General features: G+C 33.4%; 4 protein-coding genes and 1 long non-coding RNA gene across 5 annotated transcripts in view; 2 read left to right on the top strand and 3 right to left on the bottom strand.

Moving 5' to 3' along the window:
* Nucleotides 1-7,347: 7,347 nt before the first annotated feature.
* Nucleotides 7,348-9,359, bottom strand: LOC129942694 (uncharacterized). Its single transcript, XM_056051740.1, has 5 exons — nucleotides 8,639-9,359; nucleotides 8,322-8,510; nucleotides 8,051-8,251; nucleotides 7,798-7,983; nucleotides 7,348-7,738 (listed from the first exon to the last, which is right to left on the bottom strand). The coding sequence occupies exons 1-5, from the start codon at nucleotides 9,059-9,061 to the stop codon at nucleotides 7,529-7,531; spliced, it is 1,209 nt and encodes a 402-aa protein (XP_055907715.1). The 5' UTR covers nucleotides 9,062-9,359; the 3' UTR covers nucleotides 7,348-7,528.
* A 9,174-nt stretch (nucleotides 9,360-18,533) lies between these two features.
* Nucleotides 18,534-27,681, bottom strand: LOC129942688 (head-specific guanylate cyclase). The gene is made up of 8 exons (XM_056051734.1): nucleotides 27,628-27,681; nucleotides 27,004-27,245; nucleotides 26,644-26,717; nucleotides 26,333-26,573; nucleotides 20,116-20,479; nucleotides 19,872-20,056; nucleotides 19,020-19,804; nucleotides 18,534-18,958 (listed from the first exon to the last, which is right to left on the bottom strand). The coding sequence occupies exons 2-8, from the start codon at nucleotides 27,166-27,168 to the stop codon at nucleotides 18,763-18,765; spliced, it is 2,010 nt and encodes a 669-aa protein (XP_055907709.1). The 5' UTR covers nucleotides 27,169-27,245; nucleotides 27,628-27,681; the 3' UTR covers nucleotides 18,534-18,762.
* An 8,803-nt stretch (nucleotides 27,682-36,484) lies between these two features.
* On the bottom strand, nucleotides 36,485-37,258 carry LOC129942709 (general odorant-binding protein 99a-like). The gene is made up of 2 exons (XM_056051754.1): nucleotides 37,069-37,258; nucleotides 36,485-36,972 (listed from the first exon to the last, which is right to left on the bottom strand). Exons 1-2 carry the CDS (start codon nucleotides 37,105-37,107, stop codon nucleotides 36,571-36,573), a joined length of 441 nt encoding a protein of 146 aa, XP_055907729.1. The 5' UTR covers nucleotides 37,108-37,258; the 3' UTR covers nucleotides 36,485-36,570.
* Nucleotides 37,259-44,813: 7,555 nt separating this feature from the next.
* Nucleotides 44,814-45,204, top strand: LOC129954010 (uncharacterized). The gene is made up of 2 exons (XR_008782626.1): nucleotides 44,814-44,881; nucleotides 44,944-45,204. It is a non-coding gene; the product is annotated as an uncharacterized LOC129954010 (long non-coding RNA).
* A 5,544-nt stretch (nucleotides 45,205-50,748) lies between these two features.
* Nucleotides 50,749-60,948, top strand: part of LOC129942263 (lysoplasmalogenase-like protein TMEM86A) — an 11,233-nt gene continuing 1,033 nt past the window's right edge. Inside the window, exons 1-4 of the mRNA XM_056051121.1 lie at nucleotides 50,749-51,102; nucleotides 60,302-60,468; nucleotides 60,605-60,795; nucleotides 60,861-60,948. The exon at nucleotides 60,861-60,948 is cut by the window's right edge and continues 130 nt beyond it. Of these exons, the coding sequence (XP_055907096.1) occupies nucleotides 51,061-51,102; nucleotides 60,302-60,468; nucleotides 60,605-60,795; nucleotides 60,861-60,948 (488 nt within the window). The 5' untranslated portion in view covers nucleotides 50,749-51,060. The remainder of the gene's footprint in view (nucleotides 51,103-60,301; nucleotides 60,469-60,604; nucleotides 60,796-60,860) is intronic.

The following is a 60,948-nucleotide window of genomic DNA, read 5'->3' as shown; positions in this document are numbered from 1 at the left end:
TATACAGTAATATACTTAGAAGTTCGTTTGTTTTGATTTTAAGATTTGTTTTATATTGCAATGACTGGTTATTTTAGAGTAGATTATAGTAATGTTCGTGGGCTAAGATCGAATTTTCTGTCTGTATACATCCACATCAATTCTAACAGACCAGCTGTTTTGGCATTGAGTGAAACCCAAGTAGGTGAAGATTCCGATCCTGCTGAATTTTTTATTCATGGGTATTGCTTAGTGCCATTATTCTTCTCACACCATGGTCTCGCCATATATATTAGGAATGATGTTGCATATCAACTTTTACCACAATACGGTCATTGTACCAACTCCCTTTTTAATTTCATGTGGTTAAAACTTTCCGTGAATAAGCACATCATTCACTATTGTTTTCTTTATCGGAGCCCAAACCTGGACAGAGTTTCAACTTCTCAGGAATTTGATGCTCTGTCTGACTCCATACAAAGAATTGTCTCCCTGTATCCTCACACTGAAATCGTTATTACGGGCGATTTCAATGTTCACAATTCTTCGTGGCTTCGCCATTCGAGCCAGACAACGCCCGAAGGAATGTGTGCTGAGATTTTTGCTGAGTTTAACCATCTTACTCAGCTTGTCAATGAGCCTACTCGAATATCAGACGTTAACGGCCGAGCAGAAAATACCCTTGACTTGTTTCTCACTTCTGATCCTGATAAGTACACAATCAGTGTATTGACGCCTCTAGGCACATCGGACCATAGTGTTATATCTGCTAATTTCTCGTGTCAAACAAATCCAGTTAAAGAAAGAGCTCCAAAGAGAACCGTTTGGCAGTACGAGAAAGCCAACTGGGACGGTCTCAATAATTTTTTCAGGATCTTTAACTGGTCGCTATGCTTCCTCGATAGCGACGTAGACTCCAGTGCAGATATGATTTCTAGTATGATTCATTTGGGAATGGAAACGTTTATCCCGAATAGGGTTAAAAGTATTAAACCCAAGGATAAATCATGGTTCGATTCGAGCTGCAAAGAGGTTATCAAGGAGAAAGAGGTGAGCTTCCGGTGTTTTAAAGCCAACCCAACTGAGGAAAACCGGAAAAAGTTTAAGCAAGCCAGGAAGGCCTGCAACGCCTATATTCGAAGAACCAAATTTTTACATGACCAAAAATTACGGCGAAAAATACTGCAATGTCCCAAAGGCAGTAAGAATTTTTGGTCATTTGTAAAAAACATGAGGAATTCTTCCTCTTCCTCGGTTCCTACGCTTGTTGTCAATGACACTCCTTTAGTTAGCTCTATTGATAAAGCTAACTTATTTGCAAGGCAGTTCGCCGAAAATTCCACCTTACCAGATAGTGTCATGACTCCTCCAGTTCTTGAACGCGTAAATGATTCTATGGGACCAATCTTTTTTCGTACTCGAACTGTGGCAAGAGTTCTTAAAGATCTCAACATTCATAAATCCGCTGGCCCAGATGGTATCCCCGCTATTATTCTGAAGAGGTGTTCTTCCACGCTAGCAAAACCACTGCGTAAGCTTTTCCATCTATCCTATTCTTCTGGGCTCGTTCCGAGTAGTTGGAAAACTGCATTTGTTCAGCCAATTCCAAAAAAAGGCGAATCTTCTTCTCCCACAAATTACCGACCGATAGCACTAACGTCCCTTCTTTCTAAGGTCTTGGAAACGCTGATTAATTATCAGCTTAAGAAATATCTTGAGGAACGGAAGCTTCTTAATGACCGGCAATACGGCTTTCGTAGCAATAGGTCCACTGGTGATCTCATGGTTCATCTCACCGAACAGTGGAACAGATCTTTACATCGTTTTGGAGAAAGTAAGATTATTGCACTTGATATTTCAAAGGCATTTGATAAAGTTTGGCATCTTGCTCTCTTATCGAAAATGCGTGCTTTCGGTATCGATGAATCTCTTCTTCGTTGGATTAGAAATTTTCTTTCGAACCGTTCAATACAAGTTGTTTTGGACGGATTCAAGTCTGAAACTCATAAAATAAACGCTGGTGTGCCCCAGGGCTCCGTTTTGTCTCCGACCCTCTTCCTCATTTTTATAAATGATCTCCTGTCTGCTACTTCTAATCCAATACATTGTTTCGCTGACGATAGCACTCTTAGCTTTTCATATTCGTTTCCAGACTCACAACCCTCCTCTTCGGATGTGGAACTGCAACGGCAAAATATGATTAGCTCATTAAATTCCGACCTACACAGCATTGTACAATGGGGAATAAAAAATCGTGTGGAATTTAATGCTTCGAAAACGCAATGCTGTCTTGCTTCGTTAAAGCGAGATAAACCGTCTTTGCCACTATCTATGAGTGGCACTTGCATTAACGAAACAGAAAATCTTGACATCCTCGGAATGTGCATCAGCAACCACCTTTTGTGGAGCGATCACATACGCGATGTTGCCAAAAATGCCGCAAGATGTCTAGGTTTTTTGAGACGTTGCAAGAAATTTTTTTCTCCGTCTGATCTGGCTACAATCTACAAAACCTATATACGTCCGAAACTTGAATATAACTCTCATCTCTGGGCTGGTGCTCCAGTAACTTATTTAAGCCTCTTGGACAGTATTCAAAAAAGAGCTTTTAAAATGATTGGTGACATAAACATCATCAACTCGTTAACATCACTCGAACATCGACGCAAGGTTTCTTGCCTCACCCTTTTTTACCGTTATTTTAACGGACTATGCTCTAGTGAAATAGCCAGTTGCATTCCTCCCCTTAAACAATTTAACCGTAATACCCGCGCTTCTAGGAATGCCCATCAGTTTACCCTTGAGCCCAACTTCGGACGTACTATGAAGTACAGAGATTCTTTTTTTAGCCGTACTACGCGAATGTGGAACGCCTTGCCACCACTATCTTTCCCTGTCATTGCAATGTTCAAAAATTTAAAACCAATGTACACCGACACCTCCTATCCAACCCTTCCCTCTTTTCCTAATGCTCACACTGTGTCTTTGGCATATTAAAGGTATAAAAAACCCTTTTAGTGTTTGCTAATTATAAAAAAAAAAAAAAAAAAAGATAGCTCATCGAGTTCTTGAAAGAATGCTTTTCCAAAGCATTTTATTCTGGTGTTTGCCAAAGCAGGACATTTGCAGAGGAAATGGATTATGGTTTCACTTTCTCTTTGGTCACTATACAGCTACGGCAAAAGGTGTTGTAAGAGATACCCAACTTCTCTGCATGAACTCCTAAAGGCCAATGTCCGGTACAAATCGCAACAATCCTGGCTATGTCTTGCCTTAAGCCTGCATCGAAGATGGTTTATACCGGTTTTGTTATAGGTGGGTCATATCTTCATAGATATAATGCAGTTGGGTAAATTGCTCCACCTTGGGTTTGATTGAGTTTGGTAGATAGAAAAGATTTTACTCTTCATAGCAACAAGAGGAATGTTAACGATTTCCGCAAGTGAGCTATGAAGAGCCGATCCTTGCCTTGCTAGCTCGTCAGCCCGTTCATTTCCCACGATACCACTATGGCCCGGAACCCAGATCAGGGTGATACCGAGGTTAATATTCAGGTTCGCAAGCTCATCGCGACATTGCTGGACCAATTTAGATGAAGATATGCCCGAGTTAATGGCTTTGACAGCTGCCTGACTGTCTGTAAAGATAGCCACATTACTGTTTTGGTTTGGGCTTTGTTTAAGTATCTTACATGCCTCCCTTATTGCCAGCAGTTTAGCCTGAAAAACGCTAGCAAAGCCAGGAAGCCTAAAGGATTTGGCTACATTTAGGGACTCAGAAAAGATCCCAGAACCAACTCCGCACTCCATCTTCGAGCCGTCAGTAAAGATGGTTGTGTCGAAACCTATCGACACGATGTCATCCTCCCAATCTTCTCTCGATGGGAAAATAACCTTAAGACCCTTACTAAGTTTCAAAGTAGGAGTGCAGTAGTCAGTGTCTACCGAGATAATATCTGAGGGAATTAATTTCGTAGTGTTGCTGTGACCATAAGGTTTTGACAACCAGCTATTTGATTCCTTCAGCCTAATAGCGCTGCAGGAAATTAATCAATCTATTACTGTTGATATTATTTAGTTTCGTTAGTGCAAATGGACTAACTGGGTTTAATTCGCAAGAGAAAATAATTGAAAAGATAATTAAGTGTTTTTTATGTTTCCACCAAAGGTTCATCTCAGTATAGATTAAATAAATCTTCATGGTGTTACCACCGTACAAGAAGATTCTAAAATGCAAATTGTGCAAGTGAGACAGTTTGATTCGTGTTAAACAATAACTGAATAGTTCAGCAAAATATAAGAATATGGTACCTATTGCGTGTGCAATTTTTAACTTCCCATAGGAAGTTATTGAAATGGGTCCGATTTTTCAAATAGAAAATTTTCTCTGCGTTTCAAGGTCCCTAGAGTCGAAATAAAAGATTTTTAGAAAGATGTCTATGCGTGCGTCGTCCATAGCTCAAGAACCAATAGAGATATCGACTTCAAATAAATTTTGTTATACAGATAATAAGGCAGAAAGATGCAGAAAGGCCTCTCAAGAAAAGTCCTTTTTTTGGTTAACCCCAAATATCTCATGAACCAATGACGCTAGAGACTTGAATTACATTTTATATTAAGTATTGTATTGTGATACCAAACCTGTATATTTTTGAAAAAACTCTAATTAACGGTTTTTTTATAAATCGAAAAAAAAATGAAAAAATAAAATGTCACCTCGAAAATTTTACGAATAAGAACGGTTTTAACATTTGGTAACATTTTGAGAAAAAATAGCCAAACCATTACATCGGGGGCGAAACGCATATATGAAAACCTACATATGCTAGTTTATTTTTATTTTCATTTTTATGATTTTAAATAAAAATTTTACTTTCATGATTCTAAATCATATTTATTAAAAATTATCATTATTACATTAGCACATTAGCATTTATATTATGAGTTTCAGCCTTGAATGCATCCAAAACAACTTGCATTGAACGTTTCAAAATAAATTTTTTAACCCCACAAAGAAGACATTCAATACCAAAAGAATGAAAGAACAAAATGCCACACCCAGGGGCGGCTTTAGACTTTTGAAGGCACTGCGCTCAATATATTTTTTTTGTAATTCTTTACGTTAAAAAAAATAATTTCAAAAAGAATTTGTGTGTGTTTTTTTTGTAATATTTTTACTTTTTAAAAAGAACTAAAAAAAACATAAAATAAAAATGTTTTTGTACTTTTTTAATTTTTTTAAATTTACCTTCAATAGGTAGTGGAAAATTTTTCTTTATAGTTGATTTTTGATAATTTTGATTGCTTTCTAATGTTTTTCTACTTTTTTTTTGATTTTATATAAGTTTATTTCTTTATATTTGGTTTTTAGATACAAATAAATTACCAAACACAGTGACAGATATCAAAATTGACAGATTTCAAAAGTGGTAGATTTCAAAAGTGACAGATGTCTAAAGTTTCAAAAAAACACTTTGCTAAATCCACTGTCCAATATTTTAAAAATGAAAATGGTAGTAGGCCTTGAAGTTCATATTCGTCTATAAATACAACCATCAATACTCAAAAATTTCATTGCCAAAAAGTTTCGGTAGTGAAAACGTTAAATTTGAAAATTTTAAAAAATGATTCCTTAAATTGCAAGCATTTTATTAAAAAATGTGAGCCAAATTTTCTTAAAGAGAAAAGTAATGGCAATAGAAAAGGGGAATCTTAGTTTAAAATATTATTTGAGCTTTTGGAAATTCTAAAATTCAAATAATTGATTTTTTAATTTGAGAATATTTATATATATACATAACTTTTCTTTCGTCTGTCGATTTTTCTGGCTTAAAAGTTTGTAGGTTTTCGTGTTGGGTTAAAAAAGTTGTCAATTGAATTATTCTTACAAATTTTAAAATTACCAACAATATTTTCATATAAAGAAATCGTTTAATTTAAAAATCTAGTTTTGTAAAATAGATTTTAAGTCAAAAACACAATTTTTACCAATCTTAGTACCATTCCTTAAATTTTTAAAAATTGGATGAATGAAATTAATTTGAGAGATATCCAGAACAGAACATCAATTTTTACCAAATTTGCGTACTATTTTTTGTAGGTTTTATATTTTTATGAAAAAACGGACTGTTTAATTTAAAAAAAACTACTAAATATCGAAAACAATATTTTCTGTGAAATAAAAAAAAGTTTTAAGACAATATTTTAAATTTTTAAAAAGCTATTTGAATCGAAAATCAATTTTTACCAACTTTGATTAATGTTTTTTTAGGTTTTTATTTCTTATAAAAAAACTATCAATTCGATTTTTCTCAAAATTTTATCAGATATTAAAAACTTGATTTTTCGTGCCACAAAATTGTTTTGGAGATAAAATTATTTTGTATTCATAAAATTTTCGGGGTGACAAATTTTTTTTAGTCTTTTTGATTTATAAAAATTACCGTTAATTGGATTTTTTCCCAAAAATGTACTGGTTTGGTATCACTTTACAATAAATAATATAAAATTTAATTCAAGTCTCTAGCGTCATTTGTTCATGAGAATTTTAGATTTAACCAAAATGTTCACCTTTTTTTTAAACTGCTATGGTAAAAAAAAACACCCACGCATTTTTCATGAGATTCCTTTCTGCATTATTATCTGCATAACAAAATCTTTTATTTCGACTCTAGGGACCTTAAAACGCCGGAAATGTCAAAGTTTTCAATTAGACAAAAAAAATTGATAAATTAAAGTCAATGGCGGAACCATGGGATCGTAGGGGTGACGAAATGAATTGAATGAATGATTTTTTTTTTAATTTTCGTAGAAATTCCTTTTAATTCAAAACTTATAATATTGCCGTAGTATATTTCACCAATATCGCGCCGCACAAAATCATAAACTTTTTACCAATGGACGATCCAGAGAAAGGTCATATGATTTGATTTCCTATCAAATACAAAAACTTTTAAGATTTTAAGGATTCAAGAACTCTACTTTTTGAAGTGAATTTGCTTTGAAAGCTTTAGAACTAAGATTTAAACACGAATAAATTTCCCAAAAACATCAAATGTGACACTTTCGTTAAACTATTGGCAATTTGAAAAACATAATAAACGTTTCATATCTGTTAATTTAATATGAAACGTTTTCGACATCTGTTATAATTTTGATAAAAATCGAGTTGACAGTTTTTTTTAATAAAGACCTAAAAAAACATCGAAGCGCTGGTAAAAAATGCGGTATGTTTGAAAAAAATTAACGTACGCTTAGATAGGTTCAGTTAAGCTGGTTTGATTAAAACTTGTATTTGTATTCATATTATCAGTACATTTTAATACGGTTATTTTTAACGGTTTTAGTTCTTAACGAAAACACAAAAATCTATGTTTAACATCAAAGATCAAATCTTTTTATTTAACTTAAAAACACACTTAACCTTATTTTTTTAACAGTTTCAAATAAAATTGTGAATCACATATAAACATACATACATCTAATATTTCTTTATTTTTCTGAAATAGATTTTTATCTTTGTAGGTAGGTTAGGTGCTGGTGGTGCTCAATTAAAAATACCGACTTATCTTATCGCGTTGTGCATAAATTTCTTTAAAATTTTTAACTTTTTTTATAAAACACTGATAAAGTTCGTATGCCATCTGACAAGGCCCAAATGGGTATAGTGAATTTGATCTATGAGCACATTTGGAAATAACCTGCAGATTGGCTTTAGAGTCCGAATTGGCTTCTTTGAAACTACGAATTATTTCATTCTTCTGAAAATCAAAAAAAAAAAATTTATTTTCGTACAAATTAAAACGTCCATTAATCTTACGTCAATTCTTCCATAAATGTCAAAGTAACGAATGTGTCGGAAAATGCAGGCCAATTCACATTTAAAAATACTCAGTATGTCATCTCCAAGGGTTTGCTCTGAAGTCAATTCCCTACTTTCGGATAAGGTAATGTCTTTGCTGCAGAACTCCGAAGCCGTTTCTCCAAAGTTCTTACTTTGGGTAACCTGGTTTAAACCGTAAGAATGTTATCAAATCCTACCAGGAATTCCAGAAACACTCTTCTATACTTACATTCATTTTATTGAACTTGTCCACCTCCCTTGGGTCCTCGAAGAGGGAAATGTAGAAGAACTCCTTGCAAGCTGCTCTCATATCCATCCATTTTCTGTAATAGCTCTCACAAGTTCCGCTGAGTTTATCATCGAGATGTGAGAAGCATTCGTCCGAAATATCAATGTCCTGATTTTCCAACGGTTGAATGAATTTCTGGCCCTGCAATAATTCGGAAACAATAGAAGAAATCAAAAGCTTCTACAAGGTGAAATGTTTGGCTGTGATTTACATCAAGTCCCCTGTACTCCAAATTAATTAGCCCTAATTTGCTTAGGAGACACTTTACATAGCAATGAGTCTCATGGTTATCCGGAAACATCCGCAAAGACCACTGCAGCCGCATCGCTGGATCATCCGTGGAATCGTTCTGGCAGCGTAACGTTGCAAATCGAACATCTTCTGGGGTAAGGCCATCGATCTTTTGGGGGAAAGAACACCATATCAGCATTTACGATTATAAGTATCGAAGAAAATAAGGCCGCAATGCAAATAAGATCAAAAGATCAAACTTTATAAATCGATTGACAGAGGGTTGAGATCATTTACCTCGCCGATGACGACGACGTCCGCAACTTCTGCTGCGACTACACACAGCACCAATAGAAGAATTGGCAGAAATGCAATTAACGTCGTCGATGACGAACTCGCCACTGCCGAAGTCATCATTAACAGTCTTTTTGCTAGAGCTCGAACGATAACGACGACGACTCGATCAATTGGACGGGTGCCATGCCAGTCACGATACAACTGAGCCCGTCGTCGTCGTCGTTGCGGTAAGCTTGTGATTCCCATTCCCAACGCTGCTGCTGATGGCACGGCTGGAGAACTCATCGAAAACGACGCGAACGGCACGATATCAAGAGATACGCATGTACTTTGCTTATCGAACGTCGGCGGCGGTGTCGGCGGCGGCGGTGTATGTCTGATAAGCGTTTGGTTTTGCATATTGTTCTCCAGCACCATCAGCATTTTGACTCTCTGTCGTTACTCTCGGAATCGGAATCAGAATCAGAATCAGGACGGCCACACCACCGGTTCGGTGTTGTAAAAATGGCCCATGTGAGTAATCTATTTTCGTATCTAATTCACTGCAAGTTGTAATTAGTGCGCTTCGCTATAATAACGCTAATGATAACAAATGGTGGGTGGATATAGGATACAAAAGATACTCAAGGAGATTTGTTTAATTGTTGACAAGACACACAAACGAGAGTACTTATAGCACTTATATTAGATAAATGAATCAAAACAACAATAAATAAAAACAATCTAACAATTATTATTACTACTATTATTATTTTTATTGGAGGAAGGTAAATGAAACAGATGTTGGCGCTCAGAGAATTGCGTCGGAACTAAATCGAGTATGAATTTGTTTGTTTAAGGGCTTAAGCCGCGGCTGATATCATATCTTCATTTATGAGTGTCTTTTGAGGAGAATTTATCCAGTTTATTATTTATAAATCCAAATTTAATAAAATGTTTTATGAGTTTCAACTCAAACGATCTTTTGTAGTCGTCGAAATTGGGGCATCAAATATTCTCATAAGCTTAATAAAGGCGTCCATTCATTTTGCTATTGTCATAGTTTCTGTAAATCACATTATCTAGCCAAAGGTTTGAAGAATGGCACTAAAATATGACACAATTTTAGTGCCATAGAACATAGAACTCTTTGAATTTAGAAATAAGTCCATAATGCGGTGTTTCCAGGGATAAGGTGAGACAAAGTATGGTTCGTCGTTTACTCGCTATAGTGTTAATTTTTGCTGCTGATTTCGAATTAGAAGTTAAATTTTGATTTTATATACAATTATTTTTATATTTTTCAAAATACAGTCATATGTCGGTTACACATATGAGTTGGTTAAGTGGAACATCATCTTCATCATCCCATGTATCGTCCTTGAAGCCGGTTTTTTTGAAACAATTCTCTATTGTCAACGGAGTTACATCCTGTATCCACGCCCGCGCCCTCGAAACTTCGCGTACACAATCGAGCAGAATTATGTAATAGTCCTCTTTTTTAGTTTCCCAAATCTTTAAGATGGTGGTTAAAATACGGCGTTTATAGTGAACTTTTAAATTTTGGATTATACCAATGTGTATCGGTTGCACTATTGAGGTCATGTTAGGTGGAAAATACTACAACACCTTGCGCTTTGTCTTCCAAACTATCTATCCTTGCGCTTTGTCTTCCAAACATCTAACTGCAAAAGCCAATTCCTAAAAAGATCTGCCGTCATCCAAGAACGTTGGTTGGCTACATAATCAACCGGCAAAGACTTAATTTTATTAAAACAGCGAGGATTTTTGCTCTTTCCGATTATTAAAAGCTTAAGCTTTTCCGATCCAGTCATGTTGGATCCCACAAGGCATGTCACTCTTTCTTTACTGTGCTTCCCTCCAAAACATTTTTCTCATTTAAAAGCAAAGGTACGTGTCGGCAAACATTTGAAAAACAATCCCATTTCATCAACATTAAAAATGTCACACGGTTTGAAACCTCTGGCAATATCTGGGATCTGTTGTTTCCATTCATCGACCTTAGTCTTATCAAAAGAAGCACTTTTACCAGACAAAACTTTCCCAAGGATACTATGTCTGCTTTTAAATCTGGTCAGCCAACCATCGCTTGCCTTCAAATTAGGAAATTAGGAAAACCTAAGCTGCCTGCATATTCCCGCGCTTGTTTTTTTTAAGATTGGACCGCTTACTGGTAATGAATTGCCCCGCCTACTTTCGAACCATTTGAAAACAGCTTTGTCAACACTTTCTGACCGCTTAACCTGACCCTTGATATTAGCACAATCATACCGAATCCTTCAGCCCATATCGATGATAGTATACTGTTGGGAATGCCAAAAACTTCAATTTTCTTTTTCTTTTAAAGTACCTTCTCAATTTTTTCAATAAAGCGAATCTTTGTGGTAAGATCTAATGTATGCTATTTTCTAATGGCCATAATTTATCTGAAAAGTTGGTTATCATTTGTAAGAAATAAGAAACTCCCTCTCATGAAGAATGCATTACCTACAAACCTAACAATTAAGTCCTTCAAAAGTTTAATTTTGTGCTATAATTTTCTGTTGCAACTTAACGTATGTACGTAGTTATTTAAAAGCTGATAGCAAATCTATTTAAAAAAAAGTTACCAAAAATCCTTTCTGTTAATTACCTACCATGTAACATGACGCGTCAAACTACCAGCCTGCTCAGAATACAACTGATCAATTTGCTTTTAATTTCGTACCTAATAATAAGAATAACTGTTAACCGAGTTCCTATTGGAATAGAACCACACACAATCATAATCCAAACATTTGCCAAATGGCTGGAGTCTAACTGGTACGTCACAGTACGCTACAATTTTTTAAATAGATTTCCAATACACTTACACACTGAAGCCAGAGAACTTCATAGATACATATAATTCCACGATCTTTAACTGTTTCGACCAACAACAAAAGCTAATTGCAGACGTGTTCAACTCAAGAAGCAGAGTATGCGACATGCGTGTGTGTGCTTCATGTTTATACCTATGAGGCTTATTTTTTTTGCAAAAGAGACATAGAGGGAATTGCGACTTAGAGGGAGTTCGACTTAGAGGGAGTCGACTGTATCATAAAACGAGTGCATAATAGGATGTATGAATTCCTTAAGTTCTTAAAGGTCCTTAAACTTTGCAGCTTCAATGAATCTTCCTCCAGGATAAAGTGGCTCCAATTCCACATCTACGAATTTACTGGAGTTCCGCTTTGAAATGTCAACTTCTTGAAATAAAACATCTTCACTATTTGAGTATTTATATTGAATTATAAATAACTTCTTATTTTGGAAACGAAGCCATTGAATCTTAAGCCATTCAACTTTCGAGTTCTTGCCCGTGGATACTTTTCTGTGTGACACTAGTTTCTCGATCAAAGAAATGCTTTTAAAGGCATCTGCTGTCATTTTGACTAAGTGGAATGCCTCCTATTTTTGTTGTGATGATTACACGATCCCAATCATCAGGTGTAAAAATGTCCTCATAATATCTCTTTTCCTTTTCAATGAGACCGAAATCTTGATCACATGGTAGGAATGAGTGTCCAGATACTAAGAACTTATGTTCTATCCGGTTAACTTCAAAGGTAGAGTTGTTAACCATGTATTTGCAAATATTGCTCATTCTTATGATCCGATTTTGACCACCACATTGATCACTATACATAATTCAGTGTTTAGTGTTTACACTTGACATTCGCTTTCACGTAATGCATAATGCAAGACCTTATTTCCTGTGGACCACGTGAAGCTATTCCCTCATTCCAAGTGTCCATAAACGATTTGTTTGTAATAAGGTCATGAATACCAAGGCCATAGGTCCATAGCTGGCTGTTGTAGTAAGCTCCCCCTGTGGAAATAACTGGCGTCGGAAGGGTTGATTCAGCTTTTCGGGGGTGTAAATCTCTTTCGCTCGTTAATCTCTGCTTTTCAGAAGGATCATCTGCAGCCTCCATTTTTACATTAACAGAATCGCATTTCTTGCAACTGTCAGAAACTGGCGCTCGAAAATACAAATTCAAATTTTTTGGTAAGATTTTCGTAAACACGAATTTTTAAACAATATCCCTTTCTACAGATCCACGATACAGCTCGTACATTAAAGAAATGTTTAAGGCCGGTGCAAGAAATTCTCTTTGGATATTCTTTTGCCTGGAATAATGAGAGCTATACCTTGGAAATGTGTTAATAGTCTTTCACGGGTTCTGTAGCTTCAACGGTCGTCTTGCTATGAGGTGGATACCTTCCTATTTGGTCCAAAATTAGTGTTGTTGATCCACTTTCAGGTGTTCTATGCTTAAGTGCACGAGTAATACGATCATCAGTTACCTGTAGAATCTGTTTAAAAAACCTTTTGCAAACAATCATTCCGATATGTTGACTCCAGGAAGTTTGTAAATTCTTGTACTAAATCTGCGACTTTCGCCCAAAGACTCCTTATAAATTTTATAAAAATTCTCAAAAATACTTCGCAAAATACTCTCACTGAAATGCTGATGACATTTTAACGGAAATGGACATGCAAGTTTATTTAGCGTTGGAGCTGGCTTCAAAATTCCTTTTACAGTCTTATTCACAATTCCTTTTAAAGTCTTATAACATGTTGTGAATATCGCTAAACTTTACTTAGGTGTTTCTTCCATTTCGATTTGTTGGTAATTCTTTTCCTCGTAGATGTTTTCAATTCATTTATGCTTTCAACTTCAACTGCTGATTCAATTGGCCTTTCATTTTCTGGTAATTCTATCTGGGACTCTGTTACCACAATTCCCAATGGCCTAGGTAATGTATCTTCAAAAGAAAGCAATGAAATTGTTAATTTGTGTAGCAGCGTACTCGTACTTATGAAGTCAGCCTCAGACATGCTTCTTCACGTAGGTAGAATTTCTTTGTCTAGCTAATACATTTTCAATTTGAATAAAGATCCTTCAATAAATTTCAATAAATTTTACGAACTTATCTTTGACAAACTGGTGGATTTATTTAAAAATGAATAACTTTTTTTAACGAGAACAATTAGTGCAAACTTAAGCATCGAGCGTGTCTACATCACAACAAGAACTGCATGAACTTAAAGCGGAGAGGCAAAGAATTATGCCATAAATTATTTTCAAATACGCAAGAATTTCATTGCCAACTCAATCGTTTCGTTTTTTTTTGTTCAGTTGAAGGTTTGTTATAAAGAAGTTTGACTGTACTTTGTACGTATTTTAATGCATTTCGAATTTGTTTCTTGTTTAAGAAACTGAAAAGCTATTAGAGCCAACAAATTCAATAGGAACTAAAACATTTGAATTAAATATACAAAATATAGATTAAATTATATTATTACAATAAACATTTGTATTTATGAATTTACATAGACTGAAAATAAGTTATGTAATATTTTTGTATTCATTTTGTATGAATTAAAAAACCTTATTAGAAGTTAAATTGCATTTCCAGTCATAAAACCTTTGTTTAACAGTGTTATCAGGTATTGGCTTGATATATGTAAGTTGTTCTGCTGCTTAAGAATAATAACGGAGAAGAACATATGTAGATACAAAATAAATAAATTAAAGTGGGTATACGCCGAAATAGAGATGCGGAAAATCTATTAAACCTTACCAAAGATGTTCCAATAGGTAAGAAACTTTGTGGAACTCTCTCATTGCTTCAACCAGTGAAAGAAAATAAGTCTACTTAATTGATTTTAAACTTCACATAGGAAGTTGTTGTAATGGTTCCGATTTGTCGAATCGAAAATTTGGATAATTCAGTAAAGATATCGACTTCAAATAAATTTTGATTAACAGATAACAATTGAAAAATATGCAGAACTGACTTGCTTAAGGAGGCGCTACATTCCGGGGTGGATTTAGGTCTCAACCAACATGCGCTTCCAGCCAGTTCAGTCCCTAGCTAGCTGTCTCCTGTTTCGCACGCCAAGTTGGTTGAGATCTTCACCGACCTGAGTGCGTCACCTGAGTCGCGGTCTTAATCTACTGCGCCGTCCCTCAGGATTGGATTTGAAGACCTTCCGGGCTGGAGCGTTGATGTCCATTCGCTCTACATGACCTAGCCATCTTAGCCGTTCGACTTTAATTCTGCTAACTAGGTCAGTGTCGCTGTACAGCCCGTACAGTTCGGGGTTATATCTTCTCCTCCATTCTCCATCTTTGCGTACGGGACTAAAAATCACCCGAAGAATTTTTCTCTCGAAGCATCCTAAGACGCTCTCATCTTTCTTTGACAGGGTCCAGGCCTCAGCGCCATAAATGAGACCCGGGATGATCAGTGTCTTATAGATGGTGATTTAAGATGCTGGAGAGAGGACTTCACTTCTCAATGGCCTTCTAAGTCCAAGGAAGAGTTATTCTTCGTTTGATTTCAGCGCTGGAGCCGTTGTCTGTGTTTATAGCGGTGCCTAGGTAGACAAAGTCCTTAACTGTTCAGTGTCCTTTTTTGATGACAGTATATACTTATAGTCTTGGCCTCATTAACCACTAAACCCATCTTCTTCGCTTCCATCGCAATGCTCAAAAAAGCTCCACTGACATCACGCTTTGATCTTTCAATTATGTCATATCATCTGCGGATCCGAGTAATTGGATGGATCTTTGGAAGATTGTACCTCTAGAGTTGACGGTTGAGTTTTGCACAATTCTTTCCAGAACGATATTGAAGAAGTCACATGATCGCATCGGCCTGTCTAAAACCTTTTTTGACATCAAATACATCGGTAAGATCTTTTCCGAATTTAATAGAGCAGCATGCATTCCACATTATCATTCTGCACAAACGGATAAATTTGGCAGGGATACCAAAACTAGACATTGTTCTGTAGAGCTCTTCCCTATGGATGCCACACTGATAAGGACCAATCAGGTTGTTGACGAATGGCTTGAGACATTCACATAATACGGCAGAGAAGATCTTATACGCAATTGTAAGAAGACTGATGCCTCTGTAGTTGGAGCAATTTAGAGGGTCTCCTTTTTTATGTATCGGGCAAACTATGCTAAGCTTCCACTCATCAGGTATGCTTTTTATTACGACCATATTTTGCAGATGAGTTGGTGTATGCTCCCTACCAAGTCATCGCCTGCTGCTTTGAATAGTTCGGCAGCGAGGCCGTCAGCTTTCTTTGACTTCAGTTTAGATATAGCTATCTTATTTTTATCGAGGTCGGGTAGGCGGAATTGTTGATCTGCGTCGCCTTAGTTGAGTGGTTCCATCTCCCTTACAGCGTGATTCGGTTCGTCATCGCAGTTATATAATTTGGAGAAGTGGTCTTTCCATATTCTCAACATAGACTACGGTTCTACTATTATGTTTCCCTGATCGTCTTTATAGGCTTCGGTTCGGGGCTTTTTTTACCTTTGACATTTTGGTAAAACTAACGAACCTCATTCCTGTTGTTGTCTATCTAAATTTTAAACCATTTTTACTTTTTTTTTTGAAAATAATCAGTTCACTGATTTTTCAAAAAAAAAAACTACGATATATTTGTATTCGAAGTCAATATCATTTTTTTCTTAAAAAAATTTGAAAAAAAGTAGGAACTTGTGTTCAAAGTACGTTCATTTAATAACAATAGTTTAATTTTAATAGTCTTAGCTGAATCACAAACACGCTTCAGCTTCGTCTGCGTTACGGTGGGCCTGCTGCGAGGTCATCATCCCTCCAAAGAGCAAATATTTTGTTTGTTGACATTTTTGTACAGCTGTTGAGCTGTCAAACAAAGCAAATGTTCAGATAATTGAACTAGAGCTTCCGTTTGGAGTCACATTACGTTCCATTACGTTCTTTTCCTTACGAAGCTCCATTGTGATAGCACGCATTGAATTCCTATGGCTGAACTCGTAAACATCAGGCTAAGCCAGTTTGTGATTCAGCCATCAGGTGCAGTACCTCTAAATAGATAAATTAGGTGGTGCAACATTCCGTTGAGAACTAAGGCCTAGTGACCCACAACTCTCAACCAGTCATGTGTGTGAGTTATGTTGTCAGGGATAAAGGGGACCTACAGAACGGCTTAATTGAGAAATTACTTTTGGAAGATTTATCAATTCCTCGCAAAAGGTAGTAGGTACCCATGAATAAACTTTAGATGACATTGGCGGAAAAGAAAAAGCGCTTTTACTTTATATTTAACTTATATCAAATTTCTAAAGTTTTGGAAAATTGCGAGACTGCATCCACCCGAACAAAATTGCAAAAAGGGCATAAATTACTTAAATCACTGTTCGGGGAAATTTGGATCGCAAAATGACATTTTTACCTACCTGAAGGCAAAATACAATCTTACAAACAGTAAACTAATTTTCACTGTAACAAAAGTTTTGTGATCTAAATTAAAAATGAATGTACGATCTAAATAGACCTTTCGACGACGTCAAGCTTGAAACACAGAATGGTTAGGAGCCAAGGGACTTTTGATGCTCCACTGGTATAAGAGCACTAAATTAGCGCCAAAAATAAACTCGGACGTTGGTGGTTCCTAGTTTTACGGACCTCAAATGTTTCGAGAACATTTTTTTCATAATATTTTAATTATATACGATCGAATTTTTTTTCAAAACGTATTAAATATATTATTTCAAACTCCAAAATAAAATTATAACCCTCAGTCACTATGCGGCAATCTTTCCAACCATCTTTTTTCCAGAAATCGTTTAAGAGATTCCGTACCCTAAAATATATGTACATTAGTTTAAAAAAAGATTAACAAACAAAATTTTCTTAAACGATTAAAATAACACGCTCATACACTCCTGTTAAGTTGTAAAATTTCCAAGAGCTTTAAACTAAGTAGTTTAAGAATAATATATTTTTTTTTTATTTTGGTTTTGTTTGTTTTCAATATAACAAGTGCTGGTGAAATTCATAAATTCGAGACTTTATTTAGTTAAGGTAAACAAAACTTAAGAATTGTATTGAAAAGAAGATACCGATTATTTAGGTTAAAAAAGTATAATCTCTGCTTTAACGTTTAATCACTTCCACTGCGTCTTGTGTATTTAGTGGTGTTAAGCCGGAAAAAGAATTTAAAAAAAAGAAAAAACTATTTATAACCTTAAGGAGTTCCGTTTAATTGTAATGCATTCAAAGAAGTGATTTTTGTATTGATTTGTATTTTTGTTCTTCTTAAAGATCAAGTTACTCATCTTATATACCTAAAAATAGTAATGTCGTCATTGTTATAAATTTATCTCAAGTATATGTGAGAAATGTTAATTCATAATAATTAATTATGTCAACTAAAGGATTTGTTTTGGAAGCAAACTTGAATGAGTAACTTAAGGGTACTTGAAGACTTGTTAAAGTAAAAATAAAACAAAAGTGAAATTTAAACATTTGAATTTTGAATCAAATAAGAGGTTAATTATACATGTATGATTTAAGAGATATGATTGAATTGATTTTTATATCATTGTGAAGAGGAGAGTATGTCATGCCCCCGCACAAATATGGTGCAGCACAATATTCTTCCCATTTAATTCTCAACAACAAATTCGCACATTGGTACCTGTATGCTCTTGACAACTTCACAAATTCCGTCCTTACGGGTTTGATTCGATTGTAGAGCATTGAAATGACATTATCTTTCACGTGGCCCTTAAGGTGTAAAATCACAAGATCTCGTGTGGCAATTGTGATCACATCACCTCAAACCAAAACTGTGATTGCAAATTGTTCACGGTTTTCAATAATGGCGTAGTTTTAATTTTTTAAATGTCAAAAATGACGGCTGTTCAAAGCTGGTGATTTCAAAAGAAACTACCCCCTAAATCTACTCACTGCTGTTTACACTATAAGTCAAGTTCGACAAGCATTCAAGTGCAATTTTAAATAAGATTAAAGGTTTTCACTCTGTCAAAAAATTGAATACGTCAAATTTTGATAATATTTCCATTTATTTTAAATGTTTCAATTATTAATTTTTATTAATCATGATTCTTTTGGTACATTTATAATTTTCATTGTAAGCTGAGGGTTTTTGAAATATGAGCAGGATATAAAAGATACTTTAACATCATTCAAAAAATGTAACATTTATAAATATCTAAAAACTTTTCTTGTGCTTAAAGACAAAAATTATAAATAGGAAACAGACATGATAAACACTAAATAGGTCCTTAATTTTGAATTGCGATTGCTTTGAGAGCTTCGTTTATATGATCTTCTAATGGCAAAGATCTGTCAATATATGGATCACGATATCCATTTAAAAAGTAACAAGTTGAATCTCCGGCGTGCTTGAATTCTTTTGGTAACATTCCAGGATCACGAGCTACAAGATCAAATTCAAATCGAGGATTTTTGATAAGCCATCTGAAAGATACAAGTTTATATTTAGAATCAAAAAAACTACGAAGTAAATTATAAAACTTACTCTCTAGTAGTTGGACTGACATTAATCTTGCACTCAACGCTGCCAGATTCGAACTTATTTGCAATTGTGACATTGTGTCCAAAGAGGCAATACCTCGGCATCTTTCGTCCCACAACCCCGGCCAAGACAGTTCCAGTGTGAAGACCGATTCTCATCTTAATACGCTCGCCATCGTGAGTGATGTGCTTGGAGCATGCATCAATCATCTTCAAAGCCATCCATGCCACTTTGTGGGCATCGTAGATACTAGCCCTATGCAATCCACTTGCCACACAATAAGCATCGCCAATAGTTTCGATCTTATAGACATCGAACAAGTCACAGAACTCATCGAAATCCTTGTACAAACTCTCAAGCATGCTAATAACCATGAAGGGCGTAGCCCTCGAGCAAATGCTTGTGAAGCCAACAATGTCACTGAAGAGAATCGTCACATCGGGATATGTTTTCGAGTCAATGCTCGATCCTAGCCACAAACGCTCGGCAATCTCAGCCGGAAAGATCAAATGAAGAAGACTGACATTCTTCTTTCGCTCCTTAGCAACAGCAGTGTTTGCTTCTTCAATTGAGCTCTTCAGTTTGTCCATGCGTCGTCGGAGACCATCTTGTGCGCGAGCTTGTTCACCAACAAGAATCACTTCACGGGTGGCATCGTGTAGAGGAATGTCAGAGATGAAGAGACCATTGCAAGTCAGACCATCCAATCCGTCCAAAAATGGAGAACCAATGAACAGAAGGGAATTGGATTCAGGACAGAAGACCATTTGTCCTTTGATCTCAAGGCCCTACACATTTAAAAAACTTCACATAAGCTGATTTAAGATTTAAAAACTTAAGAAGACGATTTCTTACCTCAGCTGGAAATTCAGTCACACCTGGTGGGGGCTTCAATGCAATCAAGAAAGGAGTATAAGTGCGTCGAACAATATCTCTAAACTTCAGAGATAAACCTTTGGGTCGAGTAAAGTTAAAATAGGTTGAAGCCAAGTGTCCATTGCTGCTCAAGTATGGTTTGTAAAGTTTACTGAATCCACGTCCTTCGAAAGTATAGAATGAGATAATTGATCTTAGGTGTTTCATATTTCAGATGATTTACCTAGTTGCACGAGTTCAAGACTCTCATTCATAATAAAGTGCCAAGGAAAAGCCTTACAGAAGGTACTCGAGTTCATAGTCAAATCAGCTGCATTAGTTGAATTGTTTCGTTGAACCGATAGCTCACGGGCTGCAATAACTTCAGCTCGACGAGTGACGGCATCTTGTACAACCGAAAACAAATAACGATAACGTCTAGTGTCGCCTTCAACTGGTTCAATTCGAATGTTCACTTTGACATTATAGAGCATCTTAGTGAGTGCCTTCAACGAACCCAAAAGGAGCCAAGCGATAACTGGACGCTCGGAAGTGAAAATCAATTCACCATCCCCAGCACAGACAAATCCTGTATCGGTTACGTCTTCCTGTTGATGTAAATTATTTTGATATCAGTTAAATTTCATGAATAGTTTATAGAAATTGATCGAATGCTGAAATCCTTAAGGAACGACCCACGACTTGATATGTAGGTAAGATATAATTTTCTGTTAAAACCATAATATCGAGCAATTCAAAGTTTAACGCCATTTATTCGAAACGTGATTAGCAACTAAATGTATGCAACACTCTTCAAACTATTATCAGTGTGTAAAGTTTTCTTAATTGCCAGGTGGGCAGTTAAATAAATTATTATGATTTTAGTCTTCTAGTTTCATTTCCTATTCTTCCAATGAAATTTCATTGATTTTCTTAGGATGATGAAGAAAATCAAACAAATTTTGAAAGTACTATCGATTCACTTTAATGATGTTAAATGTATAGAGAGTTTTCAAATCTTTTATTTATTTCGGATTTCGCGTAATAATTTTTACCAAATGTTAAGCAATTATTCAGCTAACAATTTAAGATATTGTATGATGGCAACGTTAAAATTCGTCGGATGTGACGTTGTGTCGCAAAAAATTATATTTATCTTGTCAGATCATTGACAGCTATTGTTTCAGAACTAATTGAAGTGTAATTTGTGAATATTGAAATACCTTACAAATGTCTGAACATAACTCAAGTCCTTTTTAACAACTTATAAAACTAATTTTAAAAGTTGAAGCTTCACTGTTATCTGCTTTTCATATTCCTTACGAGCTGTTGGGTGAACTAGTTATTCAAAAACATTTTTATTAAGAACTAGCTGACTCGGCCACGCGTTGCTCTGGAACGTTTTTAGTTAGATATATTGTAAACTATTAAAGGGGAACAATAGGAGAACATCAGACATGGGCACTACCACGCTTTTTTACATTTGACTAAAAAAGAACATGGTGACCTTCATGACTGTTTTTCAAATACCGTTATATACCTATTCAAATACCTTTTATTGTAAACAGGACCACTTTTCCTTTAAACTTTCCAGTTAAAATGGTTGCTTCAAGAATATTTCCGGTGATCTTTTTTATGACTAAAAGTGTACCTTGGCATAATTAAGGTGCAATAGAATAATAGGTGAACCAATCTTTAATCGAAGATTATGTGGTGTCATTCCAGATACATATGTCTACTCTGTATATACATTAACAACAGTCTCGATTTAGTTAAAAGGCATTAGATCGCCTGGTAACAAATGTTATACCTGGAAGTTAATATCGTCAATATCAACATTTTTGGCTGCCAAAACATCTCGATGACTCATCCAGTTATGATTCAAGTAATTATTCTGTATATCTGGAAATATACTTTGAATCAATAAATTTTTTTCCACATTCGTGTGGTCCGCTCAAGGGTCTGAAAATGGGTTTAAGGGTTAACTGGCTATTTCACTCAGGTCATCTTTGTGCAAATACCAAGTGAAAAATGATTGGTTGGAAACATTGCGGTGGTATTCAAGAGATAAAAATATCTCAGTATAAGAATGATTGCCTAAAGACCCAAGTAAGATATTGGGGCATAAGCTCCATTATGAGAATTAAACTCAAGTTTTGGACAAATAAAATCTTTGTTAATTTAAGCATGTAGTACCCGTGGCATGATGGTTAGTGCGTTGGACTCAGTATCACTGAATAATGCATATTATCCAGTGCATTGGAAAACCGCTGTGGTTCATCCTCTCCCGAAAAAGGGAAACGACAACTCCAACCCGTCAAATCTTCAGTCGATAAGTCTTCTTCCGAGCATCAGCAAAGTTTTCGAAAGTGGGCTGCGGACAACAAAATAATTCCGGATAAACAGTTCGGGTTCAAAGGGAGTCATGACACAATTCATGCTGCGTCTAAACTAGTTTCTGATATCCAATGGAATAAATCAAAACAACAATTCAGAGGTGCTGTTCTGGTTGATTTGGAAAAGGCCTTTGACACCGGCCTTTGGTCTTTACCTAAAACTGAGCAGGCTTGGCATAAGCAAGCCATTGTTAGTTTGTGTAGGCAATTGCGTACGCCAACGATCTGATTGCGTACAGAACCGCCCGAAAGGTTGAGGTTATTAAAATTCTCTTAGAGCGTGATATCGACAAGAATTAGCGATATTGCGACGACTAGAAACTGAAAAAAAGAGGCTGGGATGCGACCCACACTGATAACTTCCCACCCCGTCTTTCGATTTGTCTTGCTTAAAAGTTTGTCTATATGTACTCGTATCAATTTTTGCCACATTTGCGTACTATTTTGCCGTAGATTTTATTTTTTATGAAAAAACGGACTATTGGATTTTTATATAAAAATTACTGAATATTAAAAACAATATTTTCTGTGAAATAAAATAAGTTTGAAGCCAATATTTTTAATTTTTGAATTTTTATTTAAGCCGAAAGTAAATTTTTACCAAGTTTTAGTATTGTTTTTTAGAGTTTTATTTTTTGTAAAAAAACTGTCAATTCGATTTTTTTCAAAATTATATCGAATGTTGAAAACAATATTTCTTATGAGATAAAATTACTTTGAAGCTAATATTTAAAATCTTTGAAAAGATATTTGAGTCGAAAATCAATTTTTACCAACTTTTATAAATTTTTTTAAGGTTTTTATTTTTTGTAAAAAAACTGTCAATTCGATTTTTCTCAACATTTTTCAAAATGTTGAAAACAATATTTCTTATAAGATAAAATAAGCTTGAAGCCTAAATTTCAAGTTTTTAAAAAGATATTTGAATCGATATTCTATTTTTACGAACTTTGAGTAATGTTTTTTTTAGATTTTTATTTTTTATAAAAAAACTGTCAATTAGATTTTTCTCAAAATTTTATCAGATGTCAAAAACATTATTTTTCGTTGCACAAAATTGTTTTAGAGATGAAATCATATTTCAGTCGTAAAATTTTGGAGGTGACAAATTTTTTTTTCAGTTTTATTGATTTTTAAAAAAAAACCGTTATATTGATTTTTTTCAAAAAATATATGTGTTTGGTATCACGTTACAATATATTATATAAAATTTAATTCAAGTCTCTAGCGTTTTTGGTTCGTAAGATATTAAGGGTTAACCAAAATGTTCACCTTTTTTTCAAACTGCTATGGTAAAAAAACCACAAACGCAATTTTCTTGAGAGCCCTTTCTGCATCTTTCTGCCTTATTATCTGTATAATAAAATTTATTTGAAGTCAATATCTCTTCTGGTTCTTGAGCTATGGACGACGAAAAAAACGTCGCGAACGTACGGACGTACGGACGTACAAACGTACGTACACACGCACGCAAAGACATCTTTCTAAAAATCTTTTATTTCGACTCTAGGGACCTTGAAACGTCGAGAAATTTAAAAATTTTCAATTTGACAAATCGGACCCATTACAATAACTTCCTATGGGAAGTTAAAAAATATGAAAAACAAAAAATGTTGGATAGTTAGATTTGCTGCTGTGGGGACGTTTTTTTAAGTAGTTTTTAAGTAAAAATAAAAAAGGATATCGATATTAGTTTTATTTCAAATTTTCTAATAAATACAAAATAAATAAAATGAATTACCATTAAGTTAGTTGTAAGTTATGGTTATTTAGGCTAGTTTTATGAATTTTTGTCTTGCTTTAAAATAGGTTTAAAAGTAAATTAATAAAAATGAATTTAAAAAAAAAGTGCGTTGGAATGTCATGCGAGAGGTCTTGGGATCGATCCTTGTCTATGCCATTTAAAATTTTTTTTCGGATACTGCCTCTTGCGACGTATTGACAAATTCTCCAAGAGTAATCTTGTCATGAAAAGTGCTTTCTTAAATTTGCGAGTACTGTTGTAGGTCCCCTCCATCCCTGCCAACAGTACTCGCAAACAGAGTTGAAAGTCACTAGGCCCCAGTTCTCAATAGACTGTTGCGCCACTCAATTTATTTATTTAAATTAATCACAACATGAGTCTCGCTTCTTCGGAGAAAATTAAACACTTAGCAGCATTTTTGATGTTAATTGTGTGATCACTTCAAAAATGTAATCACATAAAGTAAGAAGTTAAAGATTAGAATTAAAGATAAAAGATCATTTAGAAAAACTTCGAAGAGTGCGGGAGACCAAACGAAGGCCTGTGGCACATTAGTTTTTTTTCTGGATATCGCCCAATACTACCAATAAAGAGGAGATTCATCAATACCAAATTAACGTATTTTCAATAAAAGAGCCTTTTGCCAAACTCTATCAAATCCTTTTGAAAAATCAGTTCCAATTGTTCCACTGTTCGGTGAGAACAGTATATATGATCACCAGTTGGCCTGGTGCTACGTAAGCCATACTTCCGGTCGTAAAGAAGCTTTCGTTCGTTCTTCAAGATATTTGTGTTGAAATATTAAGTGTAAGTATTCATGCATTTCGGTTAATGTTATGTTTTGTCAAATTCTGTAAAGCAAATGGTTTACGCGTATAAGATACATCATTTGAGGATTTTGGTGTGAAAATTTTTCAAATATCATTGCTGCATACACCTTTAGCCGCCACCGCGCCACTGTTGTGACTGGCTTTTAGAACATGAACTTAAAATACATTAAAAAAGGTAATCTTTACAACAAACGTTAAAACAAATAAAGGAACTGACATTATTGTATTCCCTCATTTTCCCTAAAAAACAGAAATGTGACATAATCTTAAAACGAGGCCACTGTTGTGTGTCTTACATTTGGTTTCATCGATCTGAGAATCATTCCTCACAAAAAAATGTTTCTGAAATCTGAACAAGTCAAGGTTTAATTTAATTTGTAATACAAATTGTTTGTAAAATAATATTCTTGCACTAAAAAATGTTGAAGTTTAAGGAACAACTGATTTAATTACACATTTGGAAACATTATACAAGGTGAAATATTTTTCTTCCTAGCTGGCAAAAGATAATGAAACAAATACTGCTATGCATTTATGGTGAAAATTTAAAACCTTTATAAAGTTTGTATTTCTTTGGAGTTCTGGGAAAGATTCATGCTTAAGTACAAGTAAGTTGTACTTAATGACCTTAACCATTACTTAATGCACAAAGAGTTTCTACTTTTCAATCACTTCGGTTGGGAAACAGCTCATAGAGAACCAAGGTCTTTTGGCTTTCAATTCTCAGCCATTCATGTGTGCTACTCGCATAGGAATTAATATTACGTTCCTTAAAATTACAGTTGCTTTTGAGAGGTGTCAAATAACAGCGCTTCCATCTTGTAACCTCGATATGATTGACTACGAATTCACCCGAGTCGATATAAAATTCTTTTGGATTTTTAACCTACCGGTCGTACACTTCAGACGCTTGTTCTTTGAGTACAATTGATAACGACGAAACTAACATCTCCCTGGTTTTTGGTGACAAGTTAGACCCCAAAGTTTAAAGGTTTAATAAACACTGCTTAGAAGGTGCGAAAACTTTACTCTTTCAACATTTGTATTTGAAAATCGTTAGAGTGTTTTTTTTGTAAATTTATTTAGCATATAAAAATTTGTTTCATTTAAATTTAAATATATTTTTAGTATGCAGTTATTAACAGTTTTGCATATCAATTTCGTAAAAAAACTGATGACCCATTTTCGAGATAATTCGATATCGAACAAAAATGTTGAATGTTTTTTTAAGAAATCCGTAATAAAAACAATGACACTTTTAAGCTTATGCAGAAAGCTTCTAACTTATAAGAAAATAATGATCATGCTCTATCTGAACATTCAATTAGGTTTGCTATAAAAAATCTTTTTATGATTCTACGTACACAAAAAGCATGAATATGATTTTTATTGGCAAGAGAATTCCATTTTCAATAGGCTTTTAAGCACCTGCAATGTTTAGCTATATGGAACCATACAAACCTCATGACTCAGAACAATTAAAAACCTTACCTCTTGCAATTTAAGTACATCGTAAACTCCATCCAATGATCCCAAGAACTCTTGCAAATCCGTACCCAAGCACTTAAAGGCTCTTTCAATAATTCCAGTGCAGCAAGATGTTATCAATTCCTCTCCAAGTAAAACTAGAATCTCACTAGCACTCACTTCGTCCATTTCCAAAAGGATATCTTGAATATCCGCCAAATAGTCATAATTCGGATAGGATCTCAAAATGTCAGTATCGATTTTTCTAAAACCGAGAGGGAAATAAAATCAACATTAAAATCCTTTCTCTCTAAAAGAAAACAACTCAAACTCACAATTTACAAATAGTTGGCCAGCTTTTGCTGTGTTTGCTGATGAGTGATGTTACGGCCGTGTTAAGGTCATCATTCTGAAAAAAAAAATGTAAACAAACTCGTAGAATCTCTTTGAACAAACAAAACCAAAATCCTTTTTGAGAATTTGAGTGCATATTCTATGCACGTCTGCGTCTACTTTAAAACAGCAGAGATTTTATAGGAGAAAGGATATAAAAGCGATTAAAAAAAGAATGAAAAATGCCTCCATCACTTCCTTTGATAAGGCACTTTCAAGCTTACGTAATTCTCATACACCGACTATACACAGGGTATGGGTATATCTCATTTTTATGATGTTTTTAGAACGCTTACACTTACCGAAGGAGCTGTCAACAGTTGTATGGCCATCTGCAAGTGGGTCAATGTCAGAGCATCATCTGGCTCTTCCGCCAGCTCATCTTCCAATGCCCAAGTATTACCCTCAGCTATGACGGAAGGTTGTCGTGTTAATGAATCCGTGCGACGAAAGAAAGGACACGCCATCGTTGAAGTTTATTCTCTCACAAGCCTATGTCCTTGTTTGTTATTTAGATTGTTATCTTAGCCTGGTAGTCAACTTCCTACATGGAAACATGGACAACAACAAAAAAGAAAGAACATGTTATCAAAAGAAAAACAACTTATGTGGGAACCTATAGGTATAGGTAACTAAGTTTAATTGGCACTCGATGTGAATTCAAAGACAAAAGGAAGAAGAAAAAAAAATAAAAGAAAAAGGACATGATACAAATTTCCATATAGATACACAATTTTCTTTTTTTTTCGGTTTGTTTTGCCTTGTTGAAAATAAAAGTGAAAATGTGAACTTATAACTTTCTTCTAAGGTTTTTGGGGAATTAATGTTTGATAGTTTTTCAACTTTTCAATATTATATTGATAAAATATTGAAGTGGTTAATAGTTTATTAAAAACACTTTATTTAATTAAAACCATAACACTAACCGTAAGGAGGATATTTCGTGTGAAACCGTTGCAAAGGATAGAAGAACTTCAACTGAAAAAGCTACAAATATTGTAGGGAAGTATACAAAATAAAGCCTTTAAGGAATCCAAAGCTTTTAAAGCTTGTTTGATAAGAAAAGCTGCTTGACATTACAAAATATCTCTAAGAATATTTAACTGTTTGTGTACATACGGACAGCAAAATTATAAACATTTTTCATTTAATTTAAAAAAAAATAAATCCTTTTAAATCTCAAAATGAGGAGAAAGTTTTCAAATCAAAACTAACTTAAAAATATTTTAAACAAAATCGTAAGAACAAGTTAAAATTTAAGCTGACAATAAAATGTTTAATATTTAAAATTGTGTACATATCAACATTTTCATCATAATAATATTCCCTCTTAAATTCATGGTCGGTGACAAAAAATAAGGTTCCTGGGAAATAAGACCAAGCGAAAAGAGTCCATTTTTCAATAGCTGTTCCATTTAATGTTTTTTTTTGTCATGGGTACTGCCTCTTGCAAGGAATTGACAAATCCTTCAAGAGCTTTCTCAAATTAACCGTTAGGATTCGGATAAAAACTTTAGGTCTCCTCCTTCTTTGACAACATTACTCGCAAACAGGAATGGTCACTAGGCCTTAGTTCTCAACGGACAGTGGCGCCACCTAATTGTTCTTTTTATTTTCTCATACTTTTAAAAAATAAGTTTTATTACTTTGAAATTAAAGAAAGTTTTTACAAATTTTGAAATATACTCGTAATTAATATTTTGTACACCCTACCTTTGCAGCTAAAACAGCTTTAATTCGGTTTAGCTTGAAGTGAATAAGCTTTTGGCCTTCTTTGGTGTTAATATTTTTTCAATCGGTTTTCACTCTTGGCCATACTTAATAAATCTAGCGTAATGATCCACCAAAGATGATGTACGGGTTCTGAGTTCTGACCCGAGGACTGGGGTGACCAGCATACCAATATAAAACATTTACTTCTTGGGTCTGAAGCCAATGGCGAATGATCTTTTAAGTATTTTTCATATCATGGTCATATTGGAAGACAATGTCCGAAAGGTTTTTTCCCCATTTTCTGACCGACGCACGACACGAGGCAAGGTTATCATTTAATATATGAATGTAGGATTGTGCAATCATTCCACCATCTGCTTTAGAGTTTGCATCCTATCTATATCATTATGTTACCGCATCCACATTTTACAGTTTCTTTTACCAAACGTTTTGTTAGAGGCTCTTTGGGTATTTCGAGTCCCATTCTCTGCCATTGGAGCCCAAGCGATTGATTTTGATTTCATCGAAACACCTTATTTTCCCGGCCATTGTGGTGTAGTTTCTATAATCTTTTTCACACTACAATACACAGCTTTCTTTTGCGGTATTAGTAAAGGTTTTCTTGTTTTTAATCTTCGTTTCATTCGGGCTTGTCTTAGAACTCTTCTAACCTATTCTGTTCCGCAAGTCACTGATAAATTTTGTTTTATCTGTACAGCATTGTCAAATTGCCCACTGTTGGCAGAAATAAGGCTTTCTCGTTTCGTAACAGCTTAGATTTTCTAAGAGATGATCAATATTTTGCTTTAAAATTAAGCATTCTCCCACCGCTTTTTTTTATAATAAGCGCACACTCAAAGGGATATATTACCCTTATTATGTAGACACAGTGTGAGCACTAGGAAAGGGAGAGAGGGCTTGAAAGGAGATGTCGGTGCACATTGGTTTTGAATTCCTGAATATTGCAATAGCTGGGAAAGACAGAGTGTGGCAAGGCATTCCACATCTCTGTACTTGACAGTACGACCGAAGATGGGCTTGAGAAGCGCGAGTATCACGGTTGAACTGTTTAAGGGGAGGAATGCAGCTGGCTATTTCTCTAGAGCATAAACCATTAAAATAACGGTAAAAGAGGGTGAGACAAGAAACTTTTCGACGATGTTCAAGTGACGTAAATGATCTTATGATGGAAATATCACCAATAAGTCTAAATGCTCTACGTTCAATACTGTCCAAGAGGCTTAAGTAAGTTGCAGGAGCTTTGGACGTATATAAGTCTTGTAAATAACAGCCAGATCAGGGGGGAGAAAAACTTCGTGCATCGCCTTAGAAAACCCAAACATCTTGCGGCATTTTTGGCGACATCGCGTATGTGATCGTTCCACAAAAGGTGGTTGGTGATACACATATCGAGATGTTCAGTTTCTTCGATGCAAGTGCCTTTATGGATAGTGGCAGGGGAGTATATTTCGCTTTAACGATACAAGACTGCTGATATGACACGATGGTCAGATGTATCTAGAGGAGATACAACACTAATATTGTACTTACTAGGGTCAGAGGTAAGAAACAAGTCAAGAGTGTTTTCTGCTCGACCTTCCACGTCCGAGATTCGAGTGGGCTCGTTGACCAGCTGAGTTAGGTGGTTTAACTCAGCGAAGATCTCAGCACACACTCCTTCTGGTGTTGACTGGCCCGAATGTTGAAGCCATGAAGAATTGTGTACATTGAAATCGCCCGCAACAACGATTTCAGTGCGAGGGTTGGGCGAAACAATTCTAGAATCAGACAAAGCATCAAATTCACGAGAAGTTGACACTCTGTCTAGATTGGAGCTTCGATAAAGGAAGCAATAGTGAATGATTTGCTTATTCACGGAAAATTTAAACCACATAAAATTGAAATAAGAATTGGTGCAGAGACCATATTGTGGCAAAAACTGATAAGCAACATCATTCCTAATGTATATGGCGAGACCATGGTGGGAAAAGAATAATGGCACCAAGTTATACCCTGGAATTAAGAATTCAGTGGGTTCGGAATCCTCACCCCCTTGGGTTCCACTTAGTGCCAATACAGCTGGCCTGTTTAAAGCAGTATGGGAGTACACAGAAAGAAAATTCTATCTAAGCCCACGAGTCTTGATTTTATCTTTGATGTATAATATAACAACATTATCAAATCTATTCGTGTTAGATGTCTTAAAAATATATTCAGTGATGTTTTTTATGTTTTGTTGGGTTTCCCAAAGACTAATAAGAATGTCATTCCACATTTGATTTTGAGCACCAAAGAATCTTATGAACTTCATCTCCGCAAGTTTCTGATGGAAAGATAATCCCAACATAAAAACAAGTCAAAGTCTTTTAGAAAACCCTTGAAGAACTTAAATATTTTTGAAGAGTTTACTACAACATTTTAGCTTGTTATACTTTATTCTCCCCAAAACCTAGTCTTTGCTTTAAAACAAAATGTAATCTTAACCTTTCATATTCACTCATATTATTTTCCAAAAATCGTGAATTTAATTACTTTTAAGACTAAGGTAACGTCTAGAAGAAAGCTTTTCTTTGTTGATTCCTTATACTAAAAACATTCTAAGTAACTACTTCTGTTTTCCAATGGTAACTCTAATGGCACTAGTTGATTTTTCTTTCATTAAGTGGAAAAGCATAAGCTTTTACAAAAGCTTCTTGATTTCAGTTTTTTCTATTACTGAAGCTACATTTTAAGTAGGTGAAAAGAGCTTTTCCATGAAACATGTAGTTCATTACTGATAATATAGGTTAGAATTAAAAACTTTTTGAATGTTTACATCTGTTGATATTAATATCAAAGTTTGATAATAAAGGAGTTATATAGAAATAGGATATGAATCTGTAAGTGTAAGTGTAGGGATTTAGTTTTCTAGCTACTCCTAAAATATGCACACTTAGATAGTAAATGTGCAAAAATCAATTTCCTATAGAAGCAACAACTAAACTGCTGTGTTAGGGGGAGTTGTGTTATCTGTGTGTATATATTTATGTATGATATATGTAAGGTAGTGTAATGAAAAATAATTGCATACTTTTAGGGTAAGCACCATAAGTGACCTATGATAATAGCGTTGCCAGAAAAAAAATGTTTGTTAGTTCAAATGTTGAAAGTTCAATTTAAGGCCTCTAACGAAAAGTAAAACATAAAAAAGATTTCATAGTTAAGTTTTATTTTTATTTTTTCCACCTCATAACTTAAGATGTAATACGAAGAAATAAACATACAATATTAATAAAAAATGAAACAAAAGAAAGAATAAACGAACTTTTGTGAAACGAAAATAACAAATAAGAGGCTGGGATGCGACCCATTTTGACAACTTTCCATTCCGTCTGTCAATTTGTCTTGCTTAAAAGTTCGTTAGTTTTTGTGTTTTGTTAAAATAGTTGTCACTTGAATTAATTCTAAAAAAAACGAAAATCACCAACAATATTTTGCCTACAAAAAAATAGTTTTATTTCAAAATCTAGTTTTATTAACCAGGTTTTTAGTCGGAAACTAATTTTTACCAATTTTAGTAACATTTCTTAAAATTGTTTATTTCTTATGTAAACAAGTACAAATTGGATGAAAACGAAATTGTTTGAACTCAATATCTTCTATTATTCACGAGATATCAAGTACCGAACACCAATTTTCACCAATTTCGCGTACTATTTTTGGTAGATTTTATTTTTTTTATGAAAAAACAGACTTTTGGATTTTAATAAGAAATTACTGAAGGTTAAATAAAATAAGTTTGAAGCCAATATTTTTAATATAAAAAAGGAAATTTGAGTCGAAAATATATGTTTTCATTTTTTGCAACAAAAAACTACCAATTCGATTTTTCTCAAAATTATACCAGATGTCAAAAACGTTATTTTTCGTTGCACAAAACTATTTTAGCCATAAAATCAAGTTTTGTTCGTAAAATTTTCGAGGTGAGAAATATTTTTGTTCCAGTTTTTTTTATTTATAAAAAAAACGTTAATTTAATTTCTTTTTCAAAGATATATTTGTTTGGTATCACGTTTCGTAAAAAGCTTTTGCTCGTCGATAACATTTCCCATGTTTCCTAATTCTATCCGAAACTTGTTTGAATCCTGAGAAACTTTTTAGTCGATTTTAATTTTTGACATTGCATTTTCTTAAAGTGCACTTTAAAGCGTTTAAGTGTTATAAACAATTCCAAAAGTGAACGATGGTGCTTTTTGAAGCGCATATAAATAAATTAAATTAATGTCTTAATTCACTTTTAACTCGAATTACAGTGTTAATTTGTTTTAAGCACTACATAGCAATTTTTTTGCGTATCTTAAACTTAAATGCTTTCAAAATTATTTGACATTTTATAATTCTGATTTTTTTTGTGGTTTTATTAGTAGAAAAATAAAATACCAAATATTTTTAGTTCATACAAATTCAGATAGGCAGTTACAGTTTTTTTTACAAAAAATTAAAAACCGAAAAAAAATTAACAAAAGTTTGTAAAAAATGATTTTCGACTCAAATATCTTTTCAAAAATTTTAAATATTGGCTTCAAACTAATTTTATCTTATAAGAAATATTGTTTTCAACATTCGATTAAATTTTGAAAAAAATCGAATTGACAGTTTTTTTTACAAAAAATAAAAATAAAAAAACAATACTAAAACTTGGTAAAAATTTACTTTCAACTCAAATAGCTTTTCAAAAATTAAAAATATTGGCTTCAAACTTATTTTATTTCTCATAAAATATTGTTTTCGATATTCAGTAATTTTTATATAAAAATTCAACAGTCCGTTTTTTCATAAAAAATTTCGATATTCAGTAATTTTTATATAAAAATCCAACAGTCCATTTTTTCATAAAAAATAAAATCTACAAAAAATAGTACGCAAATTTGGTAAAAATTGATACGAGTACATATAGACAAACTTTTAAGCAAGACAAATCGACAGACAGGATGGGAAGTTATCAGTGTGGGTTGCATCCCAGCCTCTTTTTTATTACTTTTTTCTAACGAATACATAAAAAACATTACTTAAACAAAAAACAAAAGGTAATATTTAAAAAAAAACTTCATTATCTCAACATTTCATCGCACAAAATTAAGCGTACACTTTGTATTTATGGTTTTTTAAGTCAAGTTTTCAAAAAAATACCTTTTTTTTAAATTAAATTTGAAACCAATGTTCGTCGCAGAAATAATTTTCGTTTCAATATTCACTTCCTCATTTTTTGTAAAAATGGCAGAAAAAAGAAAAGAAACCGACATTGATACAAGTAAATTAATTTCAAAACTACATTTAAACAACAAATCTTTACGTGAAATTGGCGAAATAGTCGGCCGAACACATTCAACCGTCCAAAAAATACTTAACCCTAAACGAGCCTTTAAAAGGACGAAAAAAAATCATTTCTCAGCAAGACATACGAGTAATTTTAAGAAATTTCAAAGTAAACCCCAAAACGAGCGTACCAAACATGGCGGCCGAAATGGCGACACTTATTGAAAGACCAGTTTCAACCCAAACTTTTAGTGGGGTTCTTCGGAGAAATTATTTGAACTGCAGAGTAGCTCGGAAAAAATCTGTTATTTTCATTATTAACAAGCAAAACCGTCTTGAGTCCGCTAAAAAGCACCTAAACAAATCCCAAGTTTCTGGAATGATATTTTGTTCTCGAACGAGACCAAAATTAACTTATTTGGGTCTGACGGAAAGCAAATTGTTTGAAGAAAGCCCAAAACTTAGTTCAAGACAGAGAATTTGCTTGCTACTGTTAAGCTTGGGGAGGAAATGTTATGTTATGGGAGTAAATGGTGGCAAATGGGACTAGAAACTTTGAATTTACTGAGACAATCATGTACGAGTGAAAATTTGTATACATTCTTTAAAGAAATATGCGTCGGTCTGCAGAAAAACTGAATTCGTCAGAAACCTTTTACTTCCAACAAGATAACGATCTAAAACACACATTGTTTGCTGTGAAGGAATGGTTGCTGTATAATTTCAGAAAAAAGCACAAGACCCCACCTCAGTCATCGGACCTCAATCCCATCGAGCATTTGTGGCAAAAATAAAGCAAAGGTTGCAGAATTGCAACCCAAATAACAAAAGTCAATTGAAAGCCGAAGATTACGGAATTTTGGAAAAATATATCCCCGTCTTTTACTACAAAATTGTTGAGTCAATGCCGCGGCAACTATAAGCTGTGATTATGGCTAAAGGTGGCCCTACAAAATATTAAAATTTGAATTTCACCCATTCAATAACATTTTTGTATGCTTTGAATTCCAAATTTTGTGCCACGCATTTGATGAGAATTTTTGAAATTTTAAAATCGTCAATTCAATTTTTCTTCTTGACAGAGAAGTCAAAAACGTTATTTTTTGTTGAATATTATTATTTTTTAGATGAAATCGTTTTTTGTTCGTAAAATATTGAAGTGACAATTATTTTGGTTCAGTTTTCTGATTTATACAAAAACAAATGGTTAATTGAATGTTTCTTTTATTTTTTTATTTCATTCATTTTAAATCGCTAGCGGTATTGGTTCGAATGATATTTCGGGTGAACTTAATTTTTTTTAAAAGTCTTTTCCGCATCTTTCCATATTTTGAAAATTTATTTGAATTCAATATCTTTACTTGTTCTTGGGATATAGAACCAAAAATGGTATCCTGAACGCACGGTTCGAACGTACGTACACAGGCACAAATTAACATGATCATTAAAAATCTTTGAATTAGATTAAAAAGCCTAAAAATATCAATATGGTCAATTCGAAGTATAAACGGAAAGCATAAAATGTTTAAAAAAGGATATTTTTAAAATGTGAGCAGGTGGTTAAAAAAAATAAAGGTTGGAATTCAAAAGCAGCATTAAAATTCATGGTTTCTTATAAACTTTCCATAGAGCCAAAAGAAGACGGATAACCAATGAGAATTTTAAGGAACTAAGTAAGTTGCAAGGATTTGTATTTCTTAAAGAGACGCATTTTAAAAACCTTAAGTGATAGAGATATTCAAATTCAAGACAACTTAATTTTAAAAAAGTATTGCTTATTCTTGTGGGACAGAAAAGAAATTAATTTCGAACGATAGTAGTTAGTCGCTTCATTTTGTCCAGTGAATGCAGTTTTCCAGAGCTTTGACTTTGAATAAGTACGTCGAAAGTTTGTTATATTTATAAATCTGAAATTCACTAATCCCATTCGATGATAAGAAATTATGTCCAAGGTTGTATGCTCAAATAACTCCACCAAGTCGTTTTCGATTCATACTATTTACAATAAAATTATGACAAAATTACGGAATTAATTTTTCGGACCAACTACTCTTATCTTGTTATTCACAACTATCCGAAATTTTCAAAGTCTTGAAACAAAATGTTTATCGCTATAATGTCGTCGAAAAATTTTGTTTTACGTTTTCCCGGAATGTTTCGAGTTTTCACCAAGATTTTCCTTTTTTTTCATTCCTGAACAAACGACCAAAACATTTCACACATAAACATCAATTTTTGATTTTACCGATATCCCGAATTTTCGGAGAGGTTTTCCAAATGTTTAGTGCGATAGACTGTCTTGGGTTCAATCCCTGCCTGTGCCATCTAAACCTTATTTTACGAGTACTGCTTCTTGCGAGGAATTGACATATCCTCCAAGAGTACTTCTTGTTCTTAAAACTGCTTTTACAAATTAGCCGTTCGGATGTGGTTTCAAACTGTAGGCCCCCTTCATCCCAGAAATGGTTGAGAGTTGTAAGGCACTAGGCCCTAGTTCTCAAAAATATTATTAAAAAATTAAAGTATTTTTCATTAAAATAAGGTTGTAGAAATGTAGAAGTTTAAGAGACACACTAATTTGTTTCGAATTTAACGCCTGACTTCTAAACTTTATCAGCTTCAAGATTTTATAACATCTGTAAACATTTTTTTAAATTGGATTTCTAGTCTTAAATTTTTTTTAATGACACCGATTTGACAGTTTGATGTTAAAAGCTTTTATAGTTGAAACCCATAGATGCTAAAATAATCTTTTTTCTTATAGAATACAAAAACTTTTTGTTATGTTTTCATTAATTTTGTCTTTTTTTTATTCAAAATTCCTATCTCAGTCTCTTATTTTACACACCAGCACACCCATCTTAAGCTTTCTTAGCCATAGCCTTCTGGACGAATTCCTTGATTCCATCTCCGATCTTGCTGCCCATCAAACACTTGTGTCCACGGAACACCCAAACATCAGCACTGCTCTTCTGTTCGTTCTTGTCAACGCACTTCTCAACAATGGCAGTAGCTTCGGCTTCATCCATTTTCAACTTGAATTGCTTGACAATACGATCAACATGGTATCCTTCGTGCTCGCAGAAGATTTCCAATTTCTCGCTACAACATTGAATGTACTTGCGCACAGGCTCCTCATCGGGATAAATAAATGCCTTCAAGCTATCAACTTGTTCCGTTGATAATGGGTTGGAGGCCAAGCATTCGGCACGAATTCCCTTGATTTCTTCAAATTTCTTTGGAACCCATTCATCAGCTACAACCTATCAAGGACCAAACAATAAAATACAAATCTTTTAATTCAAGTATTCAATATTCAATGAATGGAAACACTTTGTTTTTTTTTAGGAAACACTTACAGCAGCGATTATGGCAAAAATAACTAGGAAGGTTTTCATGTTTTTAAAAATGTGTGTCCTATTCGAAGATTTCAATTAGACTAACAGCAAACGCTGGTAAGGCAGAAATATTTATAGGAGGCCTTTTTCTGCAGTGTCAGTTCTTCTTGTAGATAAGGAATTATTATATTATCTCTAATGGTTGGTCAGATTTATTGTCTAATGACATAGGTTAATATTTTTTTCTATTTGCCTGATTGATAAGAACCTTAATTTGCAGAATCTATATGTAAAATAAATAACAAAAAAAATATTTAATATATTTGTTTTTAAATGGAAATGTTTACAAATCCATCTGTCTGTTCTTCGTTGGTGTGAAGGAAATTTCCTAAAATTATAACTTATAGGTAAGAGTTATAGATACAGTCCACATCAATAGAGTGTGCCCGAAATAATTAATAGGATTGAATATCCTAATTTCTCTCAGCTTTTTTGGTCACAATTAATTTGTAAAACAACGAATTCAAGTTTACTTTCACCTTTTCTTAATTTTTGGCAGTGGTTTTTACTTTCTTAAGAGTTACTAACGATTGGTACAAACCATTTACATAATTTATCCAAGATACAAAGTGCTTAACATCATTGTAATTAACCTTGAGTCATTAAGATCGGATAAAGTATCGCTAAATTTTTAGAATTTACTAAAAACGGCAAAAAAGATTGTTGAGTGAGGAGATATGTGACTTGGTGAGACTTCGTTCAATATACATTATGAAAAAATTGTTTGAAATGAGAATAAGTTTTTGAACAAATTTTGTTTGTGTCTGTTGAAGAGCTTATTAAAAAACGTTTTTGAGCTTTCGAAATTTTAAAAAAATGTGTAATATATTTTTTTTAAATGCAAAAACTAACATTTGACAATTTTGATCATCAAATATATATCAAACAAATAACCCATGGCAGTCTTCCGGGATAATAGAAAAATATTTGCTTTTTTCATTAAAAGAAGCCAAGTGAAGAAAAACAAATTAGAGAAAGTTTAATAAAAATGTATCGCTTTGTTTTTGAGAAAAATTGAATTTTCAATTTGTATCCAACCAAATTCGCCTAACGCGAATCCGCTTAAAACCTTAATTTCCAAATTTAAAGTCAATCGTCCCAATTGTTTGGGCTCTAGGAGCAAGAACAGGCAGACACAGAGACGGACGGACTTCTATACCATCGTTATGTCATGTTTGATTACAATCTCGAGTTCGAGATTTCTATATAATTCGTATAAATTCCAAGTAAGTTTTCATTTCCCTTCCCTGACCACTCTCAAACTTGGTTTATTAATAGCCATAATTTTTAAAAACATAAATTATTATTTGGAAACTTAACTTCGATCTTTAAAACCCCCTTAAATTTTGTTTCTACAATCAAAACCAAAGTATATTTAGTTATATTTTTCGGATATAAGTCTAAAACTTATTTCCCTAGTCTACCTTTTTCATATTTTTTTTACAGAGTGCCTCTAGAATGGTGGAGTAAAACTGTTTTTACCAAAAATAAATGCAAAAAATGTTTCTACAAATTGATTGAAGAGTAGAAGGTTTGTTTTATTTTGGTTCAACTTTTTTAAATGCTTACGTGAAGTTTGATATAACAGCTGTCGCTTGTTTCTTTATTAATTAATAAATATGAAACACTCAATGTTTGACCCTATAGCAGAAAGGGATTTGCGAAATTTCAATAAAGTAAAGTTCCACCATTAAAGCTTGTAAGTTTGGAGTTGTAAAATTAATAGTGGACTTAAACAGACTTTCTAAGCAATTTGTATGTCTTTGGTTGTTTTACCGATAGTTTTCCAAACAATGTTCAGTCTTGGATAGACATTCTTTTTTTAACCGCACACCAAGAATGTGAATTCTTTACCCAATTTTTGTTTCCGTTTTCAAAATTTAAGATCAATGTGCACCGTTATCTCCTCTTCCTTTGTTTAGTGTGTGAAAATTGTAAAATGGAAATATATGTGCCTTTTTACTTGTTCCTACCAAAAACCATAACTTAATTAAACCTTACACCACTCAACACTGTTTTCTCAGCAACTTCGAAAAAATTGTCCAATAAATCCGTAGTTTTAATATCGTTACTTAAAATTACTTGTGACCAGAGTTTTATAAGCAATAAACACTTAAATTATTATGTCTGATTAAATATTAACCTAGAGCAAGTTTATATGATCTTACTAGGGCTTAAAAAGGTGAACTAATTTGCAATTTTGTTTGCCTTTGCTTATATGCCAACATAAAGTCCATATGTTTAATTAAATGAACAGTGAACATTGATACGATTTTATTTCAAGCAACCATTAAATGAATTGGTCAACCTATTAAGGGAGATAAGCTCAGCAAATATGTTCTTCAAATAACCTTTGTCTATGATAATTCTATGAAAACAGATTATTAAAGGTAAATATGTAGCTTTATTTTTGTTCAGAATTATAAAATACAAACCATATTTATTTTACAAAAATAATGTAGTAGAGAGGTCAATAACATTTTAATTGCTTTATTCATTATTTAGAAAGATTTCCGATAAGCTTTGTTTCGTTCTATTAAGTAAATAACAGAAATTAAATTTAAAAATTAACATGTTTAATGAAAGGGACGAGTATTTTTGGAGAACATCAGCGATTTTTGTGGTGCCTTATTTTAGTGAACTATTTTTTTGGCAATATTTAATGTTGTTTTTGTGTTTTTGATTTGGAAAATATTTTCAGAATTAGGAAGCACTCTTGTTAGGTTCTTAATTTACTGTCGTGGCTAAATTTTGTATCACATATTTTAATTATCATAAATATAAATAAATAAACTCATAGGGCAAACCAAAACCAATTAATTTTTAACTTGCCATAGAAAGTTATTGTAATGGTCCGATTTGTCAAATTGAAAATTTCGACATTTAGAAATATGTCTGTGCGTGAGTCTGTTCGTACGTCCGTTCGTCCGTACGTACGTACGTTCGCGACGTTTTTTCGTCGTCCATAGCTCAAGAAGCAGAAGACATATCTACTTCAAATAAATTTGATTGCACAGACAATAATGCAGAAAGATGTATAAAGGGCTTTCAAGAAAATTGGGTTGGTTGTTTTTCTTACCATACCTAGCAGTTTAAAAAACAAATTGAAAATTTTGGTTAACCCCAAATATCTCACAAACTAATGACGCTAGAGACTTGAATTAAATTGTATATTATACATAGTAACGTAGCACCCGTGGCATGATAGTTAGTGTATTGGACTGTCATGCCAGAGGTCTGGGCTCGATCCCTGCCTATGCCATCTGAAGTTTTATTTCACGGGTACTGCCTCTTGCGAGGAATTGAAAAATTCTCCAAGAGTAATTCTTCTCATAAAAAGTGCTTTCTCAAAAATTTTCCGTTCGGATTTGGCTTAAAACTGTAGGTGCCCTCTATCCCTGACAACAGTACTCGCACACAGGAATGGTTGAGAGTTGTAAATCACTAGGCCCTAGTTCTCAACGGACTGTTGCGCCACCATCAATTTATTTATTTTGAAACCAAATAACTGTTTTTTTATAAATCAAAAAAACTGAAAACAAAAATTGTGATCTCGAAAATTTTATGAATAAAAAATGATTTTATCTCCAAAACAATTTTGTACAACGAAGGTAAAATTTTGAGAAAAATATATAAAAACCTATTAATTATTTAAAAAGGTTTTTCCTTTTTTGTTGTTTTTAAATTTTAATTTTTTGTATTCAAAACGAATACATTTTGGTTCTCATCTGTGGAACCATTTGTTTAACAAATTTTTGTTTAATTGTTGTCCACTGATGATGGTTTCGCAACTGAGAACCAAAATGTATTCGTTTTGAATAAAAAAAATAAAATTTAAAAACAACAACAAATTTTGGCCTTTTATTACGATTTTTGCGGCCAATAAGGAAAAACATTTTAAATAATTAATTAATCCAACCACAAACCTGGCTAAATCATCACAAATTAATTGTGAATTTAATTATAAAAACCTAAATAAAACATTACTCAAAGTTGGTAAAAATTGATATTCGACTCAAATATCTTTTCAAAAACTTAAGATTATGCTTCAAACTTATTTTATCTTATAAGATATATTGTTTTCAACATTCGTACAAAAGAGAAAACCTAACAAAAAAAAATACTAAAACTTGGTAAAAATTTACTTTCGAAAAAAAATTCAAAATATTGTCTTCAAACTTTTTTATTTCACAGAAATTATTGTTTCCGATATTCAGTAGTTTTTTATAAAAATCCAACTGTCCGTTTTTTCATAAAAAAAAAATGTAGGTTCGGTCCTTGATATCTCTCAAATTATTTTCTTTCATCCAATATGTACAAATTTATGAAATGATACTAAAGTTGGTAAAAATTTGTTTTCGACTACAAATCTATTGAACAAAACTATATTTTTTAACTAAACTATTTCTTTATATGAAAAATATTGTTGGTAATTTTACAATTTTAAAGAATAATTAAACTGACAACTTTTTTAACCCAACACGAAAAACTAGATGCAAGCTTTTAAGCAAGACAAATCGACAGACGGGATGGGAAGTTGTAAGTGTGGGTCGTATGCCAGCCCCTTTTTTCATTTTGAAATAAAGTAAAGTAACGACTTTGATAATGCCTTAAGACTCCCCCTAAATGAGCTCGATCTGGGAGAGTAAGTCCAGGTTCAAGTAAGACTGGCGTAGAAGAGAAGTCATTAGTACTGCCAATTCCTTCTGAGTCAGTTGTTGTGCAATCGGAGCCATTGGTGTGATTATAAATGCAAACTAACGACTAAACGTTAGAATGTTGCATACCGAGCAATGCGGGTGGATAGGATAGACAGAAAAAATCAGCTTGAGAAAACAACTTGATCTGTGAACTTGAATAAAGCCGAGAGCATGGTCCGCGCCACGTGCGGAAGTTCCACCAATCCTTCCGAAACATGACGCAGTATACACCACGCTGCTCATATTGCAAAGACGTAAAGGGAAATCTGATTACCCAGTTCTCAAACATACTGGAGCTCTTGGAAGTTAACTTTAATGAATTGTCAAACGATCAGCTCAGTGCAAAAGTGTAGGCTCCAGCTTTTCAAGAAGAAAGAGGCTGTAAAAAGAGTCAAACAAAAGAAAACCCCTTTTACATCGAGCAGTTCTTGAAAGTATAGTACACATATGGGAACATGAAGTGAAGCAGTCTTCACAATAAGTTTTTATATGTCCCATACACAAGAAAGGAAATGTCACAACATACCGCAATTATAGAGGTATCACGTCGTTGAACCTATACGATACTGTCCTCTATTCTACAAGATTGGATAGCCATACATACACTATCATCGGACAATATCAGTGTGGCCTTATCCAAGGCAAATCAACAACAGCAGACGTGATTCTAAACCTTACGCATGCGAAGGACAAATTTTTTAACATTTAATATTTTAACTTATTATAAACATAGAGTTTAAGGCCGCCTACGGAGTATAACCAAGGTAGAAGTCATGTAGGTTATGAGATAATTATAAATCCCAAATAATTTGCCAAGACTTTGTAATTTATGATCATGATCATGATCAATATAACAACCAAGTAAAAAGAGCCCGATTTTTATCCAGACCAATCAACATATACAATGGACTCTGACAAAGGGATGATTTGGCCTGCCTCTTTCCAACTTGGTTTTGGGGAAAGCAATCTGTGGCTCTAGCACGTTCCGAATCGGAGCCATAGTCACCAGGTCCAGCCAGATACTGGCCTACCCGAACTACATCGGCATTATCGGGAGAACCGAACCCAGATCGAGCAGCCGGTGCGCGGTGGCGGCGGCCGGCGGCGCTGCGATAAAAAAATAGAAGAAAAATACACGGGAGGTTGCTTAAAGCAAACAGCGTCATCTTTGATCTGTCTCTTTAAATCCAAATACCATAACTACTAAGCTGCTGCCGTATAGGACGATGGTTCTGCTATTTTTAACATATGGATCAGAGATCTCCTAGGCACGTTGGAGAGAGCTTCAATCATATATTGATATTGTGAAAAAAAATTGTGCTCGGTAGACTCCGGTGAGCTCGACACCTGACTCGTATAAGTGAGGAGGAACTAACTCGGAATGTCCTTTGTATTACAAAGACAGTGACTAACGTGATAACGTCGGCTCGCGATCGGTTTAAATAGGTGATTTATTGTATGGTACGAGGACAAGATCCCAGTTATCGAGCCGATGATGATAACGATATTCACATAATATCAAAATTAATAGCATAAGAAGTAAAGTATATTTAAGTACTGAACAAACACTAAACCATTTAGAGCTATAAAATTTCGAAATCTGTAAATTAGGGATCATTAAAAATTAAAGGTGACCGGAGGTAAATTGTTCTCATCTTAGTTAAAGCCTTGAGCCCTTGAATGATTAGATATGAGATTGCTGTTGCAGTGATTGGCTCATGTAACATATGTACATTTTCGTCTATGGACTAAAAGTTGTCTAAAATCATTAAGATCTGATAATACGAATGGATTCTTATCTTCTTATTCATACAATGACAAAATTCAACAAATTGATATCCACAATCTGGCTATTTTTGTCAGGTGCTCTAATTCTCATTGAGTTACCCTTTTATTTGTCTATATGCAGTTCGGAAATTATCAGAACCATTAAGTATTCTAAGTCGCAAAAAAAGCAATTACTAAATAATTGAGTGAAAAAAGACACAATATAATATTAAAATCTACTTTCTCCACCCATTTATCTGATATTCACTATCTGGCCAATGGCCACATATTTGATTCTATTTACTTTTATATCCTTGGAAGGACACTTATATGGATATAATACCTTTCTACATATGAATAAACAGTTGCATAGAAAGTTTATTTCCACTTATTTATATTGTTTCCAAGAAACACCTCCAAAGCAATATTTTAAACTCAAGAAATGTATAACCTCAACCTAATTTAAGGATCCGTATAGGAAATGTAAACCTTTTCGTATTTTATTGGCATTTTATCACCACGATAAAGTAAAGTTTTCAAGCCAAGTTGCATGATACCCTAAGAACAACCTTGCTCGATATAAATAATAAACCCTTCTATTGCATAAGAATTTACCTCCTGCTTTGATAAAAGCTACAGAACTTATTTTTGTTTAAATTTTCTTTTAAAAACCAATTTCAAAAAGTTTAATAATTTGCAAAACAAACTCTAATCTAAACCTACGCAGCTAAACTGAGTGCCACAATTTGTATGTAAATAAACAATTAAAATCTCGTTACTATAGAACGCAAACGAATATTGCAATTACTATATTTAAGCTAATCAACCGTAGTTAACGTCAAAGTCTCTATATAACGCTCTACCTTCCTGGATTCTTAAAGGCCAGCCAAAATGTACTCTATCTGTACTTTATCTATGAGTCCATAAACAACTTCACAGTTGTTGGATTGGCACAGTAGCACAGTCGCATTAATAAATTCAAGAGCTTAAAACTATAGAATTAAAGTAGGTACTCTACAACTGTCAATTAATTGACACATTCTCGTGCGTACCTCAGCCTTTCTTGCCACCACTCTTGGAAGCACTTCAACTGAAAAGCAAAATTAAATATTTGCTAAACTTTTTCTTTTTTCTTCAATAAATCAATAAAACTTTGTTCTCTTTTCTTTTTCCACTGTAGATAGGTATTTAAGTTCAAAAAATGTGTTTCCAATAGGCTTATTATTTAATGTAGTTGGCCAGGCCACTAAAGAACTCTACAAAACAATAGGTACCTTAGTTTCAAAGCTTTTTAAGTCGACAACAAGGTCTGTAATACTCGAATAGTTTTTGTATCTCTTTGTAATGATAATTATTGTTCTCTTTATAGATATTATTTCTCTTTCCACAAACAGATTCAAGTTAGTCAATTAATTTATTATTGTTAGGGATTTCATTCATATAAATTTAAATGACGGTCTTGAAATTGAACTTTAGTCCATGGAAACAAGTTTGTGTGTAGACATACCTATAGATACATTTTATGTAACATCTGAGTCTGTGCTTTTAGATAATTTCTTTATTATTATGGATTATTTTTTTATTCTCGTATAATAAAGCAAGAGTGGCTATGCATATGCAAAGCGTAAAAGATATACTTCTTTTTTTACTTAGGTATAAAATTTTAATGTAGGGTAATGTAGTACCCGTGGCATGATGGTTAGTGCGTTGGACTGTCATGCAAGGAGTCTTGGGTTCAATCCCTGCCTGTGCCACCTTAATTTAAAAAATTAATTTTCACGGGTACTGCCTCTTGCGAGGAATTGACAAATCCTTCAAGAGTAATTCTTGTCATGAAAAAGTGCTTTCTCAAATTAGCCGTTCGGATTCGGCCTTAAATTGTAGGTCCCTTCCATTCCTGACAACAGTACTCGCACACAGGAATGGTTGAGAGTTGTAAGTCACTAGGCCCTGGTTCACAACGGACTGTTGCGCCACCCCATTTGATTTGATTTGATAAAATTTTAATATAGCTAAACACAGATAAATATAAATATAAATATAAATATTAACATTAATATGAATATAAACATAAATATATATCTAAATTTATATATATGAATACCTATAAGTATAAATATAATATAAAATATGATCTTAAATTACGTGTCCCGATGTTTGTTCGCGATTGACATCTTTACTACTTAACCGATTTTAATCAAATTTGTACACCATGTGAAGTTAGATCCAACTTGAAAGATGGCTTTTATCTAAATTTATGATTGCAATATTATTTTACTGCAAATTATTTGTCTATAAGTTTACAGTAACAATTATCTGTAAGCTTCAAACGACTCTTATAAAACTAGCTCAGTCATTCGGCTATTTTGGCAGCCAATAATGTTGATGTTGACGAAACTTACTTAGAGATACAACTGTTTTTACAAGGCGATCCGATGTCTTTTTAATCAATCGATACTGATGTTGTTAGTGGAAATGATGATGAAATCCAATTGAATTTTCAAATTCACTAGATATACCTGAAATGTCATTTCATAATGTTCGATTCAAGATTAGTTCACCTTTTATTCTCCTGCTTCATTTGAATCCACCTCAATTATGCGACATTACATGTTTGGTCATAAAAAGATCACCGGAAACATTCTTGAAGCAGCCATTTCATTTGGAAAATTTAAAGGAAAAGTGGTCTTGTTGCCACGTATTCCGATGATACCAGATTCTATCATACGAGTACCCTTCAGAAGGTTAAAGTTTCCAATTAGTTTGGCTTTTGTCAAAATGTTGTGCACTGATTGGTGCTAAATTAAAAATATTTATAATTCAAATAATAAAAATTATTATTAGACGATTTTTAACTATCCGCCCTACCTACCTCATTTTTAATTACTAAATTGTTATTTACTAAAAACTTTGTAATATACTCATTTGTTACAAACCTGAATACAAATAAAAGTGATGTTTAGATTTAATTTAACAAATCCCAAACCAGTAAATTTTAAAACCAGTTGTAACGTTACAGTCTTCGTAAAAAAGTATGGTGTTGCCCATGTCTGATATTCTTCTACCTTAAACAGAGCACAACAATGTCTTATGAAAAAAAAAATGTTAGCCACAGCAACGCGTGGCCAGGTCAGCTAGTAAAAATATAAATATGAAAGAAAAAAAGAGGGAGGGATGCGACCCACACTGATAACTTCAAATCGAAACTGTCTATTTGTCTTGTTAAAAAGTTTGTACTTTTTACGTGTTAGGTTTAAAAGTTGTTAGTTGAATTATTTTTACAAATTTAAAAAATTACCAACAATGTTTTTCATATAAAGAAATAGTTTAGTTTGAATATCTGGTTTTGTTAAATAGATTTTTATTGTACAAATTTTTCTTACCAAATTAGTAGCATTTTTTAAATTTTTACAAAGTAGATGAATGAAATTAGATTTTTCTCAAAATTTTACTGAATGTTAACAATAATATTTTTTAAAAGATAAAAGTAGTTTAAAGCCAACATCTTTCAAAGTTTTTAAAAGATATTTGAGTTGAAAATGTATTTTTATCAACTTTGAGGTTTATATTTTTTTATAAAAAAAAACTGTCAATTCGATTTTTCTCAAAATTTTACCAGATGTTGAAAACGTTATTTTTCGTTGCACAAAATCGTTTTGGAGATAAAATCATTTTCGAGGGGAAACATTTTTTTTTTCGGTTATTTAGATTTATAAAAAACCGTTTTCTGGATTTTTTCAAAAATAGCTCGGAACGAGTTGTAGAGATTGTTTGTAAAGGAAAAAAGACTGATATACTCGTAGAAGTCATAAGCCCATAATTAGTATAGGGAAAAGGAAGGCGAAAGAGAAGGGGCCTGTCTGACGTTCCTTTTCGTAGTTTAAATAAGGTATATAAGGCACGACCCCATCTGCGGCACTGGACACCTTACTCTACCTAACAACTCTTGACATGTGTTTGGGTGTTGGATCATAAGTTTTTGATTTACTTGACATATTTAACAAACAAATAGCAGCAAGCTCTGCTATTCACCTCAAAACTTCGTCGCAGTGGACTTACAACAACATTGGCTACTCCGTAATTCTTAGGTATTAAGAATCAATTCCAAAGCACGCAGACTACACCATCCCCCACCTTCAATTCGACAGAAATTTCCAGATTTCTATACCTCCCAGATCTTTTTCGGAGGATAAGACATTCCTGATGGAAGATGAGTCAATCCATTTCTATACCAGATGGGTCAGGTGGAGGTGTGTACTCTGAACGACTGAAATTAATTCTCTTATTCCGCCTTCCCAATCATTGTAGCGTGTTCCAGGCGGAACTTTTGGCGATAAAGGAAGTGCTGTCCTGGCTTAAAGAAAACGTGATATCAACATCTGATATCCGTCTTTTCTCAGATAGATAGGCCGCTATCAAATCTCTGGACTCTGTCTCTACAAACTCTATAACAGTCCATAACTGTCGATCATCTGTAATGGAGATGGCACAATAGTTTAATATTTACCTTTGCTGGGTGCCGGGCCATGGAGACATTCCAGGTTACTGTAAGGCAGATGAGCTCGCCAGGAATGGTACAGTACAGCCCATCCTACCACGTTTGGCACGTACTGGCATACCAATCGCTACTTGTAAACTGCTGCTGATGCAAGACGCTCGCTGTGAGGAGGACAGGCACCTGGTGGAACAACATCACCACGTGTCAAGCCACAAAAAACATCTGGCCAACACTGGATTTAAAACGTTGAAGGTGCTTGCTCTCTCTAAGCAGATCGCATATAAGCTCGATAATGGTGTCATAACCAGACACTGTCTAATAGGAAAGCATGCCACGAGACTAGTCGTATTCTCAAATGAATTTTGCAGAAGCTGGACGAGGAAGAGGAGGAAACAGTTCTTTATCTTCTCTGCACATGCCCTGCTCAAGATTCATGTGGTATCACAATGGGTCATTAAACTGGCCATCTTGAACAGCCACTATAACCTAACCTAACCCAAACCTTCGTTAAGACTTTTTGGTTTACAATGATAATAGAGAGAGAGAGAAGTAGAAAATGCTTTTGAAAAGTTTGGAAACATAACAACTTCAGTGTTTGATCTTTCCAAAGTTTGGGAAGCAAGCTTGAGAAATGTAAAGACGAAAATGGTAGCAATTTTTGTTTAAATATTGCAGACAAACCATCTGGAACAGGAGAGAAATCATTTTGAAGTAAATTTATCATTTTGTCAAAATTTCGAGGACCCATCTGATTAATTTGCATTTAGCTACTCCAAAACAGCGTAGTTTCAAGTGATTTTTCGTTATTGTTGAGATAAGGAACAAAACTTATTTTGTCGATATAGGATATTTTACAATTAATACTTTATGGATATTTATACATACTAGCATCAATAATTGTTGTCTTCATGGGTTTTTTTCAATAAAAGGCTGCATTTTGATATTTAAAGAAAAACAATTTCAATTCAATTTATTTGTATTTAACAATTTGGTATTTAACATTGCATTAGACCTTGTCTTTCGAGTGGCCACAAAAAATATGTTAAACCACAAGATTTAACAAATTGCGATTACCTCTTCAAAAGTAACACGTGAGGAAACTATTTTTTTCTAAAACTGCAACCTAAGGTCATTATAGTGGCGCAACAGGGCCTAGTGACTTACAACTCTCGACCATTCCTGTGTGCGAGTACTGTTGTCAGGAATGGAATTTTTAAATATGTATTTATGTTAAATTCGTTTTAAACACTGTTCAAATACAGGGGCCTCCCGAAACAAAATTGTAAAATTTGAACATACATAATTATGATGCTTATGCTAGATAGAAGTACACCGAAACCTTTAAAACATGATTTCATTGTACTTTAACGTCATTTTCATAAGCCACGGAGGACCAGGATAATATAAGTAACATATTTCAAATATTGCATTGTATTTCCCCATTGAATTTGGTTTATTTGTATCAGTTTTTACTTTTAAATTCATGGCGTGAATTAGTAAATAAATTGAGTTTTTATCTTTATTTAATATCTTTTAATTGAAGTAGAAATCCATTATTCATGTTAATTTCCCACAAACATAAACCAATGTCTCAGATTAAGCAAATAAAATTTAATTGTCTATTGATGAAACCAAATTATCAATAATGCCAATCTAATCAATGATATAGAAACATAAATAAAATAAATTAAACACGCTATGCGATTTGTATAAAAACTCCCACCACATTTAATAAGTCTTATAAAAGCTCACTCATCACAACCAAAACAATAATAAAGTTCAGCCAAGCAATGCATTGGTTGGTTCCGTGTAAAATGTTCATCTCTCATGTGCCATCCTCTTTAAATCTATTTTTGGAATACTACCCCCAATGAGGTGAAAAATTGATGAGACTTACTTCCTATTTAACAACCAAAAAGAAAGAAAACAAAAGATTTTAAGCTACCAAAAGCCAGGGACAAAGATAGAAGCCAGAGGCAGAAACCTAAGGCAGAAGCCTGAAGTCCAAAGCCCATATACCAGAACCAGAACACCAAAGCCAATGCAAAAGTAGTGCAAAATATCGTCACGTCAGTTTATTGTTCAATGATGCCAAAAGTTCCCCCTAAGAGAAGCTTTCTCGAGCTATTTTCTCTCTTTACATGCTTTTATTTTCATTCTCGCTTTGTTGTGGATATGGATACGAGTATGATATATGAATCCAGGCTTGCCAGCTGCCAGATTGGGCTATTTAAAGAAAATTGGGCTACTTAAAATGTTGCATGACAGCTCGCTAAAAGTTGCCCAAATCTTATCTTGGCCGATATTTGACATCTCACAAATAAATGATGTTAAGAGAACCTTTTTAGTATCAAACTTAAGCGTCAGCAAGGCTCTAGTAAAAGACTTAGTCGTTTTTCAAATACAAATACATTCTAATTGAAGCCTCACTGTCATTTAAATTGGGCTATTATTTGGGCTAATTGAGCTACAAATAGCTTTAAATTGGACTATCAAGCTATTTCAGGACATGGCAACCCTGATATCAATATGGCATGGTCGACCGACGACGCAACGTCATGACGATGTGGTGTGTGGCGTGTGGGGTGTGTATTGTTTAATTTCTGTTTCTGGAGAAGTGTAGACGGAGAGCAACTGGAATCGAAATCGTCAACAAAAGCAAAGTCAAAGTCAGTTACAAAAAGCTATCAGTCTAGTTTAGTCGCTTGCTATTGCTACTTGAGGAGGGACTTCATATACCTATTTGCTTTATCACTCTCACTCTGTTTGTTCAAATAAACTTCTGTCAATGTGCGAATGCATCGGCGGTGCAAGAAATACTTACCCTGCCAGACCCGCCGATTGTCGGGGAGAGTGTGTTTTGTCTTTTAAACTGATTGATAGTGATAACTTAGTCTCTTCGCTGTCGGAAGCGTGTAAAACGACAAACGACGAATAAACGGTTTTCGAAGTCGAAATAAGGAATTCGAGGCTATACGAGTCTTCATTATGGTGCAAGACGAAAATGAAATGCCAGAACTTTTACAAATTGTAAGTCAATATAAAAAGAAGGCGTGTGCGGTGGGCCAATATTATATTTAAGTCAAAAAGTTGTGACAGTTTGTCAATATTTTCATAACACCTTTCTACACCAAGTACCTACCCCTCCACCTTATATCTAATCAATTTATCGACAAGTGAGCGCTTATCGTTTGCTAAGTTTATGGCCCAAAACAAAAACGTCCTTGACCTTGTATCTCTTTGTTTTTCTAATGTAAGTTCTCGCTCGCTGTTTGTGTGTGTCTCCCTCTCTCTGGGAATTCCGCTCTGAAAAAAGTATGTGAACAAACAAACTTGTGTGCCAGTGAGCAAAGTTGTGCGTCTCTGCCTCCATGTTTATGCATATGATGGCTTCTTTTGTCCCGCTATCGCTATCTGTCATCTGTTTCTGGTGTGTTGGGGGTGTAATCAAGATACAGGAATTCAGTGAGGGTGAAGTGACAGAAAAATGTAAATTTGATGTCCCAAAAGCTCATCTCTCCAAAATGGGAAATCAACAGTTTTGTTTATTGAATATATTGTTTGCTTGCATGCTCCCGCTTAACGGTGGCGCTGCAAGCTGGCGGAATGAAGGCGTCGTGAGCGGCGAAGACCGGCAAGATAAAATAACACATAATCAGCCAGAGTCAGCAGCGTAAAGCGTTTTAATGTGACACTTTTGCATGTTATTGTGATTTGTTTTTCCATTTCGTCAATTTCTTTGTATTGTTTGTTTTTATTGTTTAATTTTTGTTTTTTTATTTATAATTTATAAGAAAAATGAAATCCAAAAAAGTATTAACAAAACAATTCCGTAAAAAGGTGAGTTTCTTTGTTTCCTTTGTTTGTTTAAATTAAATCGAATCAAACGTTGATTTATTATTGAAATGAGTAAATTTTCTGTTACTCTCAATTTGAATCAATAATATTTGATTAAAAGCGATTGGGAATTTATAAAATTTGTTTGTTGGATGCTTAAGTAATCTATTTACTGTAATGCGACGCATCAACAGGTGTGGAGTATTTTTAGATTTAAGAAAAAATGTCTTTGTGCTGTTTAGTTGGGGGCTGTCGTGGCTGTGGAGAGAACGATTGAACACGATTGATTAACCTTATTCTAATTCCGGCGGGAAAATAAGTTTTTGAGGAAAATGTGTGAAATCAACAAGTACAGTATTTTGCTTATTTTTGTATGATGTGGTTTTTTGATGGAGATTTCTAAATTTACTCATTTCAATTCTGTTTTTATAGAACATTTTATTAATATTATTAACAGTTTGTTTTTATTTTGTATGAAGTAAGTACGCAATAGATATATCGAGGTACAGTGGTAGTCCAGTATATAATAAATTGGTTTTTATTTAACGTTTTTTTTTTTAAATCTTTAATGAAAACTTCAAAGCAAAGATATGTTTTAAAGAATTTCAAAATGTTTAATAGGTGACCATTTTTGACTGTTAATTTGGTAGTTTTTTGTGGGTTTATAGTAAAAATTGTTTAATTTTTGACATGAAGCTCAACAAAATATCCATTAAAAGTATTCGTGGCGTGATGTATAGTGCGAAAGTATTGTCACGATTCTGCGTTGAAGTCCTTCCCGTGCCAGCTAAAAGAACCGGCTTTTGCCTTTTGCGCGAAATTGATGCTCAAATAATTTGACACATTAACTGTAGGAACCTTATACGTCTGACACTACTCGCATATATAGATAGGGTTGACTTGATAACTTGTTGTAAGTAATCAGGATCTGTTTTCTAAAAGCTGTAGAGGCACTTATTTTTTGTATTTTATGTACTCATTTTTTTAGAAAATTCGTGTAGATTATACAATATAGACGAGTTTTATAAAAAATGATTTAGTTTGTATATTAAGACTTAGAAAAATACCTTTTTTCGATATACATTTAATTTGCAAACTGCTTAATCGAATATCAAATATTTCTAAGCAGTTTGAAAATGTTGCGACATGTAGCAATCTGATATCAAGATCTTGACCAAGTCTTCATTGTACCTTTTCAAATATACATAATTAGGTACCTGCTTAATGGGAATGTTCAGTTTCTTTTTGCTTATGTTAAGAATTATTTAGCTTTTTCATCACATTACTTGAATTTTAAAAAACCTTTTTAAGTATTCAATCTTTATAAAATAAGCAAATAAAAATAGCAATTGAGGCAATATTTTTACTCCACTGTAATTTATAGAACAAAAAAAAATAGGTACCTATCTTAATGTAATTTAGTAAGTACTAGAATTAACGTTACGCACTTTTTATAGCAATGTATCGATCACAATAATGTTTATATTAGTAACAAAATTTAATTGAGTACCAAACATAATACATGACTGGAAATTTTAAATAATATTAGGTTTATAATATTTCATTAATGTTACTATAACTTTTTGGTGCTAAAGAAAGTAAAAAACAGGCAGAATTGTATGTAAATTAGTTTTTCTTATCTGGATAAAGAATTCACCGGCAGTATTAAATAAATCTTAATATAAACTTCCTAGAGGAAGTTATTGTAATGGATCCAATTTGTCAAATTGAAAATGTTAACATTTCTCCATGTTTCAAGTTCGAGTCGAAATAAAAGATTTTTAGAAAGATGTCTGTGCGTGTGTGAGTACGTTCCTTCGTACGTCCGTACGTTCGCGACGTTTTTTCGTCGTCCATAACTGAAGAACCAGAAAAGATATCGACTTCAAATAAATTTGTATACACATAATAATGAAGAAAGATGCAGAAACGGCTCTCAAGAAAATTGTGTGGATGGTTTTTTTACCATTCCACTTTAAAAAAAGGTGAAAATGTTGGTAACCAATAAATATCTCACGAACCAATAACGATAGAGACTTGAATTAAATTTTATATTATATATTGTAACGTAATACCAAATCGGTATATTTTTGGAAGAAAATACAATTAACGGTTTTTTTTATAAATACAAAAAAATTAAGAAAAAAATTTGTCACCTCGAAAATTTTACGAATAGAAATGATTTCATCTCTAAAACACTTTTGTGCAGCGAAAAATAAAGTTTTTAACATCTGGTAAAATTTTGAGAAAAATCAAATTGACAGTTTTTTTTATAAAAAATAAAAACGTAAAAAAACATTACTTAAAGTTGGTAAAAATTGAATTTCGACTCAAATATCTTTTCAAAAACTTGAGATTATAGCTTTCAACTAATTTTCACTTGTAAACAAAATTTATTTTTAACATTTTAAAAAATATTGAGGAAAATCGAATTGACAGTTTTTTTTTTTTAAATAAAACTCTAAAAAAACAATACTAAAATTTGGTTAAAATTTACTTTCGACTCAAATAGCTTTTCAAAAATTAAAAATATTGGCTTCAAACTTATTCAATTTCACAGAAAATATTGTTTTTGATATTCAGTAATTTTTATATAAAAATCCAACAGTCCCGTTTTTTCATAAAAGATAGTACGCAAATTTGGTAAAAATTGATACGAGTACATATAAACAAACTTTAAAGCAAGATAAGTCGACAGACGGGAAGGGAAGTTATCAGTGTGGGTAGCATCGCAGCCTCTTTTTTTTTAATTCTATATCTCAAAAATGGAACAGTAGTTTTTTTACGATATTCAAATGTAGAGCGTATAATTTACAATCATTAAACAACTTCATACCAAAAATATTTTTGGAATAAAATTGAAAAATTTTATATATACAAAATTTATTTTAAAAAACAAACCGCTCTAACTATTTAATGCAGTTGGTACAAATTTGTTTTTTTAAATATAACTATTGTAAATACCAATGATGGACGTGTAGCGCCACTGCATCGAATTAACGAATATGATATTTTTAATCAACAATATCAATTTTAAAATGTCTATCAACAAGTATTATCTTGGTACCATTTTATATGTGATTTTAATATATTATTCTTTAAGAATTTTCACACATATTTTACTTGCCTATATAAAAGAATAAATACTTAGTACAAGGTTAAGAAACGGGCCAAAAAGAGTATATGAATTTTGTATTAGAATCACTTTTTTAACGTATATATACACATTATACCTGTAAAGATGTTACGTACAACCTCTACAACTATTGCTTACGAGTCACTGCATAACTAAAATCCAAAACACATAAGAGTCTGGTTGTAAACAACACATGAATAGCAATTTCTTGCACTTGTTAGTTTGCTTGTTTCTTTTAAAATTTAACGAATAAAATGAACTTAACGTAATAACTCCGCTTAGAACTTGTTGGAAAGAAGGAATGTGATTGGATTGTAGTAAGTACCTTCTACGTGCTAATAACATTTATTTATTATCATCATAAACATGGCTGAGCACGCCAATAAACAATTCTTTATTCGTTTTAGACAACTGCCTAACTACACAACCAATAGGCGATAGCTTCACAACTTAAACATACGTGTAACACGCTCTTCCTCTTTCTTATCTTCAGATAATTTACTTTCCATCCTGGTTCTTCTAATATAAAATTAAAATAAAGCTATCCAAAGGAAAAAGCTTTGAACGAACTAGTTAAATACACAAACAATTGTTTTCGTTAAATATGCTTTCAAGTATTTTTTATTTTCTGGATGAGATATCCTAGGATGAGTTGTGTCTTGGGATGAATCACAGGTTTTTAGACCAATCAAATTGCATTTATATCTTTGAAGACAAACTTATTTTACAGGTTTATTTTTAAATCTTCATATTAGAACGAACTTGGCGTGCCCTTTTCGGTTTTGGCTCTCCTGGACTCTCCCATTGGGATGATTGGGCTTTGGTTTCGACGTCATAACCATATACCCATGATTCGTGACCATCAGTTATAACCCTTTTGAGTAGATCAGGAACATTATTGACTTCGTTCAACATGTCTTGGGCAATGTTCATGCCGTGATGCTTCTGTTCAAAAGTAAACAATTTCGGAACGAATTTATTTTCAACAGGAAAAAAAGCCGAGTACGCAAAGTCAAGTCTAAAAACAACATATGCTCATAGTCAAAACTGTGAACATATGATAGCGTCATGTGTGCCAACACAAACAAAAATGCGAAATTCAAAAAGTTAAACTTACTTTTTGATCACACCTTGTAAACTAGCAAATTTGTATGCATTCTAAAAGCTAAGTGTTCAAGTATGCTTAAGAACTAATTCTTAGCACGGTTGCCAGCTTGGTTTACGACCAAATTTGGTCATAATTTTCTTACTTTGTCACATGGTCATTTCTTATTCCATTTGGTATCTTTTTTTAAGAAACTAAAAAAAAACTCGACTCAAAAATAAAATACATGTCTAAAGTAGATACTTTTTTGTAAACGGTAAATGTATTTAATTGAACGCACCCAATACTATCTTTGAATGCACACGTTGAATGCATTCATTCCACAATTTATTGACAGATGGCTCAACATCTCAAAAATTTACATATCAGAATTTTGGAAAAAGGTCGATTATCATTAAACGGTTTAAATGAATATTGTTTTCGAAATTTAGTTAAGTTCGTTTATATGTAACTTGATTATACTTCCTCAAAGCTTAGCTGCTGTTAAGTGGATCACTTTTTTTATTTACTTTGATTAAAACTAAAGGCAGACTTAATTTTGATACCACTAATAATAAAATGCTGGCCAAAGAGCTTCAAATGAGAAAAATAACCATAGCGTTTGGTCTGCAAAAACATTTATAACTTCCCATAGGAAGTTATTGTAATGGGTCCGATTTGTCAAATTGAAAATTTTGACATTTCTCGACGTTTCAAGGTCCCTAGAGTCGAAATAAAAGATTTTTAGAAAGATGTCTGTGCGTGCGTGTGTACGTACGTTCGTACGTCCGTACGCTCGCTACGTTTTTTTCATCGTCCATAGCTCAAAAACCAGAAGAAATATCGTCTTCAAATAAATGTTGTTATAAGGGGTGATTTTTTTGAGGTTAGGATTTTCATGCATTAGTATTTGACAGATAACGCGGGATTTCAGACATGGTGTCAAAGAGAAAGATGCTCAGTATGCTTTGACATTTCATCATGAATAGACTTACTAACGAGCAACGCTTGCAAATCATTGAATTTTATTACCGAAATCAGTGTTCGGTTCGAAATGTGTTTCGCGCTTTACGTCCGATTTATGGTCTACATAATCGACCAAGTGAGCAAACAATTAATGCGATTGTGACCAAGTTTCGCACTCAGTTTACTTTATTGGACATTAAACCAACCACACGAATGCGTACAGTGCGTACAGAAGAGAATATTGCGTCTGTTTCTGAGAGTGTTGCTGAAGACCGTGAAATGTCGATTCGTCGCCGTTCGCAGCAATTGGGTTTGTGTTATTCGACCACATGGAAGATTTTACCCAAAGATCTTGGTGTAAAACCGTATACAGCTCGTGCAAGAACTGAAGCCGAACGATCTGCCACAACGTCGAATTTTCAGTGAATGGGCCCTAGAAAAGTTGGCAAAAAATCCGCTTTTTTATCGACAAATTTTGTTCAGCTATGAGGCTCATTTCTGGTTGAATGGCTACGTAAATAAGCAAAATTGCCGCATTTGGAGTGAAGAGCAACCAGAAGCCGTTCAAGAACTGCCCATGCATCCCGAAAAATGCACTGTTTGGTGTGGTTTGTACGCTGGTGGAATCATTGGACCGTATTTTTTCAAAGATGCTGTTGGACGCAACGTTACGGCGAATGGCGATCGCTATCGTTCAATGCTAACAAACTTTTAGTTGCCAAAAATGGAAGAACTGAACTTGGTTGACATGTGGTTTCAACAAGATGGCGCTACATGCCACACAGCTCGCGATTCTATGTCCATTTTGAGGGAAAACTTCGGAGAACAATTCATCTCAAGGAAAGGACCGGTAAGTTGGCCACCAAGATCATGCGATTTGACGCCTTTAGACTATTTTTTGTGGGGCTACGTCAAGTCTAAAGTCTACACAAATAAGCCAGCAACTATTCCAGCTTTGGAAGACAACATTTCCGAAGAAATTCGGGCTATTCCGGCCGAAATGCTCGAAAAAGTTACTTAAAATTGGACTTTCCGAATGGACCACCTAAGACGCAGCCGCAGTCAACATTTAAATGAAATTATCTTCAAAAAGTAAATGTCATAGACCAATCTAACGTTTCAAATAAAGAATCGATGAGATTTTGCAAATTTTATGCATTTTTTTTTTTAAAGTTCTCAAGCTCTTAAGAAATCACCGTTTACAAACAAGAAAGGGTTCTCAAAAAAATTGGGTGGCTGGTTTTTTTACCATAGCAGTTTGAAAAATGGTGAACATTTTGGTTAACCCTAAATATCTTACGAACCCAAAACGCTAGAGACATATATTAAATTTTATATAATATATTTTAACTTTTTTGTACATTAAATACATTTGTAAACTTAAGACTAAGAAGAAAAAAGAGGCAGGGATGCGACCCACACTGATAACTTCCCATCCCGCCTGTCGATTTGTCTTGCTTAAAAGTTTGTCTTTTTGTACTCGTATCAATTTTTACCAAATTTGTGTACTATTTTTTGTAGATTTTATTTTTTATGAAAAAACGGACCTTTGGATTTTGATATAAAAATTACTGAATATCGAAAACAGTATTTTCTGTGAAATTAAATAAGTTTAAAGCCAATATTTTAAATTTTTGAAAAGCTATTTGAGTCGAAAGTAAATTTTTAAAAAGTTTTAGTATTGTTTTTTTTAGAGTTTTATTTTTTGTAAAAAAAACTGTCAATTCGTTTTTTTTTAAATTGTATCACATGTTGAAAACACTAAATCTTATAAAATAAAATTTGTTTGAAGCCAATATTTCAAATTGTTTAAAAGATATTTGAGTCGAAAATCAATTTTTACCAACTTTTGTTAAATTTTTTTTTCGGTTTTTAGTTTTTTGTACAAAAACTGTCAATTCGATTTTTTCAAAATTTTACTAAATGTTAACAACAATATTTTTTTAAAAGATAAAAGTAGTTTAAATCCAATATCTACAAGTTTTGAAAAGATATTTGAACTGAAAATCCATTTTTACCAACTTTTAAACATTTTGTTTAGTGTTTTTTTTTGTAAAAAAAACTGTCAATTCGATCTTTTTCAAAATTTTACTGCATGTTGAACACAACACTTTTTGAAAGATAAAAGTAAACTCAAGCCAATATCTCAAAGTTTTGAAAAGATATTTGAGTCGAAAATCAATTTTTACCAACTTTTATTAATTTTTTTAGGTTTCTATTTTTTGTAAAAAAAACTGTCAATTCGATTTCATTTTTCAGAATGTTGAAAACAATATTTCTTATTAGATAAATAAGTTTGAAGCCTTAATTTCAAGTTTTCGAAAAGATATTTAAATCGATATTCAATGTTTACCAACTTTGAGTAATGATTTTTATTTTTTATAAAAAAAACTGTCAATTCGATTTTTCTTAAAATTTAATCCGATGTCAAAAACATTATTCTCCGTTGCACAAAATGGTTTTGGAGATGAAATCGTATTTTAGAGGTGACAAATTTTTTTTCAGTTTTTTTGATTTATAAAAAAACCGTTAAATGGATTTTTTTCAAAAAATACACTTCTTTGATATCACGTTACAATATATTATATAAAATTTAATTCAAGTCTCTAGCGTTTTTGGTTCGTAAGATATTTAGGGCTAATTAAAATGTCCACCTTTTTTTCAAACTGCTATGGTAAAAAAACCATAGCCCTTTCTGCATCTTTCTGCCTTATTTTCTGTATAACAAAATTTATTTGAAATCGATATCTCTTCTTGTTCTTGAGCTATGGACGACGAAAAAAACGTCGCGAACGTACGGACGTACGAACGTACTTACACACGCACGCACAGGCATCTTTCTAAAAATCTAAGGACCTTGAAATGTCGAGAAATGTCAAAATTTTCCATTTGACAAATCGGACCCATTACAATAACTTCCTATGGGAAGTTAAAAAATAATTTTTAATTCACAAAATTAATCCAGGAGTAATTATGTAGTCAAATTATTACGTTAGACTCACAATTTTGACAGGCATTGTATATCGATCCAAATTCGAAAAGGTTACGAATTCAAAGGGCAGTGTAAAAATTGGACAGTGTGACGACAGCGTAATCGCTACTTTCAAAAACCTGAACTCAATTGTATTCCGCTTATAAGCCTTCCATACAAATATTACTCTATTTATAAGTTCTAATATTAAATGTGTACATATTTTTCATTTCAGGTTGTTGATGAACTTAACAAGTTTTCGTCATTCATAATTTTCCTAGTTTTATACTTTGCTTTTGTTGATGATAATGGAGATCCGACAATAACAACAGTTTTGAAATGTGCTCCGATAATATCCCTTGGAGTCTATGTTGTCTCGAAAGGTTTCAAATGCACTATAGAGTAAGTTCATATAAAAGTTGTTATTCTTTTTCTTCCCAAAAATTTACTCTTTAAATTTTGAAAATGGACTCTGGACAGAAATTTTGAAAAACCATTAACGAAACTCTTTGTATTTAAAAACTAATCTCTTTAACAGGTACAACTACTCGCAAATGGTTCTGAGTGGGCTATTTTTCTCATGCATCGGAGACAGCCTCCTTAATTTGGACTATTTTCCTCATGGAATGGCAGTTTTCGGCTTAGCTCAGGTATTCTACATATCAGCCTTTGAATTAAATCCTTGGAAAGTTAGTATTGGAATACCATTGTATGTTATCGCAGCTGGAAGTAAGTGTACTTAATATTCCATTAGATTAAAGAACTCTATTTATACTCCTAAACTTCATTTGCAGTGACAGTCTACATCTTCAGTTCCCTCAGCTTCATCATCAAGATTGGACTTCCAATATACGCATTCCTATTGACAACAATGTGCTGGCG

The sequence above is a fragment of the Eupeodes corollae genome, chromosome 1, assembly GCF_945859685.1.
Source record: "Eupeodes corollae chromosome 1, idEupCoro1.1, whole genome shotgun sequence".
NCBI classification, from domain to species: Eukaryota; Metazoa; Arthropoda; class Insecta; order Diptera; family Syrphidae; genus Eupeodes; species Eupeodes corollae.
Note: the sequence above shows the minus strand (reverse complement) of the source record. Positions and strands in the feature narration are given on the sequence as shown.

Bases quoted from the DNA above. Each gene is read 5' to 3' on its own strand.
- LOC129942694 (XM_056051740.1), bottom strand. From the start codon at position 9,061: ATGCTGATGGTGCTGGAGAACAATATGCAAAACCAAACGCTTATCAGA. The intron at 8,511-8,638 runs GTAAATGATCTC...TTCCCCCAAAAG, and splicing joins ACGTCGTCGTCATCGGCGAG to ATCGATGGCCTTACCCCAGA. The intron at 7,984-8,050 runs GTAAGTATAGAA...GGTTTAAACCAG, and splicing joins ACAAGTTCAATAAAATGAAT to GTTACCCAAAGTAAGAACTT.
- LOC129942688 (XM_056051734.1), bottom strand. From the start codon at position 27,168: ATGGCGTGTCCTTTCTTTCGTCGCACGGATTCATTAACACGACAACCT. The intron at 19,805-19,871 runs GTAAGAAATCGT...TTAAATGTGTAG, and splicing joins TGACTGAATTTCCAGCTGAG to GGCCTTGAGATCAAAGGACA. The intron at 18,959-19,019 runs GTAAGTTTTATA...TGTATCTTTCAG, and splicing joins GTCAGTCCAACTACTAGAGA to ATGGCTTATCAAAAATCCTC.
- LOC129942709 (XM_056051754.1), bottom strand. From the start codon at position 37,107: ATGAAAACCTTCCTAGTTATTTTTGCCATAATCGCTGCT. The intron at 36,973-37,068 runs GTAAGTGTTTCC...GGTCCTTGATAG, and splicing joins TTTTTGCCATAATCGCTGCT to GTTGTAGCTGATGAATGGGT.